The sequence below is a fragment of the Delphinus delphis genome, chromosome 17 (assembly GCF_949987515.2).
Source record: "Delphinus delphis chromosome 17, mDelDel1.2, whole genome shotgun sequence".
In the NCBI taxonomy this organism is placed as follows: Eukaryota; Metazoa; Chordata; class Mammalia; order Artiodactyla; family Delphinidae; genus Delphinus; species Delphinus delphis.
This window is the reverse complement of record NC_082699.1, coordinates 42,084,819-42,156,907: the sequence shown is the minus strand read 5'-3', so window position 1 is coordinate 42,156,907 and position 72,089 is coordinate 42,084,819. Positions and strand designations below refer to the sequence as shown.

The 72,089-nt window shown below is 42.0% G+C and overlaps 1 pseudogene; it reads right to left on the bottom strand.

Moving 5' to 3' along the window:
- Positions 1-38,159: 38,159 nt before the first annotated feature.
- Positions 38,160-38,807, bottom strand: LOC132413381 (ADP-ribosylation factor-like protein 2-binding protein pseudogene; annotated as a pseudogene).
- Positions 38,808-72,089: the final 33,282 nt, after the last annotated feature.

The window sequence follows — 72,089 nt, the reverse complement described above, 5'->3', positions numbered from 1 at the left end:
GCACAATGAAGTTAATCTCTTGCTCACAGAAACCTTGATGAAATTGGTGACTTTCCAGGGTACTGTCCTCCTTGTCGTGATCTGCCACTCCAGGCTGCTCCTCTCTTGTGGAACTTCATCTCAACACATGACCCCCATGACCATCATGGCAGGGGAGGAAAGAGCTGGAAGGCGGCGCTGTCTCTAATATGCTTCCTCCTAGAAGTGACACATTTCTCCTCTCAGCCCATTGGCCAGAACCAATCACATGATCCTGTCTAATTGAAAGGTCGGGTGGAAAATTTGGGAGACAACATGGATATTCTATCAATACTAAATATCTCAGTGAGGTTTCTGGTAAAATAAATACCCAAATTTAGCTTCCACTTTTATATTCTCTCATAGCACCCTATACTTTCCTTTTTAGGAGTTATCAGAATTGTCATTGCATTAGTTCCTAATATCATATTATGGTCTAATTGTCTGTTTAGTAACTTGTCTCTCCCAAAGCTTCATGTAGGCAGGGGTCATCTGTCTTATTCATAGTTGTCTTCCCAGTGCCTAGCACAGTGCTTGCCATATAATATTTTGGTTTGTCAAGTTTACTGCTATATTTTTTAGGTGAATGAATAAATATATAACCTACATTGCTATAGAAAATGTACATAATCTACATTTCCTATAGTAGGGAAGAAAGTTATGTAAGTGAGTGATACATAAGTGCTTTTAAAAATTGAAAATAAGGATGACAGCACTTACATTATCAGTAATCCCACAGAGTGATGGTGGAGTTGATTTGCTGTTATAGTTCTTTTAACAATTCAATGTGTATTATTCCTCTGATTGCGTACAAAATATTGACACATTCTGTTTAGTGGAAAACACTGATAAAATAGAAGATCTACTACAGCAATTTAAGATGTTCTAATTTACCTACATTTATGCTACTGTATGTTTTCTCAGTTTTCATTAAAAATTTTTTTAACCCCTTTGGGTACTATTGGAGCATCTATGTGGGGTGTTTTCCCTCTAAGTTTTTTATTTTATTATTTTTTATTTTTTGGAACTAAGATCTCATAAGCGCCATGCGGCGCTTATGGGATCTTAGTTCCCTGACCAGGGATTGAACCTGTGCCCTCAGCAGTGAAAGCACTGAGTCCTAACCACTGGACCGACAGGGAATTCCCTAAGGTTTTTACTTTTTACAAAGAGTATTTGAATTAAACAGTGATTGATTCTGAGTTTACTCTTTTAATTTGTTACCTTTTATTACCATGTGACAGACTTGAAATTCAGTAAAACCATGATAAACAACTCTGTTTTTTTATCTTTCACAATGGGGAAAGGGCTATTGAAAATCTATACCGCACACACTTTCTCCATGAATCTAACAAGATTTAAAAATCACCTTTTTGGAACAAAATTGAGTTATTTGTAATGAGGTGGATGGACCTAGAGTCTGTCATACAGAGTGAAGTAAATCAGAAAGAGAAAAACAAATACCGTATGCTAACGCACATATATGGAATTAAAAAAAAATGGTACTGATGAACCTAGTGGCAGGGCAGGAATAAAGATGCAGATGTAGAGAACAGACTTGAGGACACGGGGTTGGGGGGAAGGGTAAGCTGGGACGAAGTGAGAGAGTGGCATTGACATATATACACTACCAAATGTAAAATAGATAGCTAGTGGGAAGCAGCCGCATAGCATAGGGAGATCAGCTCTGTGCTTTGTGACCACCTAGAGGGGTGGGATAGGGAGGGTGGAAGGGAGACGCAGGAGGGAGGGGATATGGGGATATATGTAAGTATATGTATAGCTGATTCACTTTGTTATACAGCAGAAACTAACACCCCATTGTAAAGCAATTCTACTCCAATAAAATGAATAAATAAATAATCACCTTTTTATGATCAAATATTTTACCTCTGGTGTCTGAGGAATCCTTGTGATTATTGTAACTTTGTTTCTTAGAAAAGAGTAAAGAATTAGGCTGGTTTCTTACTGTATAAAAAGCTATTTCCTCCCAAAACAGAATGTTTAGGAGAGATAAGAGTTTTCAACCTCAAACCTGTATATTTATGTCAGAGACTTAATGTCTGGGTCGTTAAATACAAGCAGAATCATAAAGATAGCTTTTCCAAGTTACAGTCAGGGGAAAAGATAATATTGCCCCTAAATTAGACAAGGTTTGATAAACTCCAGACCAATTTTTAAAAGCTTGGTAATAAGTCATTCTAAGCTTGATTTACTCTGTTTCTGAAAAGCCTTTCTTAATATCTCGACAAAACACTTTAATTCCCTTGAGGTGGTGGGTGATTTGGAGTTGATGTTAACTCTTTAACCTTACTAGTAGTTCCACAAGTACTATAAAAATGGACAAACAATCCAGTGCTAGTGTCAGCCTGATCAATGTGTGGCCGACACTTTTTTTTCTTCCAGATGGTCTCACAGGCGGGCCAGCTGGGCCACTGCCAGCATCTTCTGATTGCTATTGGAAATGGACCAAACTTTATACATCAGGGGATCTAAGAAGCAGACTGTTCTCCATTGTTCACATTCTTCTATTCAAATTCATATTCCCTTAAGGACTATATGTCCTTTTGCCTGTCTACAACTATTATGCCTGCTTTTCCCTCCCTGAAAGGCTCAGTAATACTTTTGGGGGGATAATGTGTTGGCCTAAATAGGCCTTTTATTGAGAATAGAAGTAGTGATACATTTTCCTTGACATGGCTTGGACATGCTATTGTTTTCCCAATTATTTTTGTTATGTATTTTGGAGATTTAAAATTTTTTTTAATGACTGAAACCTACATGCTTACTCTCCCCAAGGACTACTTCTGTTCTCATTTCATGCAAACCCAGACACACAACTCAGCAGCATTATACGGTCTTTAGAAAACCCACTATAGGATGGTGGTTAATAGGGTGAATTCAATCTTTATTCTGGCTGTGGGAACTTCAATATGTTAATTACCCTCTCTAAGCCTCAGTTTCCTTATCGCTAAAATAGAGATGATGGTAATAGTACTCACAAGGTTGTTGTCAACATAAAATTTAAAAATTCATGTTAAGTGTTCAATAAATTGCAGCTATTTATTAGTGGGCAGTATAAAGCTTAGAAATATTTTTCATTAAAGAATAATTGAAACGTATAAAAGTAGAGAGAAAAGTACAGTGTACCCACATGTACTCATTTCCTAGTTTCAGTGATGATTATTTTGTGGTCAGTCTGATTTCATCTTATTTCCCATTCCTTTCCCCAGTATTCATTTGAAGCAGATCTCAGGTTTCATATCTTTTTACCCCTAAATACTTCAGTATATGTTTCTAAAATATAAAGAGAAGCCTCATGTCTTTAAATATTATCAGTAACCTCATAAAGTGATGATGGGCTTGATTTGCAGCTATAGTTCTTTTCCTTTAGCAATTCGACATCTATTATTACTCTGATTGTGTACAAAATATTGACACTTCCTCTTCAGTGGAAAAATTGATAAATAGAAAATCTATTTTCTATTTAAAATAAAACCATAATAACATTATTAATATTGGTTAAAATTAATTAAATTTATAAAATTTTAATAAATTCCATTAAATTAATAAAATTAATACAAAATTTAATGTCATCAGCCATCAATCCACTGTTCAAGTTATTAATTTGAGCTCATAATTTAAAAAATATCAGTTTATTTGTTTGTATCTGGATCCAATTAAGGTCTACACATTGTTATTGTTGATACTGCTCCTAAGTCTTTTTAATCCATGGTTTTCTTATCCTCTCTTTGCTTTTCCCCTTGCAGTTTAACTGTTGAAGAGACTGGTCATCTGAATTTTGCTAATTGCTAACGCCTAGTGTGTAGCATGTTCCTTTGTCTCTTATGATTCTTGTGAACTGGTTGTTAAACCTTTTTTTCTTTTTTCTTTTTTTTGAATTGAAATATAGTTGATGTACCTTATTATTTAGTTCCAGGTGCACTACATAGAGATTTGACATTGGCATACATTATGAAATGATCACCACGATACGTCTAGTAACCATCTGTCCCCACACAATGTTATTACAATATTATTGGCCATATTCCTTATGCTGTATATTATATCCCCATGGCTTATTTATTGTATAACTGGGAGCTTGTGCCTTGTAATCCCCTTTACTTATTTCACCCCACCCCTACCTCCTCCCCTCTGGCAACCACCTGTTTGTCCTCTGTATCTATTTTCTTTGTTTTTTTTAATATTTGTTTATTTATTTAATTTTATTTTTTTGGCTGCATCTGGTCTTAGGTGCGGCATGCGGGATCTTCCATTGTGTTGCGCAGGCTCCTCGTTGCTCTGGTAGGCTTCTCTCTCTTTGTGGCCTGCAGGCTCCAGAGCGTGCAGGCTCCAGAGCACGTGGGCTCTGTAGTTGTGGCATGGGGGGTCTCTAGTTGTGGCCCACGTGCTCAGTAGTTACGGTGCGTGGGCTTAGTTGCCTTGCAGCATGTGGTATCCTAGTTCCCTGACCAGGGATCGAACCCACATCCCCTGCATCGGAAGGGGGATTCTTAAACACTGGACCACCAGGGAAGTCCCAATTTTCTTTGTTTTTAATTAAAAATTTTTTAATTTAATTTTATCTTTTGTAAAATAACAGTTTTTAAATAAAAAATTCTTATTGAAATATAGTTGATTTACAATGTTGTGTTAGTTTCTGGTGTACGGCAAAGTGATTCAGTTTTATATGTATGTATATATATATATATACACACACACATACATACATATGAATATATATATTCATATTCTTTTCCATTATGGTTTATTGCAGGATATCGAATATAGTTCCCTGTGCTATACAGTGGGACCTTGTTGTTTATCTATTTTATATATAGTAGTTTGTATCTGCTAATCTGAAACTCCTATTTATCCCTCCCCCCTTTCCCCTTTGGTAACCGTAAGTTTGTTTTCTATGTCTATGAGTCTGTTTCTGCTTTGTAAATAAGATCATTCATATTATATTTTAGATTTCTTACATAAGTGATATCATGATATTTGTCTTTCTCTTTCTGACTTACTTTGCTTAGTATGATAATCTCTAAGTCCTTCCATGTTGCTGCAAATCTTTGTTTTTTAGATTCCACATATAAGTGAGATCATATGGTATTTGTCATTCTCTGTCTGACTTATTTCACTTAGCATAATACCCACTAGATCCATCCATGTTGTCACAAATGGCAAGATTCCATTTTTTAATGACTGAGTAATAATATTGCATTGTGTATATATACCATATCTTCTTTATCTGTTCATCTATTAATGGATACTTTGGTTGCTTCCATATCTTGGCTATTATAAACAATATTGTAATAAACATTTGAGTGCATAAATCTTTTGGAATGTGTTTTGGGTTTTTTTGAGTAAATACCCAGAAGTAAATTTGCTGGATCACATGGCAGTTTTATTTTTAATTTTTGAGGAAACTCCGTACTGGTTTCCATAATAACTGCACTAATTTACAATCCCAACAACAGTGCACAAATGTTCCATTGTCTCCACATCCTCGGCAACACTTGTTATTTGTTGTCTTTTTGATAATAGCTGTTCTGACAGGTGTGAGGTGATATTTCATTGTGGTTTTGATTTGCATTTTCCTGATGATGAGTGATGCTGAGCATCTTTTCATGTGCCCGTTGGCCATGAAAAAATGTGTTTGGAGAAATGTCTATTCAGGTCTTCTGCCCATTTTTAAATCAGGTTGTTTGTTTATTTGATGTTGAGTTGTATGAGTTCTTTGTATATTTTGGGTAATAAACCTTATTGGATATAGCATATGCAAATATCTTCTCCAGCTGCATTTAAAAAATTTATTTATTTATTTATTTGGCTGCGCCAGGTCTTAGTTGTGGCATGTGGGGTCTTCGTTGCGGCATGTGGGATCTAGTTCCCCGACCAGGAATTGAACCTGGGACCCCTGCATTGGGAGCATGGAGTCTTAGCCGCTGGACCACCAGGGAAGTCCCTGCATTTTTTTTAAAATTTATTTTTGGCTGCGTTGGGTCTTCGTTTCTGCGCACAGGCTTTCTCTAGTTGCGGTGAGAGGGGGCTACTCTTTGTTGTAGTGCACAGGCTTCTCATTGTGGTGGCTTCTCTTGTTGCAGAGCATGGGCTCTAGGCGTACGGGCTTCAGTAGTTGTGGCGTGCAGGCTCAGTAGTTGTGGCTCGCAAGCTCTAGAGCGCAGGCTTAGTAGTTGTGGCACAAGGGCTTAGTTGCTCCATGACATGTGGGATCTTCCCTGGCCAGGGATTGAACCCGTGTCATCTGCATTGGCAGGTGGATTCTTAACCACTTCGCCACCACGGAAGTCACTCCAGCTGCATTTTTGCTTTGTTGATAGTTTCCTTCACTGTGAAAAAGCTAAAAAGTTTGATGTAGTGTCATTTGTTTATTTTATTTTTTGTTGTTTCCCTTGCCCGGGAAGACATAGCCAAAAAAATATTGCTAAGACTGATGTTGAAGAGTGCACTGCCTATGTTGTCTTCTAGGAGTTTTATGGTTTGGGTCTTACACTTAAGTCCCTAATCCATTTTGAGTTTATTTTTGTAGATGGTTTGAAAAAGTAGTCCAGTTTGATTCTTTTGCATGTAGCTGTCCAGTTTTTCCAAGATGATTTATTGAAGGGGCTGTCTTTTCCCTGTTGTATGTTTTTTCCTCTTTTGTCATAGATTAATTTACCAGATAAGTGTGGGTTTATTTTTGGGCTCTCTATTCTGATCCATTGACCTATGTGTCTGTTTTTCTGCCAACACCACACTGTTTTGATGACTGTAGCTTTGTAGTTTAGTTTGAAATTGGGGCACATGATACCTCCAGCTTTGTTCTTCTTTCTCAAGATTGCTTTGGCTATTTGGGGTTTTTCATGTTTTAGTACAAATTTTAGAATTTTTGTTTTCTGTGAAAAATACCTTTGGTAGTTTCATAAGGATTACATTGAATCTGTAGATTGACTTGGGTAGTATGGTCATTTTATTTTTTTTATTTTTTAAATATTTATTTATTTAATTTATTTATTTGGCTGCACCAGGTCTTAGTTGCGGCATGCGGGATCTTCATTGCCATATGTGAGATCTTCATTGTGGCATGTGGGATCATTTTTTTTTTTTAGCCATGGCATGCATGCTCTTAGTTGTGGCATGTGGGATCTAGTTCCCTGACCAGAGGTCGAACCCAGGCCTCTTGCATTGGGAGCATGGAGTCTTAACCACTGGACCACCAGGGAAGTCCCCTCATTTTAAAAATATTAATTCTTCCAGTCTATGAGCATGGTAGATCTTTCCATTTGTTTGTCTCATCTTCAATTTCTTTCATCAGTGTCTTATAGTTTTTTAAAAATTTAATTTAATTTAATTTTTAAATTTTTTGGCCATATCACACAGCTTGTGGGATCGAACCCAGGTCCCCTGCAGTGGAAGTGCAGAGTCCTAACCACTGGACTTCCAAGGAATTCCTCTGTCTTATAGTTTTCAGAGTACAAGTCTTTTTCTTTTTTGGTTAGATTTATTCGTAGGTATTTTATTCTTTTTGATGAAATTGTAAATGGGATTGTTTTCTTAACTTCTCTTTCTGATAGTTCATTGTTAGTGTATAGAAATGCAACAGATTTCTGTATATTGATTTTGTAACCTGCAACTTTATGGAATTCATTAATTAGTTTTAATAGTTTTTTGGTGGGGTTGTTAGGATTTTCTATATATAGTATCATGTCATCTGCAAACAGTGACAGCTTTACTTCTTCCTTTCCAATTTGAACTCCTTTTATTTCTTTTTCTTGTCTGATGTCTGTGGCTAGAACTTCTGATACTACGTTGAATAGTTGAGAGTGGGCATCCTTTTGTTCCTGATCTTAGAGGAAATGCTTTCAGCTTTTCACCATTGAATATGATGTTGACTGTAGGTTTCTCATATATGGTCTTTATTGTGTTGAGTCATGTTCCCTCTCTACCCACTTTGTTGAGTGTTTTATCATTAATAGATGTTGAATTTTGTGAAAAGCTTTTTCTGTGTCTATTGGGATGATCATATGATTTTTATTCTTCATTTTGTTAATGTGGTGTATCCTGTTGATTGATTTATATGTATTGAACCATCCTTGCATTCCTGGAATAAATTGCACTTGATCATGGTGTGTATGTTTGCTTCCTTCCCCAGGTTAGGAAAGTTTCAACTATTATTTCTTCAAATAAGTTCTCTGCCTCTTTCTCTCTTTTCCTTCTGGGTCCCCTGTAATGTGAATGTTAGTACACTTGATGTTGTCTCAGAAGTCTCTTAAACTATCCTCATTTTTTAAAATTGTTTTTTCTTTTTTCTGTTCAGTTTGGGTGATTTCTACTACTCTGTCTTCCAGATGGGCTGCTCCTTTCCTCTGTATCATATAATCTACTTTTGATTCCTTCTAGGGTATTTTTAATTTCAGTTATTGTATTCTTCATGTCTGTTTCTTCTTTTTATTTTCTCTTTGTTGAAAGTCTTCATGTGTTCATCCATTCTTCTCCCATGTTCAGTGAACATCTTTATGATCAGTACCTTGAACTCTTTATTGGGTAGGTTGCTTTTCTCCACTTAACTTAGTTTTTCTGGGGCTTTGTCTTGTTTCTTTGTTTGGAACATACTCCTCTGTCTCCTCATTTTGCCAAATTCCCTGTGTTTCTTTCTCTCTCTTTTTTTTTTCTAAAATGCTTAATGTGACGGAAAGCACAAGGGTTTCTCATTATTCTTATTTATTTATAAAATTTATGTGTTTATTTATGGTTGCATTGGGTCTTCATTGCTGTGCACGGGCTTTCTCTAGTTGCGGCGAGTGGGGGTTACTCTCCGTTGTGCTGCACGGGCTTCTTGTTGCAGTGGCTTCTCTTGTCATGGAGCACAGGCTCTAGGCACACGGGCTTCAGTAGTGGTGGCTTGTGGGCTCTAGAGCGCAGGCTCAGTAGTTGTGGGGCACAGGTTTAGTTACTCCGTGGCATGTAGGATATTCCTGGACCAGGGCTCAAACCTGTGTCCCATGCATTGGCAGGTGGATTCTTAACCACTGCCACCAGGGAAGCCCCCCTGTGTTTATTTCTATGTGTTACTTTTAGTTACATTTCCCAGTCATGGAGATGTGGCCTTATGTAGGAGAAGTCCTATGGGGCCCAGAAGCATGTTCCCCTGTGATCACCAGAGCTATATGCTCTAGGGGTGCCCTCTATGTGAGCTGCATGCACACTTCTACTGTGGTGAGACCAACTACTGTGGGTGCACTGGTAGGTGGGGCTGGCCCCCTGCCTGGCTGGCTGTGAAGTTGTGCCTTGTGCAGTGGCTGCAGGCCCACTGGTGGGCAGGGTAGTCTTCCTGCATGGTTGGCAGCACAGCCGTAGTTCCAGGGTGGGGCACAGGACTGCTCCTGGCCTGCTGGTGGGCAGGGTGGGGTCCTGAGCGGCTATCTTTGTGGGCCTGGGAGGGCTTGGGGCTGGTGTTGACCTGTTGGAGGGCAGGCCTGTGTCCTTGCACGGCTATATGCAGAGCTGAGGGGGCTTTGGGCTGGTGCCAGCCTGCTGGACAGAGGAGCTGGGTCCCTGCATGGTTGTCTGTGCAGCCTGGGAGGCTCAGTGGTAATTAGATTTTGAGGCTTTGTCAGATTCAGGTTGGAGTTTTCAGCAGGACCACTTCATAGATCACATGGTCGCTTTACCAGAGGTACCTGATGTCTGGTTGTCTCTTTGGGATGACATTGATGGTTAGTGCCTAGATCCATTAATTCACTTTGAGTTGCAGAATGGTGGTATTCTAATTCTGTCATTCATTCTTCCTTTCTTAGCTGGAATACTATTTGGTTACACAGTGGTACAGTTTACATAGGAAAGTCAGGATAAATGCTTGATTGTCTTTATCAATGCTCAAAATAATAAGCCAGTTCACTAGCATCCTCCAGTAGTGACCAATATGTTTTATTTTGCTTTAATATCTTTACAGACTCATGAAGTCAGCATATTTGTTGTATTTAAATCCTTTTCCATTATTTTTTGTATTGATGCTCAGTGGTTCCATCTTTGGTCAAGTTGATGCCTGAGCCCCACTGACATGACTCTATAGTCTGACAACTTCTCTGTTGTCTGACAAGATGTTCCAAGCTCATCCTTTATTTCTCTGCCCCTAGAATTAGTCCTTTCTAAGGAGCCCTTATTTCTTTCAGTGAAAATAGTATTTCAAGTTCACAACTGGGGCACTAGGGTGCTTATTTCTACTTTTTTTGGTCTTTGTTTCTAGAACTTCTCATCAGACAGAGCTGGGAAATATAGTTTTTGTTTTAAAGATAAAATGAATCATTTGTTCATACTGATACTTCATATTAAATTCATGACTACAGGATTTTTACTTAATCTCTTCTATTTAATTTATTTATTTTCTGTTCATGCTAAGATCCCCAGTTCTCAATAATGCTGGGTATGAGAGAGTTTGAACATCACATATTTACTCTCATTTGCTTTATCCCAAGTTATACACACAACAGCCTCAGACACTGACAGTTCATACTCTAAAACTTTGAAGATTGTCTTATTAGTTTTTGTTCTTAACAGTCCCTTCTATCCCTAGGGTGTATCCCACAGGGGATGTCAGTCAAATTACTGTGTTTTTAAGTCATTTAGAATAGCCCCTCTCTGGTGGTTATGCCACCATCTGGATATACAGTTATGTTCATTTTTTCCTTTCCTTTTTTGTGAAGGATTGCTTTTTCTCAATTTAAGTATCAATTATTTAAATATTTACATGTTCCCAAAGTTAAATCTACCAAAGTGCATCGAAAGAAGTCTAGTTTGTGTGTGTTTCTTCTCTACCTCATTTCCTCCTTCCTTCATAGGAAGGAGGTATTATTATTTTTATTTTATGATTATCCTTTTGTTGTTTTAAAATATAATCATGTATGTTTAAAAAATATAAGCAAATATATTTTTTATACTGTGTTTCCTTATAAGCCTAGCGTACTATTCTTCACTTAATATATCCCACAGCTTATGATAGACTTCTAGAAACAGGGCCGCTAGATATAGGAAAGATAGATTTGAAAGCAGTAGGGCAGAGGAAGGTACTGGGAGAGGAGAAAAACCTCCGGTAGGAGCACGCTGGGATCTAAATTCCTAAGGTTAGGGTTAGGGTTAGGGTTAGGGCTCCAGGCTCCCCATCTCTACTTGCTCTTTTTATTCTGCAGAGCTCTTTAGGGCTCACTCCCTCCTCCCTCCAAAGCTCCTGACTCCCCCATCCAGCAAAGACTCAGATATCAGGACCCTCCCATTGGAAGCCAGTGGGAAAATAAATCCATAAGTAAACAAACAAATACATATATATATTTCAACTGGATATATTATATATTTTAAACCCATTTTTGATCTTTAAAATGTATAACAGCAAAACTCAAATTGTAAAGCCAATGTAAATAACCAGTAGAGATAAACATCTCTACAATTTAAAACTTCTGTGTCTAAGCCATTGAAATCTGTGGTCTTGGCTCATAGAGAGAAAAATTATTTTTTAAAAATGTCTAATTGATTGGGAGGTAGGAATATTGTCCTTTAAGAAAACTCCGTAGAAAGAAATCAAGTTAAGAGTGATCACTCACATCAGCAGTTTTCAGCTTTCTTGTCCCTCTTGAAAATCTTCCTCCGGCTAAACTACTTTGGTTGCCATCCTAACCAGGAGTTACTTGCTCATCTCGATTTCAGTGCCATGGACACTCGCTTCCCACGTTTGGAAAGTCTTCTGTTTCCATCCACTGCTTTCATCAGCAGTTGGCTTAAAACTCACGTTCTCCAGGAAGCTTATCTGACCCAATCCACTCTATTAGGATCCTTTCTGTATCCCACATGCCTCAAGTTTAGAGTTGTCAGATTTAGAAAATAATAATGCAGGATGCCCAGTTAACTTGGATTTCAGATAAAGAGCAAATACTTTTTTCCTCTTCCTTTTAGCATGGGACATGCTTATACTAAAAATTCTTTGTTATTTATAGAATTAAAATTTTAACTAGGAGTCTTGCACTTTATCTGGCACCTCAAGTTTAAAGGTCTTAAAAAACAAATCATCTCCAAATATTGTTACACTTGATTATTATGTTGCTTTCAAAATTTTCCATGAGTTACTTTATGTGTGTGTTTCGCTTTCTAAGTAGATGACAAACTCCTTGAAAGTGGAAGCTGTGTCTTCTGTGTTTGGAGTTCATCTCTCCCGCACTTTGCTCTCCACACCATGCTAGTCATCAGTTCTGAGCTAATGTTTGATGAATGAATAAATCCTCAAAGTGAGTTTTTTTTTTTTTTTTTTTGCGGTACGCGGGCCTCTCACTGTTGTGGCCTCTCCCGTTGCGGAGCACAGGCTGCGGACGCGCAGGCTCAGAGGCCATGGCTCATGGGCCCAGCCGCTCCGCGGCATGTGGGATCTTCCCAGACCGGGGCACGAACCCGTGTCCCCTGCAGCGGCAGGCGGACTCTCAACCACTGCGCCACCAGGGAAGCCCCGAGTGTTGTTTTTGATTAAAGAGAGAAGTCTTTGAGTTAAACATAAAATACTATAAAAATAATTTAAACTATTTTAAAACCAATTCCTAAGGTTGATTTAGAATAAAATCAGAAACTATTATTAACATTATTAATGATTTACATTCTAAGATTTTTATCAATGAACTTATATGAACAGCTATTATTAAACATATTTATAAAAGTTGGGTCAAGTTGTGAGTTCTTTGTGTGAGTAGAAGTTATTTTCATTTACTGTATCTTATCCTTGCAAAGTTGTACCATTATCTTACCTGCGATATACATTTATATTAATTAAATTTGGTAGCTGCTTCTTGCTTCACTTAAAAAAAATTGTAGTAACAGTTGCTTCTAATCGCTTTAATCACTAAGTCAATGCAAAAAATTGCCTTATGCCAGAGGCAGTATCTGTTGCGTCATGCTCTCAGTCAGCAGTGCTTGAGCCCTTTTGAATCAGCAGAGGGAGCCAACTTCAGTTTTGCTGCGAAGTCACTGCCTTCTAGTTCCAAAGGTGCAAATGTAGGGGCTACTATGTGAAGGCCATTTATTTGTTCTTAGTATGGAGAATGAGGGCATAGATAAAAAAGCTAATTGAGATAACTCCATAACCAGCAGAAGTTTATGTTGCAAATTGAGTGGGGTGCAGTTAAAGCTAATGCCATGAATTACAGTAATGAAAGCAGTGTAATTTGCTGTTAATTCTCTAAACAAAACAATCCCATGCATGTCAGGATTTTGACACTTTAATCTTGGTTTCTGAAGGCGCTAGCAAGGTTGTAAAGAGAAAACCTAAGGGGAGGCAGGTTTCATCACTGGGACAAAGGATACAGAGCAACAGACAAAGGAAAAGGAAGGGGGTTTGAGGGGTGGGCGGAACAGGAGAGGAGCTCTTCTTTTTATCTAAAAGGAACAAAAAGGGAAATGGTGTTTAAACACACACACACACACACACACACACACGCGCGCGCACACACACACACACACACACACACACACACACACACACCAGAAACAGTGCGACCGGAGGGAACCTAACAGCGGAATTCAGTTTTCTCTAACAAGGAGTGGTTTGGGGCCTGTGGAAGAGGAAGTAGGGGTTGAATGGAAGGAACCCTTTTTAGTCCACCTGGAGGGCTGGCAGGGGTGGGGAGGGGTGGGAAACCAACACAGCCAGGCCAGAGCAGAAAGCAGTGTTGACTGCGGCTTTGGACTAGCCTGGGCGGGGGAGGATCCTGACAATGAGCTAGAATTAAGGGTGGGTATAAAAACGTTCAAAACAAGCTCTGGTGAGGTGAGAGGTGGAATCAAATTTAAAAAGAAAGGAAAAAGGAAAATTATTAGAGAGATACGCTGTAGACTTTATTTTAAAACAGTGATTTTTTTTGTTATTAAATAAAAAATTGAAAAATTATTTTTCCTAGAAATGTGGTATGGAAGATTATAGTTATAGATCTCCATGCATTTGAGCATACAGAGCCATCATCAGAATTTTTTCCCCCAAATTGCTAAGAGCTTTAATTAAAATATCACCTGTGATCTCACCACCCCAATATTATAATCATTGTAACATTTTGATATGTATCCTTTTGGAAAATGCATATGTCCACATATAGATATATTGGATATTTATAAAAACATTGGTATCACACTATATGTAATAATGGTAGCTAAGGCCTGCTGAGAGCTTAGTAGATGCTAAGTGCTGTTGTCAGGGCTTTCCCTGTAATACTGTATTTAATCTTCACAACAACCTGGTGAGGTAGTAATATCATTCCTATTTTGTAAATGATGCCCAGAGAGGTTAAGAAACTTGCTCAAAGTCACACAGTTAATAGTTGGTACTTGATCACTGACCATCTGACTCTACAGGCTTTTAATCCTTATAGCAAATTATCTTCCATATCAGTATTGGATAATCTGCTTTCTTTTCACTTAAAAATAACATATAACGGACATCCTTTCCTGTCAATACAGAACTTCATCATTAATAAGTCATCATAATGTATCAGTCCTCCACTGATGGACAATTTAGGTGGTTTCACTTTTTTTGCTAGTATATACATACATCTCTGTTCATTTATTCCATTATTTTAATAATTTATTCCTAACGGTGAGATTTCTAGGTTAAATGCTTTTTTGGGGGTAACACTGTGATTTCATTTTGAGAAAGAATTTCAATGAGCATTCCACCAGCATTGAGTTCTGAAGGCTTTGGGAGCTAACCTTGAAGTTGTACTCACATGTCGGAGATTCCCTGTTGCCACCTAGTGGCACCATCTCTAAATTGTTAGTAGCAACATTGTGTGATCATTCAAGAACTCTCCTGGGAAGATCTTGAGCAAAATGTCCTCACTTTTTCATTATTATAAATAATACTGTAATGATTAAATTTATTCATATTTAAAATCACTTCCTTAGGGAATAGAGTCATAGACATTTTATACATTGTCAAAAGGTATAAACATTAATTTTTTGTCTTATAAATGTAATACATATTATAAATATAATAAAGAATGAAAAATCACGTTGAATTATAAGAAAAAAAATGCCCTGTAATTTCATCAGCCAGAAAAACCACTTTTTGGGGGCCATTTAGGTAAATTTTATTTTAATATTTTAAAAAACAAAATTAGTGTTATAAGTGTCACAATTTAATAACCTGCTTTTTTTTTAAAGTTCATGTTTTGGGGAGGGGTTATATCTTACTGATCTGACCGCCTCCTGGAGTTCTCTTTTTTTTTTTTGCTGTATGCGGGCCTCTCACTGCTGTGGCCTCTCCCGTTGCGGAGCACAGGCTCCGGACGCACAGGCTCGGTGGCCATGGCTCATGGGCCTAGCCGCTCCGCAGCATGTGGGATCTTCCCCGACCGTGGTACGAACCTGCATCCCCTGCATTGGCAGGCGGACCCTCAACCACTGCGCCACCAGGGAAGCTCTCTCCTGGGGCTCTTAAGATCAGGAACTTTGCCTTATTTACTATTGTATTAGTAACACCTGCAACAGTGCTTGACAAATACTGGTTGACCAAGCAAGTTTTGCAAGAGCTGAAATAAGCATGTCTTTTTCTTTCCTTTTTTCCTCCCCATTTTTATGAGGTTAAGTCTCTCAGGCTATGGAATGCTTGATCCCATCTTAAGGGGAAATAGTTTCAATATGTTTTTTTAAAGATTTTTTTTTTTGATGTGGACCACGTTTAAAGTCTTTACTGAATTTGTTACAATACTGCTTCTGTTTTCTGTTTTAGTTTTTTGGCCGTGAGACATGTGGGATCTTAGTTCCCCGACCAGGGATTGAACCCGCACCCTCTGCATTGGAAGGTGAAGTCTTAACCACTGGACGGCCAGGTAAGTCCCTATTTTCAATATTTTAATTTGCTGATTATCTTGGGCTATTCTTAACTCTGCTATCCCTCTTCTTTTCCCTTACTGTTTTCAGTAGTCAGGTGGCATGAGAGACAAAAGGACCTCCCAGATGAGTGTAGTTAGAAAACTTGCTGTGAGAGAGAAGTGGGCACCCAGGTAATTGAGTGGGGAGAACCTGGGGCTGGAGGTTCAACCAATATGCCCTCATGGTTGCCCCTGAACCAACCTCTGGGTTACCTGGGGTGTAAAATGAAGGCGCTGGCCTCTGGGGTCCTTTGCAGCCCGAAGGGTGTGGGAGTTGATGATCTTAATGTCTGCGTGTGGCGGGTTCAAGGGGGGCAAGTGTCATCTTGAAGATAGAGGCAGATGGGTGAGGAATGAGGCACCAGCAGAGAAAGGGGGGGCAGGGCCGGCTGTGTGCGTGTGTGACCTGCTCTGTGACACAGGCCCCTACTGCACGCAGGAGGACCCCTGCTTGGTTTACTTTAAGTTCTGCTTTGGCCATCCTGAAAATTTTTAATAGTTTTTGAAAAAGGGACCTCACATTTTCATTTTGTACTGGGCCCTGCAAATTATGGGTTGTGGTCCTGGGTAGGGAAAAGGATGGAGGCGGAGGCACAGAAGACAAGAGAGATGTGGCATCGAGGGGAGAAAGAGCAGAATGTGAAAAGAAAGGGGCATGGTATCCCCCCATCTAGTGGCTGCCACCCAGGTGTTGAGTCCCCAGAGTCCCCCACCAAATGCTCCACCAGTTACCTGAATCCTGGGGTGCCTTTCAGCCTCCTTCATGTATTCCATAGCCCCTAATCAGCCATACTTTCCAGTATCTACTGTTCTCCCCCTTCACAGAAAATTATTGTCAGGCAGCCTTCGTTAAGAGGAGTCATTTTTTGGGCTTCCCTGGTGGCGCAGTGGTTGAGAGTCTGCCTGCCGGTGCAGGGGACACGGATTCGTGCCCCGGTCTGGGGAAGATCCCACATGCCGCGGAGCGGCTGGGCCCGTGAGCCATGGCCGCTGAGCCTGCGCGTCCGGAGCCTGTGCTCCGCAACGGGAGAGGCCACAACAGTGAGAGGCCTGCGTACCGCAAACAAAACAAAACAAACTCAAATTAAATGACGACCATTTAAAAAAATAAAAAAGAGTAGTCATTTTTTTTTTCCTGTGAATTCAGCAGAATTTGCACCTTAATCCACTAAATATTTTGAGGTATAAGCTTATGTCTACTTTGCCTGCCTGACACTTATGCTCAGGCCTGAAGAGTCGGGAAGTTAGAAAACATCTATCAAGTGTGTGCACCTTGGCTGAAGGCAGAGAAGCCACGCCTACCTGCTCAGGCGTTCTTTGTCTCACCAGGCACAAGAAAGTCGGGAGAGAATCCAAAGGCATGCTTTCAAGAGTTTGTGGCAGCTCGCTCTTTGCAGAGGGAGTGAAGCTATGCAGGCTGGGTGACAGCAGCGTGGAAGTTAAAGTAGGCCTGGAAAGACACAAAATATGATCTCTAAATTTAATCAGTCATTTTTTTACAGAATCGCAGACATTTAAATCTCACAGCTGAATTTCCACATTACCTGCGGGCATTGCAAAGAATTGAGGGGTAAGGTACCATGAGGTATTATTAATTTACAAATAAGTATTATTTACTTACCTTCAACAACATGCCAGGTGCTGTGATAGGAGCTTTAAGTAGTTTTTTGCATATAATCCTCATAACAACCCAGTGTGGTAAGTCGTTACTGGTTTTATTTTACAGATTTTAATCTCAAATACAGAGATTAAAAATATGTATTAGGTCTCAATAGTAGAATCAATATACAGAGAGCTTTCTGAAGGCAGGGAAGGTGGTCCTTAAGGGATATGGAAATAGCTATATTCCCATTTATTTGATTCATTCCTAGACAAGTAAAATGACTTATTCGAGTCTTCAAGGTCCTACTCTGGCCATCGAGTTTCCTCTGACCTTATGTCTGGGAGTCAGGGCCCTGGGGGTAAGACTTCTTAGACCTCTCATGTTAGACTTCTCAGATTTCCCCCATTTGAGACTTCCCATCTCCCAAAGGAACGGGTGGAGCAAGATGGTCTGTAATGGGAAATCATTATTACCTCTCTTTCCTCATTAGCCTCTAACAGAAATTCAGTATTTCCTTCAATTACAAATACAGACCACAAACCACAGTTTTATTAGCAGTATTTGAGACTTAAAAAAAATTTTTTTTGTATACATCATGTAATTAATTTATTTATTTTAAAATTATTAATTTATTTATTTTTGGCTGCATTGGATCTTCGTTGCTGCGCGCGGGCTTTCTCTAGTTGCAGCGAGCGGGGGCTACTCTTTGTTGTGGTGCGCGGGCTTCTCATTGCGGTGGCTTCTCTTCTTGCAGAGCACGGACTCTAGGCGCGCGGGCTTCAGTAGTTGTGTCACGTGGGCTCAGTGGTTGTGGCTCGTGGGCTCTAGAGCGCAGGCTCAGTAGTTGTGGCGCACGGGCTTAGTTGCTCCACGGCATGTGGGATCTTCCTGGACCAGGGCTCGAACATGTGTCTCCTGCATTGGCAGGTGGATTCTTAAGCACTGTGCCACCAGGGAAGCCCCTCTTTTAACCATTTTTTAAATGTACAATTCAGTGACATTAATTACATTCACACTGTTGTACAACTATCACCAGGTTTTAAAAATATTTTGTTAGCTATATATATATTTTTATAAATTTATTTATTTTATTTGTGGTTGCGTTGGGTCTTCGTTGCTGCACGTGGGCTTTCTCTAGTTGCGGCGAGTGGGGGCTACTCTTCGTTGTGGTGCGCGGGCTTCTCATTGCGGTGGCTTCTCTTGTTGGGAGCACGGGCTCTAGGCGTGCAGGCTTCAGTAGTTGTGGCTCGCGGGCTCTAGGCACACAGGCTTCAGTAGTTGTGGCTCATGGGCCTAGTTGCTCCATGGCATGTGGGATCTTCCCAGACCAGGGCTCGAACCCGTGTCCCCTGCATTGACAGATGTATTCTTAACCACTGCTCCACCAGGGAAGCCCTGTTAGCTATATTTTAATGTAATAGGTTTCCTTGTGATTGTATTTGTTTTATATGCTTAAAAGCATTCATCTCGGAAGGAGTTAATATGGTTCATCAGACATCCAAAGGGCTCTGGGACACAAAAAAGGTTAAAAATCCCCAATCTATAGGCTCTTTCCACTTTTAACATCCTATGACTATATGAATCTAAATCAATCCAGCTTTCTTTTAATAAATGGGGATTATAATGTTTCTCTGCCCTATCTACCCTTGGGTATTGCCACTTAATGCGCTTTTTGTCGGTGCTGTAGGGTACGCAGCAGGCAGGCAAGCCCCAGCACTGCCCTCCGCACAGCATTAGTATTCCTGGACAGTCTTCAGCATGTGAAGACCCTTGGAGGTTCAGGACTTGGGGTCATCCAGGAGCCCTGTCTCTGAAAGCCTCCAGTGAATGTGGCTGTCAGGACGCGTTCTCCGCTTCACTTCTGTGCCAGAATCAGGCCAGGGAACCGTAGACCAGTAGGTATTTGCTTCCCCTGGGCCATTCTCAGGATGGGCCGCATTAGCTGGTGAGTGTGAATCACCCAGCAAGTGATATAAGACATTTGATATAGTTGGGAAGATACCCATTTGTTCAGTTCATTCCTTTGTTCAATCATCTGTTCAGTCATTTAATAAAAATTTACTGAGTGCTTATGTATGTGCCAGGATACTTCAGTGAAAAAAGAAAAAAAAGGCCATAGGGTTTGCCCTTATGGAGCTTACATTCTAGTAGAGAGGAGGGAAGGGATAGACAATAACCAAAATAAAAAAAATGCACTATATAGCATATGATGACGATGAATTCTGATAAAAAATGAAGTAGGGAAGTGCTGTTGGGGATAGGTTGTAATAATTCCTACCAATGGGAAGTGGGTTGACTGAGGAGGAAGTACACCGTGGGTAGCAGAGACCCTTCTGCTGCCTTCCCTTTTGGGATATGCCTGCCAGCAGAGAACATTTGTTCCCACTTGTTTTCAGCCACGTGTAAACCTTAAAGGCCCAGTGGTGTGGGGAGCACTCCCTGAGGGGATCCAGCGTCCTCTGTGACTTGACTGGATGAGTCTCCAGGGGGACTGGGGATCCTACATCTAGAGCCAGATTCTCTATATTAGCTTTGTCAGTTTTCTTATTTTTAAAAATTAAAAAAAAGTATTTATTTAGGGCTTCCCTGGTGGCACAGTGGTTGAGAGTCCGCCTACCGATACAGGGGACACGGGTTCGTGCCCCGGTCCGGGAAGATCCCACATGCCGCGGAGCGGCTGCGCCCGTGAGCCATGGCCGCTGAACCTGCGCGTCCGGAGCCTGTGCTCTGCAACGGGAGAGGCCACAACAGTGAGAGGCCCGCGTACCGCAAAAACAAAAACAAAAACAAAGAAAGTATTTATTTATTTGGCTGTGCCGGGTCTTAGCTGTGGCACACGGGATCTTTGTTGCAGCATGCGGAATTTTTTTTTTTCAGTTGCGGCATGTTGGATATTCAGTTGCGGCATGTGGGATCTACATCTCTGATCAGGGATCGAACCTGGGCCCCCTGCATAGGCTGCGCAGAGTCTTAGCTACTGGACCACCAGGGAAGTCCCTACCAGTTTTAAAAGTGATGTTTTGGTCTCCACATGCGGATCCTTTAATTTCTTCGTTGTTTTAGAACATAGGCAGGGAAACGGGATGCTATTTGTTGGTGTTCCAATCAACTCCCCCAGTGTTTTCGTATTTGGGTTTTTGATGCATTTCTTCCCTTCTGAATGTGAGTCCTCCAGGGCAGGAAGGATATTGGCCTTTTCCTCTGCCTGGGATATCCCTACTGTGCCTAGGATAGTACTTGGCACAAAGAATGTACTCCATAAATCTTTATTTACTAGATAAGTTTCATGTAAAGTACAGTAGCCATTGAGTTTTGGTTGTGGATTCATCGGAAGCTTACTGTGCTATAGGTCAAATGAACTGAAAGGGCAAAGGCATTTTTTGTCTGAAGCTGCCCCTATTAACCCATAACTTATTTAAAGGGATAATAATACTTTCCATGGAACATATATTTAACACAAACCCTTAGACATTATGAAATCTTTTCTAAAAAGCAGGATATTAGGTGATCTTTTTTTCACACAACTCATGTTAACTTGACAGCTCCCACAATTAACATTGTAATTCACTTGTGAAGCCCAAGGTGAGTCAGTATTTAAGGTTTCTACCATCACAGCATTGAGTATAGCCTGGAATGTAAAATAGTACATGAGATATTTCAAGAGCTTCAGATATTTGACAACCAATTATGTAGCAGACATGATGCAACTACTGTATACACACAAAATACATTGTGCTGGACACGGGCTTACACAGAGATAAATAACATACACCCTCAACCAGTGAGCTCCTAGGGGCTAGGGTTATGAAATAATGTTAGGGCTTATATGTACCTAGCACTATCTTAAAGGCTTTTTTTTTTTTAACACATTTAATACAACAACCTGGTAATTTAGCTGCTATAACATTCCCCACATTTTATTGAACATGTAGCAAGCAGCCTTGGGAGATATACTGTCTCCCTTTGGAGCAAAGAGCAGTTTCCCTGAACTCAGGGTTCCTCTCCTGTAACCACACTGCGTGTGCAGGTTTTTGCATCTCCCTGTGGGAACCGGGGCTCAAGGAACCAGTGTAATACATACTGATTCTCTGGCTACTGCAGTTGTCTTCAGTAATAGACTGTCATTTGTTTCTGACCCAGGAGTTTCGTGTATTCTGCCGGCATCTATGAAAGTATGGCAGGCTAACTTGCTAGTTTGCAAGTAGGGCAACATCTCAGACCCTTCCCAGTTCTTGATGTTCACGAAGGGGGAAATGGAAAGACAGATGGTTCAGGAACTTGCCCAAAGTCACTCTGCCAGTAAGTGGAGGAGGTGGGATCCAGACTCTTGCCGTCTAGGGTAGCCGATGAGCTTACTTCCAGGCATATGTGGTTTGAGGTGCCTTGGGCCATCTAGCTGGTGCTATATCCAGTAGGTCTTTGATCATACATGGAGGAACCCAGAACGTAGGCTCTCATTTGGGAACCAGTCACATTAATGTTGTTGCCGAGATGATGAAGTGGGGATTGAATGTATGGATTCCTCTAAAATCTTGGTTACGGAGAGACAGAGATAGCTTGAATGCTAGAGAAGGACATAGAGGAAAAAATCACTTATTTATGAATTTTTAATTGGACGCAGACCCGAACATGTAAAAATATTGTTGGAAAAGAACCACTAGCGGGATGAGGTTGAAGGTAGAGGAGAGGAAAGTTGGTGGAGTCAGTGCCCTAAGGAAATGGAAACTGATGAAACCCAGATCATACATTTTCCACTGAGGTGGGAAGGAAGGAGGGAAAGATAGGTAAGGTGCTGATAGGTGTGTAGATATCTGGATGGCGTAGGGAGTTGAGGGAGTCCTTCTCTAGAATTGGCTAGATCACTGCTAAGAGGAACGAGGAAGGTATTGGGGTGGGGCTTCAGGAGAACAGTGTAGGTTAGAGCGAGAAACAGCAGGTGGAACTGTCTATAGACCATTGACTCTCCTATGTTTGGCCCAATGCCTTGCACATAGTAGGTGAAATTAAATGAATTGAATTAATGAGTAGACACGTGTAGAGGGATTCTTAGGCAATGTACTGAGGTGCTGGTTGAGGAGACCACCTTTCTGCAGAGGCTAGTTTCTGAGATGCTGAGTTAGATGGAGTTATGGGCAGGGAACAGTCTCCTATTTGGTGACTGCCTGCAGCCGCTAAGTAGGTAGCACCCAGCCCACCTGCTGAGAGATAGCAAGACAGTCAATCCTGGGCCCCAGGCAGGGCCAAAGTGGGGATCAGCTGGGATGGGGAAGGAATAGTACAGCTTGAGTTCTCCGCTTTGACCACTCTGGATGCCAAGAGGTTGAAGCCTGGTCATGTCTGGATTCTAAGCATATTATAGAGCAAACAAGAATTATTTGTCATGATGTGCTCTGAGAATAAATTCAATGATATGACCTCGTTCCAAATGGGATCAGTTTTTATTTTTAATGTATTTATAGACTTGAGGTTCAGGCTTCCAAGGGAATGAGATAAAGGGATAGAGGTCAATAAAGGGGGTGAGAAATACAGCTCAAAATGAGCCAAGGGGCATTCCATTTTAGAAGAAATGTGTCTGTGACTGGCCAGAAAATGAAGATAATGGTTGTAAAGAGAAGACAGTCATGAGAGAAAGATTTGAAGTAACTTTCCATTACTTGGCAATGTTTTTAATTTGGCTACATCTGACACCAAGAGGTGAGGGAGAAAGCCAGCCCATAATTCTAAAACTAAATTAAAACTGCTCCTGAGGCATCTGAAGATTTTGATTTTGGAGAATAATTGGTTTTTGTTTCAGTTCACACAAGTCAGCAGGCAGGGTGAAAAAAACACGGACCTGCAGCAAAGCATTAACCTTCCAAGCAGTGGGTTTTGGTTTCCATAAGTGCAGTGTAGGAGGAAACTCTACAAACCTTCTGCATCTAAGCTGAAAGGGTGCTGTACAATTTAAATGTTCAGGAACCTCCACCCACACGCATTTAGCAGGTGTCCAAGGATACAGCAGCTCATGGTCTTGACCTGCAGTGAAGGACAGAGTGATAGTATGTCTCAAGAGAGCTATTTATAGGACACTAGTGCATGTCATTTTCTTTAACTATCATCTACTCTTGATGTTTGGGGGCTCTGCCATTTATTTCAACATTAAATTATAGGTTTTTAAAACTAGACCATTGTGCCTGACCATCCAGTGGTTTCCTATTACTCACCTGTCACTGCTTGGGAAAGTCATCTGAGGAAATGTAATGAGATCACTGGGGCAACCCCTTTTCCAGGCTAATTATTCCAGCACTCTGTATTGCATTGTTATTTTTAGTTTACTAACATTAGCTTTTTTTCTTCCTAAGGAGACTTGAGTCCACTCAATTTCCCTAACTGTCAAAGATGCAAATTGCAATTTTATTTATTTTTTCTTATTTCCTCAGAAACTATAACCCTCATGCCCAGCCCCATTTTCTCTTTTCTCTTTTTTTTTTTTTTGATTTTCTTACAGAGCAGGGATTAAATCTGATCACTGCAAGATGACATTGCAAGAGCAGGCTGGACACATTTTCAAGTGGCCAGGCTTTTGCAGGGGAAGGCTACTGGGAAGGGTGGCTTCCATTCATTCAGTGGGGCAACAGCTCTGAACTCTTCTTCCGGCTCTGGCCCTGACACCTCTCCAATCTATTCTCAGTCCAGCAGCCAGGGTGATCCTGGTAAGACATCAGTGGATCGTAAGAGTCCTCTCCCCCAAACCCTACCCCATCTGTCCCCCCCATTCCCTCCTCTTTTTGCTGTTTTCCCTCCTTCACTCTGCTTCCCCCTGGGACTTTCTTACCGTCCCTCAAACACACCAGGAATGCTCCTGCCTGAGGACTTAGCCCTTGCTATTTCCTCTTCCTAGAATTCCCTTTCCCCAAATTCATATTTTTTTTTCACAAGGAATGTGAATAGTTTTATTTTTGTAAATGTATTAAAAATTCTTTCATTTTATATGGAGCCTAAAATTTGAAAAAGAATAGATACATGTATATGTATAACTGATTCATATTGTTTGCTGTCTCGCACCCTTAAAGTCTTTACTCACCGAGGCCATCCTTGACCATTCTATTCTTATATTGCAAGCCCCTCCTCCAACCCTCACCTGGAAATCCCTCTTTGCTGTCCCTGTGTTCCTTCTCTCCACAGCACTTATCACCAACTATCACTACGTGCATTTCTTTTTTATTTTTTCATGTCTGTTTCTCCCCACCAGCATATAAACTCCAAGAAGACAAAACAGTTTGTGTATTTTGTTTATTGCCGTGTCCCTACCGCTTAGAAGAGAGCCTTGAATGAATCGGTAAGTATGTTACCTAACTAGTGACATGTTTCAGGAAGCCTACTGACATTTTATAAGGTCATCCCTTAATACTGCCTGGAATCTCCCTTCTCTTGGTGTGCCGGTGGTATCCTTCCACAAATAGAAACCACAAATGCCCATAACCATCCCAGAAAAGAGATACAGAAGAAACACAGAAGCACAATGGATTGTTAACGTATGTCTATGTTTCTGAACACTTGGAAAATAGGTCATTCATAGTCTTTCCCATATAGTTAAGAACTCTATTAGCACCATTAGCAAGTTATCGGCAGTGAGTTGGAAGTAAGTCTGTGTGTCATAATCTTTCCCCAAATAAAGGGTACAATTTTAATAGCTCCGAAAGATGTCTTTGACTGAATTTGTTCAACTTGGCTTTATTTTTTGCAGAAGTGATTTCTCTGTATCAGGGATCAATTTTTCAACTCATTCAATATTTATTAAGCAGCTTCTATTCCAAGCAACAATATCATGCACTGTGTTGGAGTTATTTCATTTATGAACTTCTATTAGCAGTCTTGCATTGGGGTATTTGGTTTCTGCTGAGCCAGGCCCTTGGTAAAGGTGTTAATTATTTTCCCTTTTAAGAATCCCCAGGAGGTTACACCTGTTAAAAACAAGACAACAGGCCCCAAATGGAGTTGCTTATGCTAAGCCCCACATCATCAAACTGAGACTTGACTTAATTACAGTTTTAGCTTTCCCAGAAATGGAATCTTTTTATTTTTAAATTTAAAAATTTTTCTCTGCATTGGGTCTTTGTTGCTGCATGCGGGCTTTCTCTAGTTGCAGCGAGCGGGGGCTACTCTTCGTTGTGGCGCACGGGCTTCTCATTGCAGTGGCTTCTCTTGTTGCGGAGCATGGGCTGTAGGCATGTGGGCTTCAGTAGTTGCAGCTTGCGGGCTCAGTAGTTGTGGCATGTGGGCTCAGTAGTTGTGGCTCACGAGCTCTAGAGCGCAGGCTCAGTAACTGTGGCACATAGGCTTAGCTACTCCGCGGCATGTGGGATCTTCCTGGACAGGGATCGAACCTGTGTCCCCTGCATTGGCAGGCGGATTCTTAACCACTGCGCCACCAGGGAAGTCCCCAGAAATGGAATCTTAACCCAGTCCATCAGGAAAGGCCTGATCAGCACGAGTTAGGTAATCTGCCTGATGTTCCCTGCCATTTCCCTAAAGGAAAGTGACCTTACAATAACCAACCTGCTTTTTGGCCTAGTATAATTTTCTTATTCCTGCTCCATTCTGACTATAAAAATCATTTTGTACAGCTCCTAGGAGCTCCTTTCTATCTGCTAGATGGGTTGCTGTCTGATTCATGAATTGTTGAATAAAGCCAATAAAATCTTTAAAATTTACTCAGTTGAATTTTGTTTTTTAACACACCCTTTGCGAGACGCAGTTCATTCTCCTGGGGAAGGTCTAGCTTTTTGGTAAGTCCCAGTCTTGGTCTCAAACGTCTGTCTTGCTTCCACCAAATTCCCAAAGAAACCAACAGATAGGATTTCCCCAGAGCAGCTTCTGCTGTTCTGTGTTTATACGCAGTCTTTTGTGGGGATATATATTATATATATATATATATATATAATATGTATATATAAAATTCTCTTTTGCACCAGTTTACTCATTGCTCTTTCAGGGACTGATGGGTTCCAACTGTGATTTGCACTCCCTTCTTTTTAATTTATTTTATTGAAATATAGTTGATTTGCAATGTTGTGTTAATTTCTACTGTACAGCAAAGTGATTCAGTTATACATATATATACACATTCTTTTTCATATATTTTCCATTATGATTTATCACAGGATATTGAATATAGTTCCCTGTGCTATACAGATGGACATTGTTGTTTATCCATCCTGTATATAATAGTTTACATCTGCTAATCCCAAGCTCTCAATCCATCCCTCCCACACCCCCTGCACTCCCATCTTTTATTTAAAAATTTTATTTATTTATTTATTTAGGCTGCATTGGGTCTTCGTTGCTGCACACGGGTTTTCTCTAGTTGCGATGAGCGGAGCTACTCTTCGTTGTGGTGTGCGGGCTTCTCATTGTGGTGGCTTCTCTTGCTGTGGAGCACGGGCTCTAGGCACACAGGCTTCAGTAGTTGTGGTGCAAGGGCTTAGTTGCTCCGTGGCATGTGGGATCTTCCCGGGCCAGGGATTGAACCTGTGTCCCCTGCATTGACAGGCGGATTTTTTATTTTTAACATCTTTATTGGAGTGTAATTGCTTTACAATGGTGTGTTAGTTTCTGCTGTATAACAAAGTGAATCAGCTATACATATACATACATCCCCATATCTCCTCCCTCTTGCATCTCTCTCCCACCCTCCATATCCCACCCCTCTAGGTGGTCACAAAGCACCGAGCTGATCTCCCTGTGCTATGTGGCTGCTTCCCACTAGCTATCTATTTTACGTTTGGTAGTGTATATATGTCCATGCCACTCTCTCACTTCGTCCCAGCTTACCCTTCCCCCTACCCGTGTCCTCAAGTCCATTCACTATGTCTGTGTCTTTATTCCTGTCCTGGCCCTAGGTTCTTCAGAACCACTTTATTTTATTTTTTATTTTTTTTAGATTCCATATATATATGTCAGCATACGGTATTTGTTTTTCTCTTTCTGACTTACTTCACTCTGTATGACAGACTCTAGGTCCATCCATCTCACTACAAATAACTCAGTTTTGTTTCTTTTTATGGCTGAGTAATATTCCATTGTATATATGTGCAACATCTTCTTTATCCATTCATCTGTCAATGGACACTTAGGTTGCTTCCATGTCCTGGCTATTGTAAATAGAGCTGCAATGAACATTGTGGTACATGACGCTTTTTGAATTATGGTTTTCTCAGGGTATATCCCAGTAGTGGGATTGCTGGGTCGTATGGTAGTTCTATTTTTAGTTTTTTGAGGAACCTCCATACTGTTCTGCATAGTGGCTGTATCACTTTACATTCCCACCAACAGTGCAAGAGGGTTCCCTTTTCTCCATACCCTCTCCAGCATTTATTGTTTGTGGATTTTTTGATGATGGGGCAGGCGGATTCTTAATCACTGTGCCACCAGGGAAGTCCCTCCCTTCTTAAACATAATCAACATATATTCAGTTTCATTCATTCATTCTAGTATAGTAGTTAAGCATGTGGGCTTTGGTGTGCCAAGTACAATTTTCAGAACATTGAAAATCTAACTCTCATACAAGTATAGAATGAACATGTGCCACACATTTAATTAACTCATTAATGAGGGAAGTAGCAGGATGGTAAACCTGGTTCAAAGGATTACAGTTGGGACAGAAGTATTTACAGTCATTGAAGGAAAGAATGCTGGAATGAGACTGCTGTATTAGATGCAAAATGAGCTAATCTCCTAGAGAACAATACAGCTGTAACCTCTGGAGTTATCTTTTTCACTAGAGAGAAGCTCACTTGCCCTGCTATATGTCAAGAATCATTTGAATCACCCTCAGCTTTCTACAAGTTAATATCTACTCTTACAAAGTTGTAGACTATCCTAATCAATAGTAAAGAGCGAGTCATTAGGGTAAACCCCCTAGAGACTAGGATAATTCTGGAGTGGCTCTGTAATGGTCCAGCATGACATTGAAAAGATGGGCAGCCATCCTTTGTGTGTTTCCAAGTTTTGGATATTTTTGTCTTCACAGTTAGTTAGGCTGCCTGGATTCAAATCCTAGTTCCCATTTCCACTAGCTGTGACCTTGTCCAAGTTATTTAACTTCTCTAAGTCTCAAGTGTCCTCATCCGTAAAGTGGGGATAACAATAGTTTCTACCACATTAGGTTATTGTGAGGTGTCAATGAGCTGATCTGTTTGAGGACAATAGAATAGAATAGAATATAGTAAGTGCTCAATAAGGCTTAGCTACTATTATTTATATGGGCACTAGGCTGAGCTGCAGGTAATCAGGGCTTGTGTCCTCTATGTCCTGGCCTTATAAAGGAGAGAACTGTGACCCTAAGGCCATCACAGATTTGGTTGTAGCGGTCAGAAGGAGTTCATGTCATTTAGGAGTTTCAGGGAACTGTCAGCTCCAGCCTGTGGTCAGAGTGGCTATTGGCAGTCCAGAGCAAAGCCTTGGTGGAGGCAAAGATGGGGGCCCATGTGAGAGAAATAAGAGGTGGAACAAACAGAAAAGGAGAGCTGAGGGCCTGTTATTACTCACAAGTGGGGCTACTGAGCTAGTAGACATCTGAGTTTTACTTTCCTCCTTTACCTTCTTCCTGTTGAAGTCTCCATTGCATGTACTAGGTACTCTTCTCGTACTTTTCTTCAAAGTTGAATATGATATAGTCCCTACCCTTAGGGAGTTCATAGACAAGCTTAGGAACCCAATGTGACCAACTGTTACAGTATGTATATAAAGTACCTGCCTCACGTGAGAGATGTGTCTGCAGAAGGAAGGCTTTTTACTTCCTCACGTTGTTCCATCTGGTGGCCTGGACCACAGAAGGGTGGCAGTGGAGTTTATGAATGTATTAGCAGAGGTCTAGCAATCGAGGGGTATTATGGGTTGAGTTGTGTACCCGCAAGACATATGTTGAAGTTCTAACCCCCAGGACCTCAGAATGACCTTATTTGGAAATAGGTTCTTTACAGATGTAATTAGTTAAATTAAGATGAGGTCATACTGCAGTAGCATGGGCCCCTAATCTAACATGACTGGTGTCCTGATAAGAAGAGAAAAATTTGGACACAGACATGCATAGAGGGAAGATGATTCAAAGGCACATAGGAAGACAACCTGTGAAGATGGAGGCGTTGGTTGGAGCTATGCAGCCACGAGCCAAGGAATGCCTGGGGCTAACAGAGGCTGAAAGAAGCCAGGAAGGGTCCGCTCCCAGAGGCTTTGGAAGGAACATGACCCTGCTGACACCTTGATTTCTGACGTCTAGCCTTCAGAACTGTGAAAGACTACATTTCTGTTGTCCTAAGCCACCCAGATTGTGGTACCTTGTTACATCAGCCCTAGGAAACTAAACAGCTTTTTTTGGAGGTGATGTTATTTATAATTGCCTCAAAGTTTGCATTAAAAAATCATAGAATAGGTAAACATTGATATAAGATTTATAAAGCACAACTGACATACTCATTTCTAGAATGGTTTGGTCAAAGAGGAAGATCCATGAGACCAAAATGACAAAGAACACGAGGTAACGTTCACTGAAGGCTTGTGATGCCCACACTCTTCTAAGTGCTATATACAGATTAATTAATTTACCTTTTTAACAACTCCTGTGAACTAGGTATTATTATTATCTCTGTGTTACAGATGAGGAAACTGAGGTATGGAGAGACTAGGTAATTTGCCCAAGGTCACAGTTCATAAGTAACAAGACTGGGATTTAAAACCAAGCCGTCTGGTTCTGGAGCTTATGCTCTTGACTGTGGCAGTGCTGGACTCCTTTACCTGGACTTCAGGGACGGGGGAAGGGACATAAACTCACCAGCAGCCCACTACCCTCATAGTCACAGCTGTTCCTTCCTGAGTGGCTGCCCTCAAACACTCTCCCTCCAAATGCCTCCTGGAGCTACCTCTTCTTTTCTTTTTCTTCAACAGATTTAAAAAATGAGATGAAATTCACAAAACATAAAATTAAGCATTTTAAAGTGAATTCAGTGGTATTTAATAAATTCACAATATTGTGCAACCACTACCTCTATCTGGTTCTGAAACATTTTCATCCTCCCCAAACCCGGTACCCGAGAGGTGGCCACTCCCCACTCTCCCCTCACCCTGGTTACAGTTGGGACAGAAGTATTTACAGTCTTCTTTCTATCTTCTTTCTATCTCTATGGATCCACCGATTCTGGACATTTCATATAAATGGAATCTTAAAATATGTGGCCTTTTGTGTCTGGTTTCTTTCTACTGGCATAATGTTTTCGAGGTTCACCCAGCATGTATCCACACTTATCCTTTTTGATGGCCGAATAACATCCCATTGTATGTATGTACTGCAATCTATTTATCCATTCATCTGTTGATGGACATTTTAGGTTTTTTTTAACCTTCAGCTATTGTGAATACTGCTGCTGTGAACGTGAATGTACACGGTTTGTTTGAGTATCTGTTTTCAATTTTTTTGGGTCTATACCTAGGAGTGCAATTGCTGGGTCATATATTATTTCTATGCTTAGCTTTTTGACCAAGTGTCTCTTCTTGTTTCTCATTTTTCCATGCTGATTCCTCATCACAAAACCCTACATGGAGTGTGGGGAAGCTGAAAATCCCACAACAGGCCAAAGAGTAAGGTCAGGATTAAGGAAAGGCTAGGAACACGCCCACATTAATCATCCTTTATTTCATCTGTCACGCTTATTATGTGGGACTATTTTCAAGTTTTGGGAAAACAGACTAAAAGTTTGCTCTTTAATATTGAATCATAGAACTTTCAGGCTGGAAGAGACCATAGAGGTTTTCCAATTTGGTGAATTTTCAAACTTTCCACGGCTGACTTCTCTCAGGCCTCATGGGGAGGGCCCTGGGTTCCTCCCATCTCCCATCCACCCCTTAACCATACTGGTTAGTTTTTATTTCTCTTACATTTTGGACTTCTGAGTAAGATTTCACATGAAGAGCAGAGGGATAATATTTTAAAATCTAAGTTGTTTTTCGTTTCTGGTGTTTCTTTATATCCCTGGGTCCTTGACCCATTCAGTGAGCTTGACTTTCTGTGTTCATTGCCTTAGGAGAAGATGATTCAGAGAAAACAGAGGGACAAAGAATGGAAAGCATTCTTTGGTTGTAAATTTCAAAAGCCTGGGCTTCCAAAAGGGCAGATTTCTGTGTGTAGAACAGAGATTTGGGAAATGAGGAAAGGCAAAGACTCCTGCCTGAGGAAGGACTCAGATCTGGGAGAGGGGGAAGAGGGGTGTAGTGAATTGTGGGAGGTCCCTGGGTGAGGGACCAGACTCTGATAGGTGCAGAGTCAGTCAGCATCTAGTGACTGCCAGGCTCCCCTGGCACATAAGCCATTGATGAATGGCTTACCTGTGTTAGGTATCAAAGGAACCAAGTCTCCACTGGAGTGAGCACTGTGTCCTCCATAAGGAGGAGCTTCGATTATGGATTTCTTGGTGTCTGGCAAGGACTCCCTTTTAGACAAACATGTGCATATCATCCAATGACGAGCACGAGGCCCTCCATCTATGTCCCTGTGGCATGTGCGGCTAGCAGCCTATTCAATTTCCATGCACCTCCTTTTCCTTGCTGCTCTATCTCCAGTTTGGTTTGGGGGGCAATGTGCCCATCAAAAAATTCCCAGGCCTTCCCTGGTGGCACAGTGGTTGAGAGTCCGCCTGCCGACGCAGGGGACACGGGTTCGTGCTCCAGTCCGGAAAGATCCCACATGCCGCGGAGCAGCTGGGCCCGTGAGCCATGGCCGCTGAGCCTGCGTGTCCGGAGCCTGTGCTCCGCAACGGGAGAGGCCACAGCAGTGAGAGGCCCGCGTACCGCAAAAAAAAATTCCCAGGCTTCCTTCAATGTCATGCGGATAGTTGTGGCCAATGAGATGTGAATGAAGCCTTCCATATTCCACTGGATGAGGCTTCCAGGAAAGCTATAGCTTTCCTAATAGAAATGGACAGACTCAGCTGGCATGGGCTCTTTGCCCTCTCCTGTCCCTCCTTTTCCTGCCAGACGTGGAGACATGATGCCCAGAGAGGCTACAGACACTTTGTGACCCCTTGCTGAGGATGGCAGAACAGAGATGTAGAAGGAGCCTGGTCCCTGAGCAGCTAGCTTTGAGCTGGGCACCTGCTACTCAGTTTCCTTGTTACATGAGAGAAATAAATCCCTCACTTAATCTACTGTTTAGCTCCTGAAACAGGTAACTGAGCACACTTGGGCCCCATGACTCTGACTTCATGTGGACAGCTCCAGTGGGAACACCTGTGCCACATGCATGAGCCCCATCCCATGACTGATGGGGGTCATGGTTCTGGAGACCTGGAGAAGTGGTACGGTGTGGAAGGGAAAATCCCCTGAACTTGGGTGAATCCAAATGGAACCCATTTGCCATCTCCCTAGAGCCAGGACATTGATAGACTTTCCGCTTCCATTACAGAAGAACAGGTTCACTTAAAAAGAAAAAGTAAAATCCTCTGTTCCAGTCTAGCCCTCTCTCATTTTATGAGGGAAGAGAATGAAGTTTAGGGGCAGGAATTGACTTGCCCAGGATCCCACAGGTGGCTAATGGGGATTGGAAGGTAGGTCTCTCCCACACCCATCCTTTTCCCACCAACAGAGTGGTTCCAGTGCTAAGTTCCTTTATATTTTGTTTTGTTTTCTACTAAGGCGATCAGCTGAATATCTGGTGTGCCAAATTAGTGAAATTTGAGGGCTTTTGAATGAAAGTAAACAAGGATTAAGTAAATCGAATAATTTACGAGATCCAGATGGTAATTAAAAGGATTAAGCGTGGTATTTCTAAATGACAAATAGTTCTCTTAATTATTAATTGCCAAATTAAATGCAACAGCCTCATATGTTCTCATATTCTGATTTATTCATCAATGTACTTAAGAGAAGTGGAAAACATAAATTAACCGTACGTAAATTTCTATATTCATGAGCAGATGCAACAAGACAGGTCCCACTAGTGCAAAAGGGCTACAGCTGACATAGAACTCCAGTTCGGGGCAGTGTTGATCCCATGTGACTCTCTGCCGCTAAGAAATGGTGTCGTGATCTGGAAAGCTAGAGCTGAAGATACAGTGCTTTCCCATGGAGTACAGTTTATGGACAATTGGTTGGGAAAACAACCATGAAAGCTTTGAGACTAGCCCTTGGTAGGTCTTCAATATCTGCGCGTTTTATAGGGAACTCCCTGAGGGAGTGCCTTTGGATTTTGGTAGAGTACCCTCTGGTGGCCAAATATTTTCCTGCAGGTTTTTCCACAGGAAAACTAAAACAAAACTGTATGATGAGAGTAATTTTGGAACCACCGTTTTTGTGGTGATTCTGTACCTCTTTTAGGAAAACATTCCACTGCTTCAGATATTTTATGTTCAACAAAATTTTGCTAAGTCTCAACCTGGATTGCCTTTGATGCTGTTTCAATTCTCTACTTGGTTTTTCTTCAGTTGAAGAATGTAGTGACGCTTCTCCAAGCCCCTGAAATGCACACTTTCAAATTCTGCATTTAAAGACCAATTTAGTGGACCAAATGGAAGGAAGGAAACAACTTCTCCTACCTGCAGTCAGTGTAAAAGGAAAACTTGCTACCATTCCTGTGGTCAAGTTTTATCTTCTGGGTTAATTTAATCTAAAAATGATTTTCAGTGTATGTGAGAGTACTTGGAAAACTGTCAAGTTCTGCACATATGTAAGTCTTATCTGCATCTCTGTCGTCTGTCTCAAGAGGCTAGGAAACAGGACTTCCCTGGCGGCACAGTGGTTAAGAATCCACCTGCCAATTCAGGGGACATGGGTTCGAACCCTGCTCTGGTAAGATCCCACAAGCCGCGGAGCAACTAAGCCCGTATGCCACAACTACTGAGCCTGCGCCCTAGAGCCCGTGAGCCACAACTACCGATGCCCATGTGCCACGACTACTGAAGCCTGCACGCCTAGAGCCCGTGCTCTGCGACAAAGAGAAACCACTGTAATGAGAAGTCCGCGCACCACAACAGAGTAGCCCCCCGCTCTCCACAACTAGAGAAAGCCTGCCTACAGCAACAAAGACCCAACACAGCCAAAAATAAATAAATAAACAAATAAATAAATAGACTAGAAAACAGTCACCGAGCTCAATTGTAAAGGCAGAGAATCCTCAGCCAGAAGGATGGAAGATCATTCTTTCATTCCCTCCGCAAACATTTATTAAGCACATGCAGTTAGCAAACACAAAGAAGTTCTTAAAGAGCAGGTAGTCTAGTGAGGAGAGAGAAACATCACCAAATAGTTACTGTGAATGAGTGCTTTTATAAGACAAATTCCCTTAACGTTAACCATAACACAGAACCACTTTTAACCCATAGAATTTGGACATACTGTCTAAAGACATACACCACCTGGTAACAATTATACATATATATCACATAAAGGAAAAAGAACTCACATCTGTTAATCATGGAATAATTCATTGGTTCAGATCATACCTTAACATTTCCTTTTATTCTGCCATTTTCTGAAATAACAAAAAAGAATACAGACATATCAAAAAATGAAAGAAAGAAGGAAAGAAAGAAAAGGGGAACGTTTCCGTGGCAAGCTCAGTGTCTGGCACACGGTAGAGACTCAACAAATATTTGAGAAATGAACAAATATATTACTAACAAGACGGGGGAAGGGACTGTTTTGAGTGGCTTCTGTAGCTGGTGGCTACAGAAGGAGACTGGGCCACATCTGTGACCAGGAGCCCTTTGGAGGAAAGGTTTTGCTTCTTGTCTCTCAGGGTGATGGATGAAAAGAGTGACCAGTGGTCCTTGGACAGGGGCTCCTCTGCTGAGCCAGGGACAAAGTTCACACGCTCTACACGCAAACTCACACACCTGTCTTTTCCCATTGATCTCATATGATAAGCTCACAGTTTGCCTGGCTGGGTACAAGGTGCAGCTGAGAAACAATGGCTCCTTCTGGGGTGAGGGTGTAGCTCCTGTGTTGCTCTTTCCCTGCTAATTTACACAGACCAGGTCCATAGTCCCTTATTCAAAACCCCTGGGTCTGCCTCTGTTTTGGCCTTCAGCTGCTGTGGGTTTTAGAAAAGTAAAGCAGTGCACATGTTATATATAATTTAAAGCTCTCAGCACAGTCTGGGGAAATACCCCTTGACCTAACACATTAATATTTGTGCAGAAAAATATGACCATTCATACTCAGCAGGATCGATAAAAAATGTACAGAGCCTCATCCGTGTCAGGTCAGGTTTTGCCGGCAAATAGACTTTGATGACAAAAAAAAGAAAAGAAAAAAGAAAAAGTTTTCAGAGTTTTTTGCGTTTCAGAAATGTGAATAAGGTTGTGGGCCTGTGTTCGGTCTTTCTCAAAGTGCCACCTTCCAAAGGTTCATTATTCATTTTACCGCAGAAGCACATACGTGTAGCGCTTCAAGCTCTTCTCGGTAATTTCACGTTCTGACGTGTTTATTCCACATGCCCATCCTCTCCACATAGCCTAACACATAACGGGTGCTTAGCGAGTTTTTGTTAACTAAACAAACAACAGTCTTGCAAGATAAAAGTTATGATAACAGTAGTTTACGGCTGATAAAACCAAGCCCCAGGAGGTTGAGGGGCTGGGCCTAGGGTGACTGGCATCTTGAACCCCTTGTGCTTTGTCCTCACATCCCTGCTGGTTTGCACACAATGGGCCTGAGGGGTTGTAAATATACCCAGGTTTTAAAAGGAAAAGAAGCTGGGTCTGAAGCCGGGGTTCTCGGCAGGGGGCGATTCTGTCTCCGCTCCTGGGGGCTGGGTGGGGGAGGATTTAGCAATGTCTGGAGGTGTTTTTGGTTGTCACAACTTGCCGGGAGTGCTACTGGCATCCGGTGGGTAGAGGTGAGGGATGCTGCTAAACAGCCTAAAACGCACAGTCCTGAAAGTTAATAGTGCTGAGGTTGAGAAACCTAAAGTTTCTAAAGGTATCACCCAATCAAGCTTAATTCAGAAAAAGCCCTAATCAAACCTTTTGAATTAGGACAGCATCCGATTCCTGTTGCTGTCACAGCCTCTCCATTACTTTGTGCAAACCCCTTACCTGCCCTGAGGCACCAGGCAGGAACTCGCCCAACCCCTTCTTTCTTTTTTTTGTTTTGTTTTTGTAAAACACCTCAAATGTTACTCATGGTACGAAATTATTTCATAAGCACCGCGTTGGTACAGAAAAACACATAGCCTAGAGCGCATCCTTTAAGACCAGAATAGCCAAGTGAAAAGTCAGTAGAGATTCTTATTTTTACTTGAAAAATAAAAATAAAAGCAACAACCACAAAAAAACTAAGGTGCACACTGGGAATTGAACAACTATGGTTTTTCTTTCGAGGGATGTGACACCCATGTTTTCTGGTCAGTAATGTTCTATCAAACATTGTACTAAACCAAACCAATCCAGGCAGATAGATGACCAGTGAAGCTGTTTGCTATCTCCTACTTGTACTGAGCTAGACCAGAAGAACACTATCTTGGTGGGATTATTTTGACAGCGAGAAGGAAGTGCAGAGCCCCTATCCCAACAGAAAACCTAAGGAGCTGATTTACACAGAAAGGGTTTTAAGCAAACCTGCACAAACACTAGCATGCTCTAAGAAAGGAAACCTTTTAGACTACTTCCAGCATATACTCATTGTTGCCCAGTAAAATAGGAATACCAACATAGAAAGCATTTTTGCTTTCATAGCACTAACAGCTAGAAAGCACAGCATATAATACTTTGATCTTGAAGTGGGTAATCACAGAAGTTCCAAGATTATATCCACTAGGTTAGCCAGAGTATTCATCTATAAAAATATTTTTTCAAAAACACGTAAATGAGTTATAGAAACAATGGGACTACATCAGGACCAGCAGAAGACAGTGATACAAGGACTACACATATAAGACTAGAAATGGATTTCTTTTTTTAAAAATAAGCATTTATTTTTGGTTGCGTTGGGTCTTTGTTGCAGTGCACAGGCTTACTGTGGTGGCTTCTCTTGTTGCGGAACATGGGCTCTAGGTGTGCAGGCTTCAGTAGTTGTGGCTCATAGGCCCTAGAGTGCAGGCTCAGTAGTTGTGGCGCACAGGCTTAGCTGCTCTGCAGCATGCGGGATCTTTGCAGACCAGGGCTCGAACCCATAGTCCCCTTCATTGACAGGTGGATTCTTAACCACTGCGCCACCAGGGAAGCTCAGACATTGATTTTCACATGTAGCTTTTAGGTAAAGGACATCTCTTTAAGTTGATTTCTACAGCCAAGACTAGCTGTGATAGTAGCATTTTCAGAAATCTTGAGATGGGCAGCTAGCTTGAGTTAAACTCTAGATAAACACTCCCAGTCAAAAACCCCATAGAGGCTGCAGGACTGAAACTCTGACCCATATAAGCTGTGAGTGCACAAAAAGCCTGGTGGGACATGCAAGGCCCGCTGGGCAAGAGGGCTGGTGATGGTGGGTTCTCCCAATATGGACACGCTAACATGTATGCTGGGAAAGGGCCCCCCAGGTGGAATGCTGGGCTTGGGCTTGCTGCAGGAGCCACTCAGAAGCCCCTGAGAGAGGTGTCTACTCCGGGAGGAGTACTAGGTTTACTGAAGACAAGAACGTGTCCCTGGAAGGTCAGGTAATTTTCTTCTGACCCATCAATACTTAACATTAATGAAGGGTTGCAGAACAGTCAGTCTTTCCGAGATGTATTCTTCTGACGTCATTAGCCAAAGCCTCTCCCAGTCTATTCGGCTGGTGATGTCCAGAAAGATCCCAATACCTGGAGGTGGGACTTGGGGCCGCATATTGTTCTGGGAACCTGGCAATGAAGATGATTTGCGCAATGAAGATGACTTGCACAATGAAGTAACCACTAAACCGCAGCTTAAGTCCAGCCCTCGGCCTTCTTTTTCTGCTCGAGAGTCCAGGAACATTTCCTTAAAAGCCAGAAAATCCGTAAACGTGAGCAGCATGTCGAAGATGTCACTGGCCACTTCATCTTTATGGTGCTGTAAAGTTGTAGTGAAAGCCGCCATGTTAAATCCAGGAATCCGCTCCAACAGCTCTTCTATATACTTTTCTACCAAAGAAATACATTCGTTAAAAACAGGCGTGTAGGTGAGCTTCTCCTCTTCCGTGTCTTCAAACTCCTGGTAGTAAATACTTGTCCGTGAAATTCCTCTGTAATAAATGGAACTCATCATCCATGATAATGTCCTCTAAATATCCAACCACAGCATCAAATTCTGCATCAGAGGTGGAAGAGAAAGCGCGAAGCTATCTTCCTCTATGGTGTCCATCGCCGCCGCCACTGTCTAATCCACCGGGCGCGAGCGAGATGGCCGCGGGCCTTGTACCCCACCCGCGGCCCGGGCCCGGGCGCAGCCTCAGCTCTGCTCCGCACACACCCAAGCGGCACCGGGGAGGCCTCGCCGCCGAGGCCACTCCTGGCTCATGGCCCAGCCGGGTAGCGCATGCGTGCGAGGCCTGGGCCTCAGGCTCCCTGGCTGCGGCCACGTGCCGGCCGCGAAGTCCGGCCAGGCCTCACTAAGCTCGCCACTGCCGCCAGCCACTCCTGCTTTCTTACACCCTACAAACCGAACCATTCTCCTTCCCGCCAACTGAACGAATTCCTGACTTGGGAACAAGATATTTTGAAGTCCCAGCCCGAGGACCGGCTGGGCTACTGGCCCAAGAAGGAAAGTGAACCAACAGACTTTTCTCTCCTACACTTAAAGTAATTCAAAACCCAAAGTAACAAAAAGAATGGCTTTATAATCAGAATGATGAGTTTATATTTCTTGTTTCTTCATCACTTTGTTTTAGGAAGCGAGGAAAGAAAAACTCTTGCCCTTGGTAACTAACTTTTGAATCACCAGCAGAGGGCAGGCATTGCTCACCTAAAGGAAACCCGGAGTTGCCCGTCTGCGTTCAAGTACAGACTGAAATGCCAGTATCCGCAGGAGCCCGCTGCTGGATCAACTCCATCTCCTGGTCGTTTTCTTTCTTTCTTTTTTTTTCTTTTTTTGGCTGTACGCGGGCCCCTCACTGCTGTGGCCTCTCCCGTTGCGGAGCACAGGCTCCGGACGCGCAGGCTCAGCGGCCATGGCTCACGGGCCCAGCCGCTCCGCGGCATGTGGGATCTTCCCGGACCGGGGCACGAACCCGCGTCCCCTGCATCGGCAGGCGGACTCTCAACCACTGCGCCACCAGGGAAGCCCTGGTCATTTTCTTGATCCCTGTCACAAGTGACACGATTAAAGTCGTCTCACGCAGTTATAATTCTGTATCAGGAAAGATTTGATTTCTTCTCCTTTTGGGAGACAACTACGTTGAGGTGATGTGAAAATCTTTCTTGAAAAAAAAGTATTATTTTTCCTAATTAAAAATAAAGCCTAAGCATTGAGGAAAATCAGAAAAAAATATAAAAGCACAAAGGGAAGGAAAATTTCACCTCCCAGAGATGATCCCTGTTGGTTTGCTTTTTGGAGCTTTTTCTTCTAATCTCTTTTCTATGAACACTTCTGAAATGTATTTGCAGCAGTAACACACGAGGGGTCCTAGACACACTGATAAATGTTTAAACATGCCGTGCTTTCTCGCCTCTGTGCCTTTGCTCACCCAGCTGAACTGGAGACACAAATCTCTGAAAATCCAAATCCAGGATAGTTTTGAAAGTCAGGCTCAAATGTCGTGCTTGATTCTCCCCAGCTGGAATCGATTTGTTTTCTCTGTATTTTTTGTGTCACTCTGTTTATGACTCTCATGGCAATTACCATCTTTTGCCTTGTATTATGATTTGTATGTACAGTTGAATCTTCCTACTAGGTAGGTCTAAATCTTTTGAACGTGGGAATATCAACTTCATCTTTCTACCCTCCATAGCAGAACATAGGGTTATCACGTAGTAAATATTCATAAACATTTGTAAAAAGGAGGAAGAAAGGAAGGAAAGATGGAATGCCATTTATAATGCCATCTGGTGGAATATTTCTCAGAGTAGAAGATTCGGAGTTGAATTGTGTCTTCCAAGATGATATGTTGAAGTCCTAATACCCTGATACCTGTGAATACGACCTTATTTGGAAATGGGGTCTTTGTAGATATAATCAAGTTAAGATGAGGCCACGCTGGATTAGAATGGGCCCTAGACCCAATGACTCTAAGGAAAAGGATATATGGTCACAGAGGCCCACAGAGAGGGGGGATGACCCTGTGATGACCAGGCAGAACTTGCCATGATGCATCTACAAGGCAGGGATTGCCGGCTACCACCAGAAGGTGGAAGAGGCAAAGAAGGATTCTTCCCTGGAGTCTTCAAAGAGAGCATGACCCTGCTGACACCTTCATTTCAGACTTGTAGCCTTTAGAACTGTGAGAGAATAAATTTCCATTGTTTTAATCCGCCCAGTTTGTGGGGATTTGTGACAGCAGCCCAAGGAAACAAATGCATCATGTTCAGAACTCTTAGTGACAACAGTCCCCCCAGGAGTGAAGGGAAGTTCCATGGATATTCGGATGGAAGTCAGAATTCCAAGGAGATATAAGGAGTTCTTGGTGAGAATCAGACAGAAGTGGGTTTCTAATGGGTTCAAAGGTAGGTTTCAGTTGTTTCTTGGCCAAAATTTTAGCACAGGCTCTCCGTCTTTTCCCTTCATTTATTTTATTTTTCCCCCGCTTCATTTATTTTTGAAGGCATTTGGCCTGACTGAAGGTCTTTGAAAAACATGGCAAAAGTGAACCATCTGATTTCTTCCGTGTCATCAACGGAGTATTTCTAAATGCATGTAATGGTATTGGCATCTTCTTATCTCCTAAGTAGTTTCTGTTGTATCACGATATATTTGAAAGGATGATGTGAAAAGCTAAAATATGGTACCCACCTAGCTCAAACTCTTAGAAGGGAAGGATGGATTTTCATGTGCTGCAGCCATTCATTTATGTGTTATCCTAATTAAGGTTCTTATGGATTCTGAGGGTTAAATTATAACTGGGAAAATATTGCCAAAGTAGGGGAATGGAGTTTCCTCTCTGAAATAAGCCCAATTGTTCCCTCTCACCCCCACGACTCAGGTAACTTAGATTTTATGGTCCAAGATAGGTAGATCAATTCTTAGAATAAAACGACTTGCTGGGAGGTGTAGGTGAGACTGCTTGGTATATGTCATCATCTCTCCCCATAGTAGGAAACATACGTCAGCAGACGTCTAGACGACTTTCCTTGGGTTCCCATGGTAACCTTCACATGCCGCCAGAATGGCAGGAATAATGATGAAGATGATGGTGACAGGGATAACAATGCGTCACCACTGGAACAAAAACAATAGCAAACACTATTTATTCCAGAAAGGATTTTAACCTAGCAGTGTCTGGCACATAGTATCCACTCAATGAAAGTGCTGGATGAAAGGAAAACATGAATGAATGAATGAGAGGAATTGAATCCCTTATAGCAGTGCCCTTTATTGCTTTGCGACTGAGTTTATTTCTGTAATTTCCTACCTCGACGTCTGGGAGTGAGGGAGGCTCAGTAGATACTGACAATACATGGCCAGAGCTGTTAATTTCAAGCAGTAATGAGTTTTGGTTTTTCTATATCATCTCCTGTCTCTTCAGGGTCACTGGCTCCTGAGCATATTAGGGCTGGGATTTGATCCTAGACAAAGATTTCAGGGCTGCTGTGATACATTGTCTACAAAACCAAAGGCAAGGGACTTCCCTGGTGGTGCAGTGGTTAAGAATCCACCTGCAAATGCAGGGGACACAGGTTTGAGCCCTGGTTTGGGAAGATCCCACATGCTGCAGAGCAACTAAACCCACGAGCCACAGCTACTGAGGCCCGCGTGCCTAGAGCCCGTGCTCCACAACAAGAGAAGCCATCACAATGAGAAGCCTGTGCACCGCAATGAAGAGTAGCCCCTGCTCACCGCAACTAGAGAAAGCCTGTGCGCAGCAGTGAAGACCCAACACAGCCCAAAACAAAACAAAAAAACACCCAAAGGCAACTACATTGAACGTTAGCAGTGCCCATGACATTTCTGCTTTCAGCTTCTGGTAAGTCACTGGATTAAGTTTCTATTGGCTAAAAATAATATTGCCATTTGAGTATTTCTTGACCTTAGGATCAATGCTAATTGATTTATTCAACAAATATTTTTTGGATACCTACTATGGGCCAGGTGCTTTTAAGGCACTGAAGATTTTTTAGTGAACAAAATGCCTCCATGGAGCTGAAATTCCAGCAGGAAAAGAGTAATAAGAAATAAGAGTGTAAAACAATATCAGGTGTTGGTCATACTATGAATCAGAACAGCAGAATAAGAGGATGGAGAATGTTGGCGAGGCAGGGATCTCTATTTTATTTTATTGTTTTAATTGAAGTAGAGTTGATTTTCAATGTTGTGTTAGTTTCTGGCATACAGCAAAGTGATTCAATTATACACATATGTATTTTTTTCATACTCTTTTCCATTATGGTTTTTTTTCATATTCTTTTCCATTATGGTTTATTATAAGATGTTGAATATAGTTTCCCGTGCTATACAGTAGGACCTTGTTATTTATCTGTTTTATACATAGTAGTTTATATCTGCTAATTCCAAACTCCTAATTTATCTCTCCCCCATCCCCTTTCTCCTTTGGTAGCTGTAAGTTTGTTTTCTGTGTCTGTGCAGGGGTCTCTATTTTAGACAAGGTGGCCAGGGAAGGCTTCTCTGAAGAGGTGACACTTCAGCAGAGACTTAAATGAACTGAGAGAGTGAATTGTGGGAAAATCTTTGGGAAGAACATTCAGGCAGAGGGAATGGCATGTGAGAAGACTCTGAGCTAGGAATGAACTCGAGGTGTTTGAGGAGCGGTGTGGCTAGAGTGAAAAGAATAGGTCTGAGAGTTTAAGGAGATGAGGTTGCAGGGTACATGGGGGCCTATAGAGCGTAGGAAAGAGTTTAGATTTTATTCTGAGTGTGATTGGGAGCCACTGGAGGGTTTTGAGAAGAGGCATGACATGATCTGGCTTATATTTTGAAAAATAAAAATCCCTCAGGCTGCTGTGACTGTAACAGAGAAGATTTGAAGCATGGAGTTTAGCCAGGTGGCCACTGCAGCAGTTCAGGGAAGAAATCAAGGTGCTCAGACCAGGGTGGTGCAATGTGGTCTGTTTCTGGGCATGTTCTGAAGGTAGAGGCGGTGGGACTTGCTAACGAATGAAGTGTGGGATCTGAAGGCATGAGAGAGATGTCAAGGAAGATTTCTAGGGTGTGGGTGGGTGTATACTTTACAGTTATGGGGGAGACAGGGAGAGACACATTATGAGGAACAAAGTCAAGATCTGTTTCAGCTATGTTAAGTTGGAGATGCCTATTAGACTTCTGAATATCATATTCTTCTGATAAGTTATAGATGTGTGTGTGGGTGTGTGCATGTGTGTAAAATAATATGAAGAAATGGGATGGAATTAAAAGAGCACTGGACACGATGTCCAGAAGCCTGGACCCAGCTGTAGGAAAAAGAATAAAAAAGCTATGTGACGGTAAGCATATAACTTAATTAACTTCTTGGGTCTGATTGTATCTTTAAAATGAAAAAGTTCATTAAGATGATCTCTTTCGGGGCTTCCCTGGTGGCGCAGTGGTTGAGAGTCCGCCTGCCAATGCAGGGCACGCGGGTTCGTGCCCCGGTCCAGGAAGATCCCACATGCCGTGGAACGGCTGGGCCCGTGAGCCATGGCCGCTGAGCCTGCGCGTCTGGAGCCTGTGCTCCGCAACGGGAGAGGCCATGATAGTGAGGGGCCCCGCGTACCGCAAAAAAAAAAAAAAAAAAAAGATGATCTCTTTCTACTATTTTCAAATCCTGTGATTCCGGCTTGTGGTATTTCTACCATATAACTCTAGGCCCTTGTAGAGTAGCTTCCCTGTTGCCCTAAGAAGGCTATCAATGTCCTAAGCTTTTCCTGAAGGCATGCTTGTCTGGGCAAAGGAGACAGTGCTTTGACCCATTCATCATTCTCCATCACCAATAGTTGGAGCATGATGAATCCATGATAAAGAGAGTTTTTAGTTAATGTACGTTCTCGTTCTTACATAATGGGTGCGTTGTGGTTGTTCTGTACTTAAGATGTTACGCTGTGGACCTGTTATGAGGGAAGCCACCTCCATTGCATGGGAGGAAAGGTTTAATCTCGAGTGAAAAAATGCATTTAGACGAACACCACATCCCACCTCTAACATTTACTACATGGCCCCCACCTTAACTGTGAACTCCAGTGGGCTTGCCTCAGTTTCGTATTAGTTGACTGCTTTATGTACGTCACTTGGCATTGCTGCTGAAGCGCTCATTGAACTGCTTCCTTCATTGCCTTCTAGATCCAGATAACCCTCATTCTCTGCTTACTTCCCTGATCCTTTCTTTCCTGTGTCATTGTCATTTGCTGACCTTTCCTTTTCCTCCCCATTCCTTGAAGAATGGACTCTCTCCATAAGGTCCTGTTCCTGGTTTTGTGTTTATTCCCTTTTCTTTCTGCACATCCTTCCTGGACCATATTATTTTCTGCCTCGACTTCCTCCACCACTTGGATAACATTGATTCCTAAATCCTCAACTCTGACCTCTCTTAGGAGCTTCCTATTTTCAAATGATGATTAGGCATCTTTGTTTGTATGTCTTCCACATGGCAGATCTAAAATCGAAGTAATTATCTCCTCCCTCTTCTCCCAAACTGATTTTTGTTCTCTTGTGTTCTGTATCTTGCTTAATCCCATTATCGAATCATTCAAGCCAGAAGTCTCAGAGTCAGCCTTTTAACTTCCATCTTGTTCGTTGCCGTAGTCAGGCTCCAAGGTGGCCCCCAATTATCCTCACCTCCTGCTGTTTGAATCTTTTTATGGTCCCCTTCAACAATGTATCATGATTGCTTTGTGTGACCAAAGAATATACTAGAAGTGATGGTGTGTGGCTTCTCAGGTTAGGTTATAAGAGAAAGTACCACTTCACCTTATTCTCTTTTAGGGCACTTGCTCTGGGGGAAGCCAGCTGCCATATCATAAAGACACTCAAGCGGCCCTATGGGGAGGTCCATAGGGAAGGAACTGCATCCTCTTGCCAACAGTTAGCATCAACTTGTCAGCCATATGAGTGAACCATCTTGGTCATGGATCCCCTAACCCCACTCAAACCTTCAGATGGTGTAGCCCTGGACGATCTACTGACTGCAACCTGAGAGAGATCCTGAGCCAGAACAGCTAAGCTGTTCTTGAACTTCCTGACCCACAGAAAATTTGTAAAATAATTGATAAAAAAATTATTATTATTTTAAGCTGATACACTTGGAGTAATTTGATATAAAGAAACAGATGACTAAAATATTTATAAACCACGTTTTCTTAATCACTGAATTCTTTTTTTTTTGTGGTACGCGGGCCTCTCGCTGTTGTGGCCTCTCCCGTTGCGGAGCACAGGCTCTGGACGCACAGGCTCGGCAGCCATGGCTCACGGGCCCAGACGCCCTGCGGCATGTGGAATCTTCCCGGACCGGGCCACGAACCCGTGTCCCCTGCATCGGCAGGTGGACTCTCAACCACTGCGCCACCAGGGAAGCCCCATCAGTTACCTTTTAAAAATATCAATCTGATAATGTTATTCCACTCCTATATCCTAAATCAGTCAGGATAGCCTGAAGTTTTGTTGCGGTAATAAATAGTCTCCAAATCGAAGTGGCTGAGACAACAAAGGTTTATTTTTTACTCCTGCTGCAAGTCCACTGTCATTCATTGTAATCACTCAGGAACTGAGGCTGACAGAAAAGCCAGTATCTTAAGATTGCTGGTCACTGGCTGGAGGTAAAAGAGAAGGTGGCAAAGCATGCACTGGCTCTTAAACGTCCATGCGTAGGTGACCCCCGTCACTTCTATTCACATGTCATTGGCCAAAACAAGTCATATGATCACTTCTAACTTCAGGTGGGCGGGGAAATTCTATCCCATCATGTACCTGCTTAAAACTTTGACTGGTCCCACACTGCTTTTGTTTATGTGTTTATTTATTTTCTTAGAAGTATAGTTGATTTATAATGTGTTAATTTCTGCTGTATAGCAAAGTGACTCAGTTATATATATATATATATATATATATATATATATATATATATATATATACACTCTTTTCCATTATGGTTTATCACAGGATATTGAATATAGTTCCCTGTGCTATACAGTAGGTCCTTGTTGTTTATCCATCCTATATATACACTAGTTTGCATCTGCTAATCCCAAACTCCCAATCTTTACCTCCCCCCCGACCCCCACCCTTGGCAACCACAAGTCTGTTCTCTATGTCTGTGAGTCCACATTGCTTTTAGACTAAAGTCCAAATCCCTTTGCAGAGTATGCAAGGTCCTTTGTGATTTGGGCGCAGTCTACGTTCTCAACATCAACTCCTCCCACTCTCTACTTTTCACCCAATGCTCTGCTCCAGTTACACTGAATTGCTCTCATTTCTAGAACATTCTATGTACTTTCTTGCCTCTGTGCCTTTGTACATGTTGTTAAATGTGCCTGGCAGACAACTACTCATCCTTCAAGGCCTTATTTTCCCTTCCTTTATGAAGCCATCCCAGAACTCCCTAAATAGTCACTCCTTCCTCTTTGACCCCACTCTAATTTGTAAATATCTCCATTATAGCATACTTTTCAACACATCACAGGGTAGGAAGTTATTTATTTCTATATCTGTCTCTTCTCTAGTCTAGAACTCCCTTAGGGCAGGACCAGTGTCTTTACTCACATTTATGTGGCCATGCCAAGCACAGAACCTGGTGTAGCTTAAGAAATATTTGTTGAATGGGGGCTTCCCTGGTGGCGCAGTGGTTGAGAGTCCACCTGCCGATGCAGGGGACACGGGTTCGTGCCCCGGTCCGGGAAGATCCCACATGCTGTGGAGCGGCTGGGCCCGTGAGCCATGGCCGCTGAGCCTGTGCGTCCAGAGCCTGTGCTCCGCAATGGGAGAGGCCACAACAGTGAGAGGCCCGCGTGCCGCAAAAAAAAAAAAAAAAAAAGAAATATTTGTTGAATGAATGCATAAATGTTCTTTTCCACAATCCCGGGATATTAATCATATACCCTCTACTCTCTGGTTCATGTACTTTAAGGGATTTCTGCCATCTTATTTCTTTCCCACTATGTCATTTTATATCTCCCACTTTCTAATAAAAGACTGACTCTTTCACTTAAAAACCCAAGAAGTCTGTTAGTCATACCCCATGAATTCCCTAAGTAGCTCTGATTGAACTCTCACTTGTGATTCCCGACTAATTTCAATCACATTTAATGCCAGTATTTATTGCACTCTTTATATGCTGGACACAGTGCTCGGTACTGGGGGACATGAAGACAAATGATAGTGTCTGTGCTCTTTGAATCTTGCACCAACATACTCTATTTCACCCACACCTTCGTGTGTACAGTGAGATCTGATTAGGTGCCTACATAGAGGGGGTTAGCTAAAGTTCCTATTCCCGTTTTTTTCTCACTGTAGGATCCATATAGTCCTTTAGTGGGAAGAGTCTTCCTTCCCACCATCTATTAACATTCAGGCTGTTACTTGGCAGTGTTGGCCACTTGAATTATTAACCAACAGAAACAGATTAAATAAAAATTTTAGGACAGGAAACTGGAATTTGAGATGAATACATTTCATAAATCAGAGTGAATTAGGAATGTTCTTCACCTGGAGTGATATTACGGTGTGGGGTGGGGAGTAGCTGGGCACCTTGAAATGTGTCCAGTCTGAATTGAGATGTTCAGTGATTGTAAAATACACAATAGATTTTGAAGATAATACAAAAAATTGAGAATCCTATAATCATTTTTCATACTGATTACATATTGACGTGATAGTATTTTGGATATATTGTGCTAAGTAAAATGTATTATTAAAAATTATCTGATCAGTTTCTTTTTTACATTTTTAATGTGGCTACTAGAATATATCAAGTTACATATGTAGCTCACCTTTAGGGTTGGCATTACATTTACAGCAGACAGCCCTGGTCTAGAAGTTAAACATCACCCATTCGGTTGGTTGTTGCTTCCACCTTCCTTCTTTCCCTTCCTCCCTCCTCCCTTCCTTCCATGCCTCCCTTCCTTTACTGAGCATCTTTTATGTTCAGGTTCTGTTCTAGTCTCTGGGTTCTTTCTAGCAACGTCCAATTTAATGGCAAAGAAATTCAGAGAAACAAATTATTACACTCTAGTGATAAGTACTTTCTTAGGCCATATATTGGGGGTCCTTTGGGGGAGAATTTGATTCCCAGGAGCTGAGGAAACTTGAGCTGACTTTCAGTTCTGCCTGCAGCCTTCTGTGGGAAATGGCTGCCCCCAATCAAACCAGTCTCTATAATTATGGCTCTAATTACTCACCTAATACTGCAAGGGAACAATGACCCTTTCAGTCATGTCAGGAGTGGAAGGAGAAAGAAAAAGGAGCTCAAAAATTGGGACTTTACAGTGTACAAAACACTTGCTCTGGGCTTCACATGTACCACCTAACTTCATCCTCTCCACAGACCTTTGGACTATGTATTACTGTAATTACAGGTAAGGAAACCAAGGCTTAGACATATTCAGGAACTTGCACATCTCACCTTGGCCAACTGTCTTCAAAGAGGCATTGGATAATTGGGTGTGGCTGGCTCAGTGCTAATCCTTCACCAAAATGAGGGAATTGTCTTATTGATCATGAACTAATAATATCACCTCATACACAAAGGATATTTCATGGCTTTAATTTTTTTTTTAATTTTATTTATTTGTTTTTATTTTTGGCTGCATTGGGTCTTCGTTGCTGTGCACAGGCTTTCTCTAGTTGCGGCGAGAGGGGGCTACTCTTCGTTGCGGTACGAGGGCTTCTCATTGTCGGGCTTCTCTTGTTGCGAAGCACGGGCTCTAGGCACGCAGGCTTCAGTAGTTGTGGCACGTGGGCTCAGTAGTTGTGGCTTGCAGGCTCTTCAGCACAGGCTCTTGAGCACAGGCTCAGAAGTTGTGGCACACGGATTTAGTTGCTCTGCAGCATGTGGGATCTTCCCGGGCTAGGGCTCGAACCTGTGTCCCTTGCATTGGCAGGCAGATTCTTAACCACTGTGCCACCAGGGAAGCCCCATGGCTTTAATTTTTAAATCTTTTCCTTTATTATTTTTTTACCTTTCATTTTTCTAAAATTGAAGTATAGTTGATTTATAATCTCATGGCTTTTAATATCCATGATCAATTTATAGTAATTTTGGTCCAGCTTCCTTATTTCAACAATTCTGCCATTTGGTCAAATGTCACTATCAGGATCCTAGTGAGTTCTATTCTATCTGTTATCCATCTTTCCTGTGCAAGTTAACTTCTGCTTTCATCTCAGGAGTTTTTCAGTTGTAGTATATTACGTCTCAGATGACAGAATGCTTTCTATTAATGGGAGAGAAGAACTCTCAGAGGCCTTTACCTTTTCACGTTAAGCTCCTATTTTCATTTTGTTTCTATCAATTATTATTTCCTTTCACGTTTTTCAGTTTGAATAACCTATTGCTACCAACGATGAATATTGCCTGAGAATGTTAGAGTTAACCATGATTTTAGCTATTGTGAATTAATGAAAATGATTTTTACATTAGTACTGAATTAGCTGAATGGAATTAGTTCCAAGAAATAAGTCTAGGACCTTTAATTCATACCTCCAACACCCCAAAAATCATCCTTCAGAAAGTGTCTAGGAGTAAGGTATTTTAGGATAAGAGCACTGGCCAGACACTCGTGATCTGGTGTCTGTCTGGTTCTTTGTGTCTCTGTTCTGCCGTCCTCAGTGTTGGTTGCATCTTCAGGCTGGCAGCAAAACGGCTACAACAATATCAGGCAGCCGTCTAAAAAGAACAACCCACAGAACCTTCCAGTGGCTCCTTATGGAGAATGAGCGAGGGCCCTTAGCAGACTTTTTCTTGCACCTCATTGGCCATCACTGGGTCATTAGCCCGTGCCTGAGCCAATCACTCCGAAACAGTGGCATTAACCTTGGTGGGGCTGACTTTGGTGGGAGTCACCTTCCCCTGAGGCACTTGGCTGTTACACCTGAGCAAAATTATGGTTCTGTTAGGAAGGAAGAGAAAAAGAATGGGTGTTTGGTAGGCAATAGTGGTGCCCACTCCAACAAAGCCAGCACAATTCAATGTGATGCAGATGATAGGTAGTTATTTTGGTGGACTGTGGTACTACAAGGAAACACTAGTGTTAGTGACTTGATTATCAGGATAGTTAAGAAAGCCATAGTGAGTAGGAGAACACTCCATAGGCACTGAAGTTTCATAGTCAAGAATATGGTTATATATAAAATTGCAATGTTGTTGTTCTGCTGATGAATCCAGGCCTCTGCAGGGGAAAACAGATGTTTAGAGCAGAGTTAGAAGAGAGAAGAAATGAATCCAAGTTCTGCTGCCTAATATTCAGGTGTTTCATCAACTTAGCTGCTTGAGTACCTGGAGAGAAGGCAAGATGCTCTGAGTCAGATGTTTACACATAAGTAGTAGGTCAAAAATAAGTTAGCCTTTTGTTACATCATGCAGCCTGGGGTGGTGTTTAGTCACATCAGACTTCTTATTTATTCACGTTAACAGTAGGAACTAACAGGACGAGTGTAATAGGTGGGACTGGATCCAGACCACACTTGGGAATAGTGGGAAGTTCTGCAAATTCTTGATTATTCACAGCAACGGATGAAAGCAAGAGCACAGCTAATCTAAATTGGCAGTCAGAAGGGTTTCTTTTTGGCAACTATGACTTGCATATGAATATGTGTGTTACCTGCTGTTTTGTTACTAAAAAATCTGGCTCCAGAATTAGAAATCTCTCCATTTCCTCCCTTCTGCCCTCCTGCTGCTCTTTGGACCTCTGTTTCACTCAGATGGAGTAACCCCCATGCCTCTGCAGATGCTGGTCCTTCTTAGAATGCCCTTTCCTACCTTGTTCACCTGGCAAATTCATGCTCCTCTTTCTGGATTCAGATCAAGGGTTTGGAAATTCTCCCCCGCTAATGATTTCCTGCCACTGAAGTGACTGAAGTGGTCTATTGTCTTCAGAATGTCTCCAGCCTAAAAAGAAGCTCTTCATCTTCTTTGTCATCAGAAGGATGACAAACTGTCCCAGTTCACCTGGGCCTGGGCCTGATTTTCAGTGCTAAACTCACAAAAGTTCAGGGAAAACTGTCATGAGTTGGTAATCCTAGGATATCAGCCAGTTAAGAATAAGGAGAAAAGAGGGACTTCCCTGGTGGTGCAGTGGTTAAGAATCTGCCTGCCAATGCAGGGGACATGGGTTCGATCCCTGGTCCAGGAAGACTCCACATGTCGCGGAGCAACTAAGCCCGTGCACCACAACTACTGAGCCTGCGCTCTAGGGCCCGCGAGCTACAACTACCGAGCCTGCATGCCACAGTTACTGAAGCCAGCATGCCTAGAGCCCGTGCTCTGCAACAAGAGAAGCCACTGCAATGAGAAGCCTGCACACTGCAATGAAGAGTAGCTCCCACTCGCCGCAACTGGAGAAAGCCCACACACAGCAACGAAGACTCAACACAGCCAAAATTAAATAAATAAATACATTTATTTTTTAAAAACTAAAAGAATAAGGAGGAAAGAGAGTCAACAGGGGTTGGGCGGCAAGAAGCAGTAGGCGAGGTAGAGGGTAAAACGGTGCCAAAGCTCTCAAGAATCCCTCTCCCTCAAACTTCAAAATTCATTACTCTGTTCAGTCTTTGAAAACAGTGAATGAGAACAGTTTTGAGATGGAGACAATTAACAAGGTGTTGGTCTTTTTTAAAAATCTTTTTATTATTATTATTATTTTTTTAACATCTTTATTGGAGTATAATTGCTTTACAATGGTGTGTTAGTTTCTGCTGTATAACAAAGTGAATCAGTTATACATATACATATGTTTCCATATCTCTTCCCTCTTGCGTCTCCCTCCCTCCCACCATCCCTATCCCACCCCTCCAGGCGGTCACAAAGCACCGAGCTGATCTCCCTGTGCTATGCGGCTGCTTCCCACTAGCTATCTATTTTACGTTTGGTAGTGTATATATGTCCATGCCTCTCTCTCGCTTTGTCACAGCTTAACGTTCCCCCTCCCCATATCCTCAAGTCCATTCTCTAGTAGGTCTGTGTGTTTATTCCTGTCTTATCCCTAGGTTCTTCATGACATTTTTTTTTTCTTAAATTCCATATATATGTGTTAGCATATGGTATTTGTCTTTCTCTTTCTGACTTACTTCACTCTGTACGACAGACTCTAGGTCTATCCACCTCATTACAAATAGCTCAATTTCATTTCTTTTTATGGCTGAGAAATATTCCATTGTATATATGTGCCACATCTTCTTTATCCATTCATCCGATGATGGACACTTAGGTTGTTTCCATCTCCGGGCTATTGTAAATAGAGCTGCAATGAACATTTTGGTACATAACTCTTTTTGAATTATGGTTTTCTCAGGGTATATACCCAGTAGTGGGATTGCTGGGTCATATGGTAGTTCTATTTGTAGTTTTTTAAGGAACCTCCATACTGTTCTCCATAGTGGCTGTACCAATTCACATTCCCACCAGCAGTGCAAGAGGGTTCCCTTTTCTCCACACCCTCTCCAGCATTTATTGTTTCTAGATTTTTTGATGATGGCCATTCTGACTGGTGTGAGATGATATCTCATTGTAGTTTTGATTTGCATTTCTCTCATGATTAGTGATGTTGAGCATTCTTTCATGTGTTTGTTGGCAGTCTGTATATCTTCTTTGGAGAAATGTCTATTTAGGTCTTCTGCCCATTTTTGGATTGGGTTGTTTGTTCTTTTGTTATTGAGCTGCGTGAGTTGCTTATAAATTTTGGAGATTAATCCTGTGTCAGTTGCTTCATTTGCAAATATTTTCTCCCATTCTGAGCGTTGTCTTTTGGTCTTGTTTATGGTTTCCTTTGCTGTGCAAAAGCTTTGAAGTTTCATTAGGTCCCATTTGTTTGTTTTTGTTTTTATTTCCATTTCCCTAGGAGGTGGGTCAAAAAGGATCTTGCTGTGATTTATGTCATAGAGTGTTCTGCCTATGTTTTCCTCTAAGAGTTTGATAGTGTCTGGCCTTACATTTAGGTCTTTAATCCATTTTGAGCTTATTTTTGTGTATGGTGTTAGGGAGTGTTCTAATCTCATACTTTTACATGTACCTGTCCAGTTTTCCCAGCACCACTTATTGAAGAGCCTGTCCTTTCTCCACTGTACATTCCTGACTCCTTTATCAAAGATAAGGTGACCATATGTGTGTGGGTTTATCTCTGGGCTTTCTATCCTTTTCCACTAATCTATATTTCTGTTTTTGTGCCAGTACCATACTGTCTTCATTACTGTAGCTTTGTAGTATAGTTTGAATTCAGGGAGCCTGATTCCTCCAGCTCCATTTTTCGTTCTCAAGATTGCTTTGGCTATTCGGGGTCTTTTGTGTTTCCATACACATTGTGAAATTTTTTGTTCTAGTTCTGTAAAAAATGCCAGTGGTAGTTTGATAGGGATTGCATTGAATCTGTAGATTGCTTTGGGTAGTAGAGTCATTGTCACAATGTTGATTTTTCCAATCCAAGAACATGGTATATCTCTCCATCTATTTGTATCATCTGTAATTTCTTCCATCAGTGTCTTATAATTTTCTGCTTACAGGTCTTTTGCCTCCTTAGGTAGGTTTATTCCTAGATATTTTATTCTTTTGTTGCAATGGTAAATGGGAGTGTTTTCTTGATTTCACTTTCAGATTATTCATCATTAGTGAATAGGAATGCCACAGATTTCTGTTTATTAATTTTGTATCCTGCTACTTTACCAAATTCATTGATTAGCTCTAGTAGTTTTCTGGTAGCATCTTTAGGATTCTCTATGTATAGTATCATGTCATCTGCAAACAGTGACAGCTTTACTTCTTCTTTTCCAATTTGGATTCCTTTTATTTCCTTTTCTTCTATGATTGCTGTGGCTAAAACTTCCAAAACTATGTTGAATAATAGTGGTGAGAGTGGGCAACCTTGTCTTGTTTCTGATAATAGTGGAAATGCTTTCAGATTTTCACCATTGAGGATGATGTTGGCTGTGGGTTTGTCATATATGGCCTTTATTATGTTGAGGAAAGTTCCCTCTATGCCTTCTTTCTGCAGGGTTTTTATCATAAATGGGTGTTGAATTTTGTCGGAAGCTTTCTCTGCATCTATTGAGATGATCATATGGTTTTTCTCCTTCAATTTGTTAATACGGTGTATCACGTTGATTGATTTGCGTCTATTGAAGAATCCTTGCATTCCTGGAATAAACCCCACTTGATCATGATGTATGATCAGTTTAATGTGCTGTTGGATTCTGTTTGCTAGTATTTTGTTGAGGATTTTTGCATCTATGTTCATCAGTGATATTGGCCTGTAGTTTTCTTTCTTTGTGACATCCTTGTCTGGTTTTGGTATCAGGGTGATGGTGGCCTCATAGAATGAGTTTGGGAATGTTTCTCCCTCTGCTATATTTTGGAAGAGTTTGAGAAGGATAGGTGTTAGCTCTTCTCTAAATGTTTGATAGAATTTGCCTGTGAAGCCATCTGGTCCTGGGCTTTTGTTTGTTGGAAGATTTTTTATCTCAGTCTCAATATCAGTGCTTGTGATTGGTCTGTTCATATTTTCTCTTTCTTCCTAATTCAGTCTTGGAAGGTTGTGCATTTCTAAGAATTTGTCCATTTTTCCAGGTTGTCCATTTTATTGGCATAGAGTTGCTTGTAGTAATCTCTCATGATCTTTTGTATTTCTGCAGTGTCAGTTATTACTTCTCCTTTTTCATTTCTAATTCTATTGATCTGAGTCTTCTCTCTTTTTTTCTTGATGAGTCTGGCTAATGGTTTATCAATTTTGTTTATCTTCTCAAAGAACCAGCTTTTAGTTTTATTGATCTTTGCTATTGTTTCTTTCATTTCTTTTTAATTTATTTCTGATCTGATTTTTATGATTTCTTTCCTTCTGCTAACTTTGGGGTTTTTTTGTTCTTCTTTCTCTAATTGCCTTAGGTGCAAGGTTAGGTTGTTTATTCGAGATGCTTCCTGTTTCTTAAGGTAGGATTGTATTGCTATAAACTTCCCTCTTAGAACTGCTTTTGCTGCATCCCATAGATTTTGGGTCGTTTTGTCTCCATTGTCATTTGTTTCTATGTATTTGTTTATTTCCTCTTTGATTTCTTCAGTGATCACTTCGTTATTAAGTAGTGTATTGTTTTGCCTCCATGTGTTTCTATTTTTTACAGATCTTTTCCTGTAATTGATATCTAGTCTCATAGCGTTGTGGTTGGAAAAGATACTTGATACAATTTCAATTTTCTTAAATTTACCAAGGCTTGATTTGTGATCCAAGATGTGATCTATCCTGGAGAATGTTCCATGAGCACTTGAGAAAAATGTGTATTCTGTTGTTTTTGGATGGAATTCCTATAAATATCAATTAAGTCCATCGTGTTTAACGCATCATTTAAAGCTTGTGTTTCCTTATTTATTTTCATTTTGGATGATCTGTCCATGGGTGAAAGTTGGGTGTTAAAGTCCCCTACTATGAATGTGTTACTGTCAATTTCCCCTTCTGTGGCTGTTAGTATTTGCCTTATGTATTGAGGTGCTCCTATGTTGGGTGCATAAATATTTACAAATGTTATATCTTCTTCTTGGATTGATCCCTTGATCATTATGTAGTGTCCTTCTTTGTCTCTTGTAATAGTCTTTATTTTAACGTCTATTTTGTCTGATATGAGAATTGCTACTCCAGCTTTCTTTTGGTTTCCATTTGCATGAAATATCTTTTTCCATCCCCTTTCAGTCTGTATGTGTCTCTAGGTCTGAAGAGGGTCGCTGGTAGACAGCAAATATATGGGTCTTGTTTTTGTATCCATTCAGCCAATCTGTATCTTTTGGTGGGAGCATTTAGTCCATTTACATTTAAGGTAATTATTGATATGTATGTTCCTATTCCCATTTTCTTAACTGTTTTGGGTTCATTATTGTAGGTCTTTTCCTTCTCTTGTGTTTCTTGTCTAGAGAAGTGCCTTTAGCAGTTGTTGTAAAGCTGGTTTGGTGGTGCTGAACTCTCTCAGCTTTTGCTTGTCTGTAAAGGTTTTAATTTCTCCATCAAATCTGAATGAGATCCTTGCTGGGTAGAGTAATCTTGGTTGTAGGTTTTTCTCCTTCATCACTTTAAATATGTCCTGCCAGTCCCTTCTGGCTTGCAGAGTTTCTGCTGAAAGATCAGCTGTTAACCTTATGGGGATTCCCTTGTGTGTTATTTGTTGTTTTTCCCTTGCTGCTTTTAATATGTTTTCTTTGTATTTAATTTTTGACAGTTTGATTATTATGTGTCTTGGCGTGTTTCTCCTTGGATTTATCCTGTATGGGACTCTCTGTGCTTCCTGGACTTGATTAACTATTTCCTTTCCCATATTAGGGAAGTTTTCAACTTTAGTCTCTTCAAATATTTTCTCAGTCCCCTTCTTTTTCTTTTCTTCTTCTGAGACCCCTATAATTCGAATGTTGGTGCATTTAATGTTGTCCCAGGTGTCTCTGAGACTGTCCTCTATTCTCTTCATTCTTTTTTCTTTATTCTGCTCTGCAGTATTTATTTCCACTATTTTATCTTCCAGGTCACTTATCCATTCTTCTGCCTCAGTTTTTCTGCTATTGATCCCCATCTAGAGTATTTTTTTTTTTTTTTTTTTTGCGGTACACGGGCCTCTCAGTATTGTGGCCTCTCCCGTTGCGGAGCACAGGCTCCGGACGCGCAGGCTCAGCGGCCATGGCTCACGGGCCCAGCCGCTCGGCGGCATGTGGGATCTTCCCGGACCGGGGCACGAACCCGTGTCCCCTGCATCGGCAGGCGGACTATCAACCACTGTGCCACCAGGGAAGCCCCCATCTAGAGTATTTTTAATTTCATTTATTGTGTTGTTCATCGTTGTTTGTATCATCTTTAGTTCTTCTAGGTCCTTGTTAAACGTTTTTTGCATTTTGTCTATTTTATTTCCAAGATTTTGGATCATCTTTACTATCATTATTTCGAATTGTTTTTCAGGTAGACTGCCTATTTCCTCTTCATTTGTTAGGTCTGGTGGGTTTTTATCTTGCTCCTTCATGTGCTGTGTGTTTTTCTGTCTTCTCATTTTGCTTATCTTACTGTGTTTGAGGTCTCCTTTTTGCAGGCTGCAGGTTCGTAGTTCCTGTTGTTTTTGGTGCCTGTCCCCGGTGGCTAAGGTTGGTTCAGTGGGCTGTGTAGGCTTCCTGGTGGAGGGGACTAGTGCCTGTTTTCTGGTGGATGAGGCTGGATCTTGTCTTTCTGGTGGGCAGGTCCACCTCTGGTGGTGTGTTTTGGGGTTTCTGTGGACTTATTATGATTTTAGGTAGCCTCTCTGCTAATGGGTGGGGCTGTGTTCCTGTCTTGCTAGTTGTTTGGCATAGGATGTCCAGCACTGTAGCTTGCTAGTCGTTGAATGAAGCTGGGTGCTGGTGTTGAGATGGAGATCTCTGGGAGATTTTCGCCGTTTGATATTATATGGAGCTGGGAGGTCTCTTGTGGACCAGTGTCCTTAAGTTGGCTCTCCCACCTCAGAGGCACAGCACTGACTCCTGGCTGCAGCACCAAGAGTCTTTTATCCACACGGCTCAGAATAAAAGGGAGAAAAAGTAGAAAGAAAGAATTAGTAGAAGTAGAAAGAAAGGAGGGAGGGCGGGAGGGAGGAAGGAAGGAAGGAGGGAAGGAAGGAAAAAAGAAAGAAAGAAGATAAGTAAAATAAAATAAAGTAAGATAAAATATAATAAAGTTATTAAAAAAATCATTAAGAGAAAAAAGAAAAAAAAATGGACGGATAGAACCCTAGGACAAATAGTGGAAGCAAAGCTATACAGACAAAATCTCACACAGAAGCATACACATACACACTCACAAAAAGAGGAAAAGGGCAAACAATCATAAATCTTCCTCTCAAAATCCACCTCCTTAATTTGGGATGATTCGTTGTCTATTCATGAATTCCACAGATGCAGGGTACATTAAGTTGATTGCGGAGCTTTAATCCACTGCTTCTGAGGCTGCTGGGGGAGATTTCCCTTTCCCTTCTTTGTTCTCACAGCTCCCAGGTGCTCAGCTTTCGATTTGGCCCCGCCTCTGAGTGTAGGTCGCTGGAGGGCGTCTGTTCTTCACTCAGACAGGACAGGGTTAAAGGGCAGAGGCCGGCGTGACGTTGCACCAGCCTGAGGCGCGCCCTGCGTTCTTCCGGGGGAAGTTGTCCCTGGATCCCGGGACCCTGGCAGTGGCGGGCTGCACAGGCTCCCCGGAAGGGGGTGTGGATAATGACCTGTGCTCGCACACAGGCTTCTTGACGGCGGCAGCAGCAGCCTTAGCGTCGCATGCCTGTCTCTGGGGTCTGCGCTTTTAGCCGCGGCTCGCGCCCATCTTTGGGGCTCCTTTAAGCAGCGCTCTTAATCCCCTCTCCTCGCGCACCGGGAAACAAAGAGGGAAGAAAAAGTCTCTTGCCTCTTCGGCAGCTCCAGACCTTTTCCCGGACTTCCTCCTGGCTAGCCGTGGCGCACTAACCCCTTCAGGCTGTGTTCACGCCGCCAACCCCAGTCCTCTCCCGGCGCTCCGACCGAAGCCCGAGCCTCAGCTCCCAGCCCCGCCCGCCCCGGCGGGTGAGCAGACAAGCCTCTCGGCCTGGTGAGTACCTCGGCACCAATCCTCTGTGTGGGAATCTCTCTGCTTTGCCCTCTGCACCCCTGTTGCTGCACTCTCCTCCGTGGCCCCGAAGCTTTCCCCCTCCGCCACCCGCAGTCTCCGCCCGCGAAGGGGCTTCCTAGTGTGTGGAAACATTTCCTCCTTCACAGCTCCCTCCCACTGGTGCAGGTCCCGTCCCTATCCTTTTGTCTCTGCCCTACCCAGGTACGTGGGGGGTTTCTTGCCTTTTGGGAGGTCTGAGGTCTTCTGCCAGGGTTCAGTAGGTGTTCTGTAGGAGTTTTTCCACATGTAGATGTATTTCTGGTGTATCTGTGGGGAGGAAGGTGATCTCCGTGTCTTACTCTTCCGCCATCTTCCCGGAAGCCCCCCAAGGTGTTGGTCTTTTCCCATTAAAACGTGTGTATTAGAAGTATCAGGGCTTCCCTGGTGGTGCAGTGGTTGAGAGTCCGCCTGCCCATGCAGGGGACACGGGTTCGTGGCCCGGTCCGGGAAGATCCCACATGCCGCGGAGTGGCTGGGCCCGTGAACCAGGCCGCTGGGCCTGCGCGCCCGGAGCCTGTGCTCCACAACGGGAGAGGCCACAGCAGTGAGAGGCCCGCGTACCACAAAAAAAAAAAAAAAAAAAAGTATCACTGTTACCTGGAAGCAATGACTGTTGAATTGCCATGATCACTTAGTCAAGCACTTACGAGGTGCTTAATGAGAGCTCAGTCTCCACACCTGTCCTTGTAACTTATTCCCCACTCATCCATTCATTTATTCACTCAGCAGACATTCACTGAGTGCCAGGCACCGTGTGGGGGCCATCAGACTGGAGGAGCCCTGGCGACAGCCCTGTCTCCACCAGGAGCTGACTAGCAACTCCTGCCTGTGCATCTTCGTGTTCATAACTGATGGGTTTACTGTGCAGGAGGATCTTGGTGGGCTTCCCTAGCAGTCTTGGGAATGAAATAGTGAGCAGGCAAACCTTGGCAAGTTTGACTATAGCTTGGGACCACAAGTACTGTGAGATACCAAGGAAAGAACATCGCCAACTACAGTTCATCCTCAGCTTACATGCAGTTGTGAGAAATGAAAAGCAAATCATTCTTCGGGTTAACTCCACAGCTCCTGTCCTCGTCGCTTCCCTCTGTCTACCCCCACTGAACTATGTGTAGCTCCCTGAACTTGTCTGCTTCTCTTTGGCTTCTAGGCCCTTTTGTGGTCTATTTAGGTTTGCTTGAATCATCCTTCCCACTACAACAGCAGCCCCTACTCCAATGAAGTTTCATCTTCATCATCACCTTCTGTAAACCTGCCCAAATCTTTTCCTTTGTGGCCACGAGAGCCCACGGTACCTGCCCCATTGTAGCATTTATTACACAGTATTGAAGTTACTTATTCAGTTATATGTCTTTGTCACTAGATTGTGAGCTTCTGGAGGCAGGATTGTGCTCTGCTTACCGCACAGCAGGTGCTAATAAATATTTGTTGAATAATTGAAGGGGAGAATAAAATAACATTTCCCTAAAACGATAGTAAACATATGTTCCATGATTTTTGAGGTCAGCTGACATATTATTCTGGTTCAAGAATTATATTCAAAATATTGATTACTACTGAACTAGATCATCAGTTGGAATAGACCCTGGCCCAGTGGGGCTGGATTAAGGTGCTGGAGCCCCAGCTGTGCCAGATGTTAAACTTTTAGTTGCTGGATCCTGGGGAGGTGAGGAGACCCAAGGAAAGAGCCTGATGTTGGAGTGGGGGAAGGGGCATGATGGAAAGATGTTTATTTGCCCATTGATACTGAAGTATTTTAATATTTTAATCACTGTCATGGTCATCCAGGTGCATTTGGGTCACATTTCAGCCCTGGTCAGATTCATTTTCTCATTAAAATGGATGCTGTAGAGTTTGTAGCAGGGAGAGAAAGGCTGCATTTTAAATCACCCCAGTTTCCCCTGGTGGGATGCTCTGTGTAATCTTATCAGATATGTTCATGCATGGGGAGGACTCTTTATTCAGTTTCCATGGCAGAGCAGAGAAACTAATGGTGGAGTTAGTAAGCCCCGTGCTTTGACAGAAGGCGGAATGGGGTGGGGAAGCCGTGGTGGGAATGTTGGCAGCCATGCAGTATTGGGGCCTGCTATGCCCTCGGGAGCTTTCCAGAAGATGCCGACCTTTAAATCAGAGTTTTGAAAACAGACAAACAACGCCTGAGCTGATTTTTTTCAGAGCCTGAAAGTGCCAAAGTAAAGTGTGAAATCATTAAGAAATGAAGACACTTGGATATATTTGAAATCTCTTTGTGTTTCCAAAGACTTTAAAATCTGCCTTCATTTAATTTAGCCATAGGGAGATGGCTGGTAAAATCTCTCGGCCTATTTTACTCAAGCACTGAATATAGAAAGGTGTTTAACTACAACTTGGATGCTAATGAGTGCAAATTTCAGCAACTCTGCCACATTCCCCAGTGAAACTCTGATTTAAAAGAATTATACAAAGCCATACTTTCTAAGCATAAGGGATTTCCCAGGGAAAGAGGTAGAGTTCAGAAAGTGCAGGTTTGTGTTATAAAGCCTGTTTTCTACCCATTTCAATATATGCTTTGAAAACACAGGAGTATTAGAAGCAGAGGAGAATGTAAGATCCAAGTTATGTACTGAAAGATCCTGGGGAATAGCTTCTAAGGTATAATAGGATGTAAGATGGTAAGAGATTGCGTCAGCTCTGAGAGCACTGTCCCTGATTAAGAGCTCAAATCTGACAGCCGGGACAACTGAAACAGCTGAATGAAAATAGAATCCCCAGAAGAATCTTTGAAAAGAAAATAGGACAGAAACCCAGAGGCATATACAGAAATTGCTAAAGGCACCATGTAAAGAAAGGTCACAAAGAATAAATGAACATGGACTAGGGCTTCCCTGGTGGCACAGTAGTTAAGAATCAGCTTGCCAATGCAGGGGATACTGAAGCCTGTGTGCCTAGAGCCCGTGCTCCGCAACAAGAGAAGCCACTGCAATGAGAAGCCTGCGCACTGTAATGAAGAGTAGCCCCCGCTCACTGCAACTAGAGAAAGCCTGCACACAGCAACGAAGACCCAACACAGCCAAAGATAAAAACAAATAAATAAATTAATTAAAAAAAAAAAGAACATGGAATAGTGAAAGGAAGGGGAAGACCAGAAAGGAGCATCTCATTAAAATTTAATGTGAAAGGGACTTCCCTGGTGGTGCAGTGGTTAAGAATCTGCCTGCCAATGCAGGGGACACAGGTTCGAGCCCTGGTCCGGGAAGATCCCACATGCCGCGGAGCAACTAAGCCCGTGCGCCACAACTACGGAGCCTGTGCTCTAGAGCCCGCAAGCTACGACTACTGAGCCCACGTGTCTAGAGCCTGTGCTCTGCAACAAGAGAAGCCACTGCAATAAGCCTGCGTACCGCAATGAAGAGTAGCTCCTGCTCCCTGCAACTAGAGAAAGCCCACGTGCAGCAATGAAGACCCAACGCAACCAAAATAAATAAATAAATAAATTTATTAAAAAAAATATAGTGTGAAAAACTCTGCTATTTCTGCTTACTGTGACTTATACAGAGGAAATAATCTTCTGTGCAGGCCACAATTTATGCTCAAAGATGTTCACACAATGTTATTTATCATAACTCAAAAGTGGAAATCATCTTAAAAGTCAACAATAAGGGGCTTCCCTGGTGGTGCAGTGGTTGAGAGTCCGCCTGCTGATGCAGGGGACACGGGTTCGTGCCCCGGTCCGGGAAGACCCCACATGCCGCAGAGCGGCTGGGCCCGTGAGCCATGGCCGCTGAGCCTGCGCGTCTGGAGCCTGTGCTCCACAACGGGAGAGGCCACAACAGTGAGAGGCCCGCGTACCGCAAAAAAAAAAAAAAAAAAAAAAAAGTCAACAATAAGAGAATGATTAAAGAAAGGCCAGCATGCCTATAAGATACAGTGTAGCATACAGCCATAAAAAAATGTTCTTTGGAAGTTTTTACTGAAGTGAAAATATTTGTGGCATCCACACAGCTTAATCTCACCCATGTAAACAAACAAAGAATTTTTTTTTTTTTGCTGCAGGTCAGTTCATTGAAATAGTTTGTTTTTCTCCCTATAATTTTTCCTTCTCCCCACTTTGAATTAGAAGGCAGATTTTGTCATTCTTGGCCTCAGAGATCTGAGCAGCAAGCCGAAATAGTCTGAAGTCAATTACCTTTCAAAATATTACTTTTATAATCAGAAAATGGCATAAATGTTATTTAAAAATACTACTAACAAACAGTCCCACTTTAAACATCAGGGGAAAAAATTATGCAATGCCATTTGGCAAAATGGTGCATACAGCCTACTCCAAAGTAGCCACCTGGGCTGCTGACCCCGGCTGGCCTGGGGCAGCTGCTGCTGCTACGTCTGCCGAGGACAGGAAGGCTGCACGAGGCCTCTGAACCCTGGGGAAAGGATGAGGCATCCTCATTCTTTCACAGTGGTTGCTAAACAGCACCTCAACTTCTATTAAGAGTGACTTTGATCTTGTAATAAACTATAATGGAAAAGAATTGAAAAAGAGAAATATAGATATATACATGTATATGTATAACCAAATCACTTTGCTCTACACCTGAAACTAACCCAATATTGTAAATTAACTATACTTCAATAAAAAAAATAAATAAAAAAGATAGACTTGGAGCATTTATTATGTGTACATATAACATATTGGGAGAGCCAAGAGTGATAAATGCTGTTACCATCCTTCTATTTTTTTTTCAACTTTTATTTATTTATCTATCTATTTATTTATTTTTGGCTGAGTTGGGTCTTTTGTTGCCGCGCGCTGGCTTTCTCTAGTTGCGGTGAGCGGGGGCTACTCTTTGTTGTGGTGCGCGGGCTTCTCATTGCGGTGGCTTCTCTTGTTGCGGAGCATGGGCTCTAGGCGTGTGGGCTTCAGTAGTTGTGGCACGTGGGCACAGTAATTGTGGCTCGCAGACTCTACAGCTCAGGCTCAGTAGTTGTGGTGCATGGGCTTAGTTGCTCCACGGCATGTGGGATCTTCCCAGAGCAGGGCTCGAACCCGTGTCCCCTGCATTGGCAGGCGGATTCTTAACCACTGCGCCACCAGGGAAGCCCACCATCCTTCTATTAACCACCACTTCCATGATAAGACCTTGCGGTACTTCCTGAATCATCTACATTGGCTCAGTACAGGTTTAGGGTGAAGTACATTTTGTTGTAATCCAATTCTTTCAACATTGGTAATTTAGGTAGCGTCTGAGTCACGACTATTAACTAGAATAGTGGTTTCCAAACTTTCTTTTCAACAGAGCAACAGTACATTCTTCAAATCCAAGGTTATATGAAGTTTAATAAAAGTTGAGTTGCTCTGGTAAAGTGGTGATGAAGAGCCCCCAGGATCCCCAGCTCAGCCATACTTCTTTTCCTACAAGTTATCTCCCCCTCTTCACCCAGGAGGGCCCGCAGAACTCCCAGTGCTCTGTGAGCACAATTAGAAAACCACAGAACCTCAGTATTTTCATGAGAATGGGCTTTGTTCTAACCGTACACAGAAGAAAGAGATCCTACAGCTATGGATGGTCTAAGCTTATTACACATTACCGTGGCTTGTGGGGAGGTAGGGGAAAGAGAAAGAAAGGGGTATCTCTCTTAACTGGGAAAGGTTTAGCAGTCCCCGGACCCTTTCCCTCCCCTAAACCTCATCATTTATGCTTTTCTTTGGACTCTGAAATCTGAGAGTGAGATAATACTGCTTTATGGAAAGCAATGTAAAATTAAATGAACCCCCAAATTTTCGTATATTCCAGGGTCAACCGTACATTTGAAACACGAGAAAGAAAAATGCTCTAACAATGTTGCATCAGAAAGCCTTTGAGTTTTTTTTTAGTTTTAATTTTTTAATTTTTTAAACATCTTTATTGGAGTATAACTGCTTTGCAGTGGTGTGTTAGTTTCTGTATAACAAAGTGAATCCGCTATATGTGTACATATATCCCCATATCCCCTCCCTCTTGCGGCTCCCTCCCACCCTCCCTATCCCACCCCTCTAGGTGGACACAAAGCACCGAGCTGATCTCCCTGTGCTACGCGGCTGCTTCCCACTAGCTATCTAATTGACATTTGGTAGTGTATATATGTCCATGCCACTCTCTCTCTTCGTCCCAGCTTACCCTTCCCTCTCCCCATGTCCTCAAGTCCATTCTCTGTGTTGTCTGCGTCTAGTTTTAAGATTCATTTGGCATGACAAATTTCTTCCCCTTTCCTCTTTCCCCAATTAAAGTCAGATTTTCCAGGGTTCCTCCAAGCTCATTTACTAACTATATGGCTTCAGTGGAGAACAGTGGAGGCTCCTGGTGGACAGCCTAGCCTGGGTTCTGGTGCAGACAGAGTGGAGTCTGCATCCTGCCCCTCGCTTAGGAGCTTGGTGTCGGGGAGTAAGCTGTAGGAGCTTCAGTTTCTCCTTGTGGAGGGGGAGAGTAAAAACTTATTTCAGAGGGCCGTTGTAAGGACAATGAGATGATGCATTAAATGCCTATCACAGTGCCTGGCATATTGGAAGTGCCCAATAAGTATTTATTATTATTGTGATTTTTGTTTGTGAGCCTCTAAAACAGTAATGAAAAAAAATACCACGGCTGCCCGTTAGAATCACTAGGAGTGCGTTAAAAACTGTAAATTACTGATAGCCCAGACCAATTCAATCGAAGCTTTTGGGCTGGGGCCCAGGCATTGCTAATTCAAAAAATCACCTCAGTAATTCTAATGTTGACAACCACTGGGCTGAAATATACAGCTGTGAGTGAGAACACCTGATGGTGGAAGAGAGCGGATTTGGGAGCAGGAAGGAGCCTATGGGGGACCCACAGAGATGCTCGCCTCCTCTGATCTGGCGTGTGTGTGTGTGTGTGTGTGTGTGTGTGTGTGTGTGTGTGTGTGTGTGTGTGTGTGTGTGTGTGTGTGTGTGTGTGTGTGTGTGTCTGCAGGGCGACTGGTGACTGCGAGGGAGGGAAGAACTGATTTCAGAGAGATGCTTGGAGGCAATGGAACCAGTCGCCGGATCTTAAGTGTGCATGGCCCTTTACCATTTTCAAAGTGTTTCCCCATAATTAAGCCGTTCAGTCCTTTCAGTAACCCCGTGAAGTACACAGGGCACACGTTATGCCCAATTAAAGAAAGGGGAATTGAGTTACAAACAATTAGGCCCTGTAATTTCAGTCAAACAGTGCTTGACACAGTCAGGAGGATTTCAGTTTTGGACTTCGTGTCAATAACAAACCTTAGTGCTACTTTTGGGCCCAAACTCCCGGAAGTTGAATAAAGTTTGTGAATGGGAGACAAATACATTGCAGGATGGGTTTCAAACGACTTGTGTTGAATATTCCAGGAAAAGTTGACCTGAGTATACATGGTGCTCTCAGTGTCCCATGTAACTTCTTAGAAGAACCTGTTCCAAAGTCAACTGTGGTCTGGAGAACAGCAAAATGCTTACACACATATGTACCCACCCACTTCCCCCAGGGACAATATCCCAGAATTGGATCCAGCTCTTAGGTACTCTGTGGCCCACTACTTTTCTGATACTCCAGCCCTGTTTATTAGTCCAGCATAAACTATCTAATTTCCCTAGGGGATCTGTTGCAACTTTAAATGTTGTAAGTAGACAATGGGTTTACGGGAATCGCCTAACCAGGCATTGCATCTTGATTTGTGGTCTTACAATTGGTTTTGGAGTTGATCTGGATTCAAAGAAGTGAGTGACCACAGAATCAGGATGTGGGTTGGTCTTAAAAATTAGGGTGGATGTTCATTCAGTTACAGCCTTCTGGGAACTAGCTTATTTTGTATCATGAAAGAGAACATCAAGGTGTTTTTTTGTTTGGTTTTATTTTGTTTTTAATGAGACTTGGTTTAGTAATTTATTCGGAGACTTCAAGCTACATGTGAGATCCCCCAGGACCTGAAGGTATGAAGGGAAAACTATTTAAAATCATGTTTCAGTCAATGCTAGTGAGAGAAATATTATTCAGAAAACCTCTGTGTTTCATCCTTAGGGAGTTTTTTTCTCATGAGGATCTCAGAAACATAGAGAAATGTCAGGTTTATATCTTACTCTCTGGATTCTGAGCAAGGTAACCATTACCACAGTTTTGATGAGCTGTCAGGAGAAAAGATCATCACACACAGATAAGCTGAGAAGTGTGACCGTGGGGTAATGTCACCTTCCTTCTTTCTGGTCCCCCAATATCACCCTCCTTCCTGCTGTAGGACTTTTGACAGGCTCTCACCTGTGCCTCTCTTGTTGTCTCCTAGTTAGCTCCTAACCAACTGTTAAGGGTTGAATTGTGTCCCCCAAATAGGTATGTTGAAGTTCTGATCTCCAGTACCTCTGAATGTGATCTTATTTGGAAATAGGGTCATTGCAGATGTAACTATTTAAGATGAGGTCATACTGCAGTAGGGTGGGCCCTTGGTCCAATATGACTGGTGTCCATAAAAGAAGGTCTTGAGAGACACACAGGGAGAAATACCATGTGCCAATAGAGGCAGATACTGGAGTGAGGCAGCTGCAAGCCCAGGTACACCAAGGATTCATCCATCTGGCCACCACCAGAAGCTAGGAAGAATCTCGGAGGGAACAGGGCCGTGCCGACACCTTAATTTTAGGCTTCTAGCCTCCAGAACTGTGAAAGAATAAACTTCTATTGTTTTAAGCCACCTGGTTTGTGGAGTTTGGTTACGACAGCCGTAGGAAACTAATACCCCATCTTGATCTGGGTTCAAATGTCACCTTTGGAGAAGCCTTCCAGATCCTTCCATGGCTTAGAATGCATTCTGCTGCTTTATGGTCCATTGCTACCTCTAGTTTTCCTTCTTAGCACTTATCACATTTGGCAATTACTGCAAGGTTTATCTCTTCTCTTACACTGTAAGTGCTCTGAGGGCAGAGGTGATGTTTCTGGGACTCATCATTGCATTTCCAGCAACTAGGCTTGTACCTACCATTAGCATGCATGCTCGAAATATTTGTTTAACAAACCAAAGAATAGTGAGTAAATTCTAGTGAAAAATTCCATTTCTAGCTTTTCAAAATTATCAGGATGCTAACACTTTAAAAACAGAAATTTTCTCGTTAAATTCATTTTATCTGAGAGAAGGGATTGCTTTTTTGGAAGTTTGAAACCCAGCCTTTTCATACTTATAATATTTTTCTTCAAAGTACTGAAAATATATTTAGGCTTTCTTCTTTTTTTTGCATATATATATATATATATATATATATATATATATATAAACATCTTTATCGGAGTATAATCGCTTTACAATGTTATGTTAGTTTCTGCTGTACAACAAAGTGAATCAGCTATATGTGTACATATATCCCCATATCCCCTTCTTCTTGCGGCTCCCTCCCACCCTCCCTATCCCACCCCTCTAGGTGGTCACAAAGCACCGAGCTGATCTCCCTGTGCTATGCAGCTGCTTCCCACTAGCTATCTATTTTACATTTGGTAGTGTATATATGTCAATGCTACTCTCTCATTTTGTCCCAGCTTACCCTTCCCCCTCCCCACGTCCTCAAGTCCATTCTCTACGTCTGCATCTTTTTTCCTGTCCTGCCCCTAAGTTTGTCATAACCATTTTTTTTAAGATTCCATATATATATATGTTAGCATACGGTATTTGTTTTTCTGACTTACTTCACTCTGTATGACAGACTCTAGGTCCATCTACCTCACTACAAACAACTCAATTTCGTTTCTTTTTATGGCTGAGTAATATTCCATTGTAAATATGTTCCACATCTTCTTTATCCATTCATCTGTCAATGGACACTTAGGTTGCTTCCATGTTCTTGCTATTGTAAATAGAGCTGCAATGAACATTGTGGTACACGACTCTTTTTGTTTTTTTAATTTAATTTTTTATACAGCAGGTTCTTATTAGTCATCCATTTTATACACATCAGTGTATACATGTCAATTCCAATCACCCAATTCAGCACACCACCACAATACCCCCCCACCACCCGCCACCACCGCTTTCCCCCCTTGGTGTCCATACGTTTGTTCTCTATATCTGTGTCTCCATTTCTGCGCTGCAAACCGGTTCATCTGTACCATTTTTCTAGGTTCCACATATATGCATTAATATACGATACTTGCTTTTCTCTTTCTGACTTACTTCAGTCTGTATGACAGTCTCTGGATCCATCCACGTCTCAACAAATGACCCAATTTCATTCCTTTTTATGGCTAATATTCCACTGTATATATGTGTCACATCTTCTTTACCCATTTATCTGTCAATGGGCACTTAGGTTGCTTCCACGTCCTGGCTATTGTAAATACAGCTGCAATGAACATTGTGGTACATGACTCTTTTTGAATTATGGTTTCTTCAGGGTATATGCCCAGTAGTGGGATTGCTGGGTCATATGGTAGATCTATTTTTAGTTTTTTGAGGAACTTCCATACTGTTCTCCATAGTGGCTGTATCAATTTACATTCTCACCAACAGTGCAAGAGGGTCCTCTTTTCTCTACACCCTCTCCAGCGTTTACTGTTTGTAGATTTTTTGATGATGGCCATTCTGACTGGTGTGAGGTGATACCTCATTGTAGTTTTGATTTGCATTTAGGCTTTCTTTTATATAAATAGTTTTTAACATGGAAACAGTGTGAAAAAGCACTTGCTTAAATTGTTTGACGTCTCCCTCCTCCATAAAATGCCATTTAGAATATATTTTGAATATCCTTTTCTTGAAGGATTCAACACTTAAGGGAGTAACAAGGCCATTCACTGAATATGAAATGAGTCAACAAGTTGAAATTATTTTCCTTGCCTTTTCCTCAATGCCTTTTCCTTCCTCCTAAGCTGCTGTGAAAGATTATAAAGTATCTTCCCAAAGCTTCATATTCCCTTTAGACCACGTGTAAAAGTTACAGGGAGCATTTAGAAGACTGAAAATAGGAGGTTCAGCCATAAAGCAGTAATTGAAATAAGTGTGTCTCTTCACCTTCAGGTATTTAATCCTGAATTTGTTAAAAACATTGTTCTTTTATTTTGGAAGAGTTTCTAGAACTTTCAAGAAGACTGGTCTTATTACTATATTGTAATGTCTGGTTTTGGAAGAAAAAAATAGATATCCTCTTTATTTACTTGTGTGATCTTTATCTGATTTTTGACCATTTCCAAGGATGGAAATTTGTCCATGATGGGGAAATTTGAAGGGCAGGATCCTGGTAGAGGAGGATGAGAGAGTTCAGCAGTGTCAGCTGTGGTGCCTGAGGAAGTGCTGGGGGTGCAGGGTCAGCATGGATGAACTTGAACTCCCGTTGTTGATGTTGAGCTAGTCCTTAACTCACTTGAGTCTCAGTTTCTTCACTTATAAAACGAAAATAAAATTGCTAAGAAGATGCCTTTTGACAATACATATGAAAATGCTTGACCACATATTAAGTGCTCTGAGGATATGAATTGAAACTGAAGTTAATCAGATATAATTATACTGCACACTTTTGTAACACCACTTACAAATACTTTTGGACACCTTCTGTTATTTGAGATTTAAAATAGTCTAAGCCAGCTGAGCTAGGCATTAACCTACATGATAAACAAGATAAAGTTTCTAGTGTCATGGAGCTTATGGCCTCGTAGGAGAGAAAGACAAATAAATGGATAATTTCAACAGTAAGTGCAGTGATAAAGACATGGATGAAGAGTAATCACAGCTGACAGACATTTAGTGAGTGTTAGTAGGTGTCACATACTTTACCTTGTACTTTATGTGTGTTATCGCATTAAATCCTTGTAATCAACCCATGAAGCAGTAATAATTATCTAGGGGACTTGCCCACAGTTACACAGCTGGCAAAGGATGATCCTGGTACTGAAATCTAAGTGTATCTCTTGAATCTAAGGCTTGATTACTGCACTTGGCAGTGACCTCATAGGTGTTCTGGTTTTATTACTGTGTAACTTACCATTTCAATCTTAGTGACATAAAACAACAATGATTTTATTATGCTCATGGATTTTTGTGAGTCAGGAGTCTGTAAAAGGGTACAGCAGCAATAGCTCACCTTTGCTCCATGGTGTCTGGGCCTCAAGTGGACAGACTGAAAGGCTGGGAAAACTCAATAGCTGGGGGCTGGAAGGCTAACTTACATGTCCCGTGGTTGATGTTGGCTGTCTGCTGGGACCTCAGCTGGGGCTCTTAGCCAAAACACCCACATGTGGCCTCTCCAAGTGACTGCTTGAATTTCCTCAGAGCATGGTGTCTCGGTTTCAAGAGCAACCATCCCAAAGAGAATCAGGCTGCAGCTGCACAGCTTTTTATAACCTAGCTTTGGAAGTCACACAGTGTCATTTATAAGCTCCACTCCCACCCTATATTTAAGGGGAGGGAGCATACCACCATTCTCAATGGGAGGGGTATCAAAGTCATATTGTAAGAACATGTGGGATTAGAAAATATAGTCTGCCACAATCCACCCTCTGACCACAATAGTTCACATTCCTCCCACATGCGAAATACACTCATCCCCTTCTCCAAGAATTCCAGGTCTCATCCCAATGTGGCATCAGCTTGAAGTCCAGGATCTCATTATTTAAATCAGATCCAGTGTGGATGAAGCTCTTTTGTTCAGTGCCTCTGGTGGCGTTTCTCTGAAGGCCAGAGAGAAGTTATCGACCCTCCTGCTTCCCATCCAATACACATTTGTGGGACAAGAATTAGCTAGCTGTTACAGCACTCCCATTTGAAAAAGGGAAAATGTGCAGCACAG